Source organism: Physeter macrocephalus, chromosome 11 (assembly GCF_002837175.3).
Source record: "Physeter macrocephalus isolate SW-GA chromosome 11, ASM283717v5, whole genome shotgun sequence".
Lineage (NCBI taxonomy): Eukaryota > Metazoa > Chordata > Mammalia > Artiodactyla > Physeteridae > Physeter > Physeter macrocephalus.
This window is the reverse complement of record NC_041224.1, coordinates 77,469,721-77,541,809: the sequence shown is the minus strand read 5'-3', so window position 1 is coordinate 77,541,809 and position 72,089 is coordinate 77,469,721. Positions and strand designations below refer to the sequence as shown.

The following is a 72,089-nucleotide window of genomic DNA, read 5'->3' as shown; positions in this document are numbered from 1 at the left end:
TCTACACACCTGTTAGAATGACCAAAATCCAGAACACTGACAACACCAAATGCTGGCAAGGATGTGAAGGCAACAGGAACTTTCATTCATTTCTGATAGGAATGCAAAATGGTACAGCCACTTTGGAAGACAGTTTGTTGGTTTCTTTAAAAACTAAACATAGTATACCATTCAGCAATGCACTCCTTGGTGTTTACCCAAAGGATTTGAAAACTTTGTCCAAAAAAACTACACTTAGATGTTTTTAGCAGCTTTACTCATAATTGCCCAAATTTGCAAGAAACCAAGATATTCTTCAGTAGATTAATGAATAAATAAACTGTTGTGCTTCCAGACAATGGAATAGTCAGCACTAAAAAGAAATGAGCTACTGAGCCATGAAAAGACTTGGAGGAACTTTAAATGTGTATTAGTAAATGAAAGAAGCCAATCTGAGAAGGATACATAGTGTATGATTTCAAATGTATGATAAAATCAAATATACAATATTTTGCCTTTGTAAAAGGCAAAATTATGAAGACAGTAAAAAAGGTCAGTGGTAGAAGGAGAAGGATGAAAATTTTTAGGGTAGTGAACATTTTCTGCCTGATGCTATAATGGTAAATACATGTCATTATGCATTTGTCCTACAGCACCAAGAGTGAACCCTAATGTGAACTATGGACTTTGGGTGATTATGATGTGTCAATGTCAATTCATCTTTTATAACAAATGTACCATTGGAGGGGGGTGTTGTAAATGGGGGAGACTATATGCATGTATGGGGGCATGAGAATATGGGAAATCTCTGTACCTTCCTCTCAATTTTGCTGTGAACATAGAACTCCTCTAAAAACTAAAGTCTGAAAAAAATCTCAATGCCGAAACACAAGTGTAGAAATTTCAAACTGCTATAGTTAAAGAGAACAAAGAAAGTTTTATCCATCAGTCAAAAGTCAAGAAAGGGACTGGAAGAAAAACAGAAATATAGTAATTAGAAGATTATAAAATAAAAAAAACAGTGATCACAATAAATGCAAAAGGGCTAACTTCACCTTTTAACAGTAAACAATCCTTTCCAATTAAGTAAAAAAGTAAAACCCAGTTCCATGCTGTTTAATAGAAAAGCACTAAAACAAGAGAGACATAACACAGGAATAGGTGAAGATATGTCGGGTAAATACTAACAAAAAGAAAAAAATGGCAGCGTCCATGTCAGACAAGTTAGAAGGCATGAAATGGCGTTTTCCTCCTGTCTAACCAGGAAAATGGAAACCACTGCAAGTATTTTCAATAGAGAGAATTTATTGGAGAGAACTATTCATAGGTGTGGAGTGGCTGAGATATCAAAAGGGGAGAGGGTATGGTGGCACTAGGCTGAGGGACAAAGGAAGGAGGCAATGTTTCCAGTGCCTTGCCTCTAAAAGCACTGTGAGCTGACTGGTGGAAGCTGGAGTCACCAGGAGAAGCAGCCTAGACAGGAGGCAAAAAGCAAAGGGGATAAGTACCCTATTTGTTCTCTTCCTGCACACTCGCATCTCCCTCCACAGCCTCGCACGGGCCAAACCCACCTGAAAGTCAGGGAGCCTGGGAAACACAGCCTCATACATCAGTGCCCCATAATACAGTGAAAAGCAGAGTTGGGTAAGGAATGGGTATAGGGACAAAAAGGTCTAGAATGAACAAAGAATGTTGAAAGGAATGTTTTTAATGTAGATAAAAGGTATAACCCACCAAAATCATAAAATAAGCATGAATCTCTATGCCTCGAACAAGATAGCTTTAAAAAATATATATAAAGTGAAAACTTCCATTGATGAAATAAGTTAGAGGAAACTGTTGGGAACAGAAATCTTTAATACAAACTAGCATAAACGCCTCTTCCATCCCCATATGGAATCATGAGTAAAGTCTAATGCTCACCAGTGCTTTTGTGTGACTGCACTCTCTAAGGGGAACTCAGAGAGATTTTTGAACTACACATGGGATTAACATGGTACAGTATAGAGTCATGCAGCAAAGCCACAGCAAGCAGAGAAGAAAGATACATGAAAGAGAGGGTCGAAAAAATTAAAAAGAATCCTGGAGAGGTTTGGGCTTCCCTAAACATTATACGATAAAATATTCAAGGTTCTGTAGATTGCATGGTGTGTGTGTCTGTATGTGTGTGTGTGTTTGCATGTATGTATAATTCTAAAAGCAGGGTGAAATGTATAGAAGGATTCAGACCAACTTTTGATGGTTCTTACCTTGTAGACAAGAGTAGGAATGGATGAGAGATACCAGTCAGGGACCAGTCAGAAGACAGAATCATAAAACTTATTTTAAAGAATTTAATATGAAAAAAATGTTAACTAGGTACAAGGTTGTTAACTAGGTAACTGAAAGGGCAGAAAGAGTACTCTGAGGTATCACAGAGGAGCAATTGCAGGAAACCACTCAGAAGAGGGGTATTGAGGGCCTGGGGCTCATATCTCAGAAGGAGGTGCTAGCCAGCTGGTGAATCTGAGGGGTGCCGTGAAGTCTGTTCTGCATATATGAGAAAATATGCAAACTTCAATCAACTGCTACAGGAGAAGGAACCAGATGCAAAACCCACAGGGGCAGAAGTGAAGGAGCCTGTCAAGTTTCCCTCCATCAGCCCTTCAGGCTCTCTTCAGGGTCCTGATTGACAAAAACCTAACATGAAGGCAGCTGGCAGAAAAGGAATGTGTTTTGCAGAATCCCAGCCACATCCCGGCATCACAAAGCAGGAGTATAGGCAGGTAGATACATACAATTAAACGTAAGAAGAGCTTTCTATTTGAATATAATCACACAAAATACAGTACTAGTTATCTTTAAAGATATTTATTTTATTTCCAATATCATTATTGACCCCTGCTTTTCACAGATGTAAGCTGTCTTATCTACAATTTACTTTTATCTGAATTGACCAAATTATCACAATTTTTCCAATGAAAGCCACCTTTCATATGGTTTCTGAAAATTGTTCATACCACCTCTAAACCTTTAAAAGCACTCTTTGCTTTTTTGAACAACAAAAATCCCAACCCACCTTGAAAACTCCCTATTCCAAAACATGGATTCAACTTCTTTCCCACCAGCCCAGATAACATATAGCTAGAAGAGTATTAGAGCCCAAACCTGGGGCTAGGGATATACATCACATAATTTGCTGTGAGTACAGTTGATGTTTGCGTACATGGTGACAAAAGATAGAAATAATATGTAATTTTAACATCAAGAGTTTAAACTGGTATTTTAAATTTACTGTTAACATTTTTGCATTATGTGCCCAATTGAATATTTAATCTTCTATCTAAACTATTCTAAATCAATAAGCCATGCAATATGCCTTTAAATAAAATCTTAATTAAAACAAATGTGAATATTTATTTATTTTTCCAACAACAAAATATGTCTAAAACCTACCAATGTAACACTGTGATATATAATTCTTACCACTAAAGTCTTTTGTGACAATTTTAAAATATATCTCCTAATACGTTATGATAAAATTAGTTCATTTTGCATTATTTGTAACAATTTGGATTCCAATGAACTTGCGGAAGATACATGTCTATGGTATACTTTAGCCCAGTTACTTAAGTTTATTTTAATCAAAGCTGTTCATCTTCTAATGATGGACAGTTCTTATTTCATAATGGCATTCACTCATATTTTGTTCATTTGACAAATATTTGATATATTTATTAATATATTTGTGATACAGTGATATAGATAGATAGATAGATAGATAGATAGATAGATAGATAGATAGATAGAAAGAAAAGAAAATACAAAAATCCCTGTCCTTGAGAAAGTTAAATTAAATTATGTTTTGGAGACAGATAGTGGGGAAAAAAAGTAAAATAAATAGCATGTTAGAAAACAATAAGTGTGATGGAGGAAAAATGAAGACAAATAAGGAGATATGAACTATTAAGGGATAAGTTAATATTTTAGATGGAATGACAAGGGAAGATCTCTCTGAAAAGGTGAGTGGAGATCCGAATAAAGTGAGGATGGTAGCCATAAGGATACCTAGGGAAAGAGAACATTCTAGGCAAAGGCAACAACTCCTGCAAAGACCCTGAGGTCAGCATGCCTGATGTGAGAGAAGATTGAGTTCTTCCTCTCAATTCAAAATCATGACTTCTTGGACTCACAATGATAGTTATTTTCCCTTAAGATGTTAGCTTAGCTTGTGGAGAATGTTACATGTAAAATACACGCTGAACACACACACTCACGCACCTACATCAAACTTGTTTAATTTTGTGTCTTATTATTGTATGAGTACACTTTTTGGCATTTTGTCAGTTCTAATAACATAGAAGTTATATTTCTTTTTTAAAAAAATTAATTTATTTAATTTATTTATTTTTAGCTGTGTTGGGTCTTCATCGATGCATGCAGGCTCTCTCTAGTTGCAGCAAGCGGGGGCTACTCTTTGTTGCCGTGCGCGGGCTTCTCATTGTGGTGGCTTGTCTTGTTGCAGAACACGGGCTCTAGGAACACGGGCTTCAGTAGTTGTGGTGTATGGGCTCAGTAGTTGTGGCTTGCAGGCTCTAGAGTGCAGGCTTAGTAGTTGTGGCGCATGGGCTTAGCTGCTCTGCGGCATGTGGGATCTTCCCAGACCAGGGCTTGAACCCGGGACCCCTGCATTGGCAGGTAGATTCTTAACCACTGCACCACCAGGGAAGCCCATATTTCTTCTTTTTTAATGTAATGTTACAGTTAAAAACAAAATTAATGGTTAAAACACAGTTTGAATTATAATTGCATTTTAATATTACTGTTAGGAATTTATCTTTAAATGAATAAAAATTATAACTTTCATTTTCAAAAGACATGTTAATTATTTCAAACAGGGATTTTAAAAGAAGTTGATTGTGTTTACACATTCTGCCAATGTAAGGTTAATATTTTCAATTAAATATTTTAATTGGTTGCTCATAAGGTAACTTTTCAAAAGACAAAATTATTTTCAAGAACTTGAGACCTCCAAATACCATCTTAAAATTCAATTAGTTTATAACACATTTGAATAAATTATAGTTTTAAGGACAGCTCTTTTAGGAGGCTGAATAAGATTGAGTTAAACAATTAAAATTCCATTACCTATATAGCTAGTATGAATGTAAAATTTATTTCATTTATTTTTATTATTATGAAATACTTTATATATCCGAAAAATAAATAATATAAAGGTATAAGGTATAAAAATAATTGTAAAATACTCATAAACCTTTCACAAAGGTGAATAGAGTATTAGCAATACTTTTGAAGCCCCCCATGGGTTGTACCCTCTTTCCTCTCTGTGCCAACTCCCCCCTCTCTCTCTCATCACCTCTTAAGAGTAGCTAGTCTTCTAAAATTTATATGCATCATTTTCTCATTTACTGTCATAATGTATGAATCCCTTGATAATATATTATTTATACTTTATATGCCTTTGAGCTTCATATAAATGTCTGGTTTTACTGAAACATGATTTCTTCATTTAACACTATCATGAGACTTATTCCTATTGAGATATATAGAGCTGTATTCAACTCATTTTCATTGTTGCACAGGATTCTATTATGTGAATATACCACAGTCCATTCATCTTCCTATCAATGGACATTTTCTTGCTGTTAAAACTTTACTATTACAAATGATGTTGCTATGAACACTCTTGAACATATCTCAGTGCATTGCATATATCCCTAGGAATGGGTTGTAGATTATATGCATCTTCAATTTTTTTTTAATGACAAATTATTTTACAAAATGCTTGCATGAATTTACATTCTAACCAGCAAGGTGTATTATGGTTGCTTGATGGTTTTTAAAGCAACATTTTTGTCAGAATTGCCCTTATTTGTACTGATAAACTTTGTCTCTCTCATTGGTTTTAGAAAGCCTTTCTAAAACCTACTTTTCATACTGACCCTTTGAAAGTTATATACTATGAAAATAGCTTCTTCCCTGTTTAAACTTTATAATGAATAGACTTTTTCAAAATTTTAATGTATTTGAATTTCTCTGTTTAACTCCCCTATTTCCTTAGTTTTATTAATCCTTTCCTACACAGAGATTAGGGGTGTGTGTGTGTGTGTGTGTGTGTGTGTGTGTGTGTGTGTGTGTGTGTGTGATTTATAAATTTTGTCTGGTCTGAGAATCCTGGTTATTCTAGCTTCATAAAATTAATTTTTTAGTGCCTTATATTTTCTATTTTATGGGAAAATTTGTATAAGACTACAATTATTAGCTACTTGAAGGTTTGATATTACTCACTGGGGAATTTTTTAATATTGATGTAATTTTTTTTATTGGTTATAGGGTTATTCATGTATTCTATTACTTCTTGAACATAGTCGCTTACTAACTTGCTATTGTTGACTCTAGTATACCGTCGATTCCAAAACTAGACACAGATCGCATACCCATGTGCTCACATGTGCATACACACATATGCTATCAGCCACTCCCACTTACATAGATTTTAAAATTGTATGTTATTGGCAAGTAAAATTTAATGATTTTTTTAAAAATACAGTTTGGCCACTGATGATTTGTTCAGGAAGGCAACATTGGTTCAACATTAGGAAATACGTTAATGGAATTAATTATATTGATATATTAAACAAGAAAAAAATCACATGATTATATGAATAGACTCATAAAGCATTTAGAAAGATGTAATACTTGTATTTTCACAAAAACAAAAATATCTGATGCTATACATTGCATAGAAGAAAAATTCTTAACTTGTTTAGCAATGGATGATAAATTTTAAAAAACGTACAGCAAATACCATACTTAATTATGAAAGCTTAGAAGCACTCTCATTAAAGTTTGAGAAAAGACAAACTATCCTTTTACCTCTATTATTCATTACTGAACTAAAAGTATTACCTTCTAGAAGAAGACAAGAAAAAACCAAAGTACTAAATTTAAAATGGAAAAAAAAAAGTATCTCTTTTTATGTTGATATGATTCTTTCCTAGAAAATCTAAGAATATCATTCAGTAAATTTTAGAAACACATAAGAATCATGTAAGGCACTAGGTTAGAAAATAAATAAATAAAAATCAATAGTTTTGAGGGTTTTTCAAGACAATGGACGTTAGGCAATGAAGAGCAGTGGTCCCTAATAGATGGAAAATTCACAAGGTAAGCCCTGTGATTTTTGACACTTATGGCCTGAAGAGATTTTCTAATTCAACAAGCAGGGAGAAGGGACCCACAAGAAAATAGGCAAACTTCCTAATTCAGAGATACAGCCAACAGTCTGGGGGACCAAGGTGGCTAGAGTCTGTAGAATAGAGTGACAGAGAGAAGAGAGCAGGACAGAGATGGCGCTATGGGTCTGTAGAGGCTCTCCGTTAAGGATTCTGCTGAGTACCAATCAGTGCATGTGTGTGAAGAAACTACTTAAGGCTGGGGGCAGAATCACCTGGAAGTATTAGAGGTAACAGGGTTCTGTACTCACATAAGACTGGAAATAATGTCTGTCCCAAGTGGTCAAACTGGAAATGCTCACAATTCTCAAGGCGCTGGGTAGAGTCCAAAGAGGGCTTTGTAGTTGGAAATGATTAGCCATAGACTGACCATTGCTTTAGTTCCTCTTAACAAACCCTAAAACTGTGAGATGTGAAACTGTCAAATTCTTTCCAATTAGCTTAACTTTATCCCAGAACAGAGCTCAAGAATATCTGTAGGAATACAAAAATATACAGCATCCAAAAAACATAAAATTCACGTGGTCTGGCATCTAATTAAAATTACCAGGCATGCAAAGAAGCAGAAAAATACAACCCATAATAAAGAGGAAATTCAACAGAAACCAACCCAGAACTAACATGAATGTTACAGACAGACAAATACATTAAAACATTTATTATAGCTGTATTCCATATGTGCAAAAAGTTACAGAGACAGAAGATATAAAGAAGACCCAAATGGAAGATCAAGAGATTAAAAACTACAATGCATTGAGCTAAAAATAAAATAAAATAAAAATATTAAAATAGAAAAAAACACTAGATGGGATTAATGGCAAGTTAGACATTGAAGAAGAAAAGATTAGTGAACTTAAAGAAATAACAAAAAAAACTAAAATGAAACATAGAAAAAAAGAAAGACTCAAAAATGAACAGAGCTTCAGAGGGCTATAGGACAACTTCAATCAGCCTAATATACATGCAATTGTAGTGCCTGAGGGACAGAGGATGAGCAAAAAAAGAAAAAGTGTTTGAAAAGAATAATGGTTGAAAGTCTTCCAAATTTGATGTATACTCTAAATTCACTGATCTAAGAACTCAGTAAACCTCACATCATAATCAACTCCTCAAAAACAGTGATAAAGAGAACATTTTTAAAGCAAGCAGAAGGAAAAGACATATTCTGTACAGAGGAACAAAAGATAAGAATGTCAGCATAGTTCTCCAAGGAAACAATGCTAGAAAGAAGGCAGTGGAGTAACATCTTTAAAGTAGTGAAAGAAAAAACTGCCAACCTAGAGTTCTATAACCTGTGAAAATGGCTTTCAAAACTGAAGATGATATGGGAATATATGTATACATATAGCTGATTCACTTTGTGATACAGCAGAAACCAACACACCATTGTAAAGCAATTATACTCCAATAAAGATGTTAAAAAAAAAACTAAAGATGACCGAAAGGGAAATGTGGGGGGGGATAAATCAGGAGCTTGGATGAACACACACACACTACTATATATAAGATAGATAACCAACAAGGAGCTACTGTATAGCACAGGGAACTCTACTCAATATTCTGTGATAACCTATATGAGAAAAGAATCTAAAAAAGAATAAATATATGTATATGTATAACTGAATCATTTTGCTATACATCTGAAACTAACACAACATTGTAAATCAACTATACTCCAATAAAATTAAAATTTAAAAAAAACTGAAGGTGAAATAGAAACCTTTTCTGGCTTACAAAAGCTAAAGGAATTTATTACCAGTGACCCTAACTACAAAATATGCCAAAGGAAGTTCCTCCAAAGCAGGGAATGTAGATCTACACAAAGAAATGAAGAGCACTATAAACTGTGACTGCATGGGTAAATAGAAAAGTGATTTCCACTGTTAAAAGATAATTGATTATTTAAAACAAAACTAATAACAATGTAGTATAGTTTATAATATATAAAAAAGTAAAATGTTTCACAGTAATAATACGAAGGCTGCAGGGAGAGAAACTGAAGTATATTAGTGTAAGGTTCTTTAACTATTTATGAACTGGCATATTAGCACTTTGAAGTAGACTGTGATCAGTAGAGATATACTCTAAAAAACCATTAAACCAGCAAAGGGGATTAAAAATAAAATCATACTGGTTACATTATATTTGCCCTTATCTCTTTATTTTCTGCTTTAATTTTACTTCGGGGCACAGGCTCTGGACGCACAGGCTCAGTGGCCATGGCTCACGGGCCCAGCTGCTCCGCAGCATGTGGGATCTTCCCAGACCAGGGCACGAACCCGTGTCCCCTGCATCAGCAGGCGGATTCTCAACCACTGCGCCACCAGGGAAGCCCTCAATCTAAATTTTTAAGATAAAACTTAAATAACTATGAGTGCAAAAAATTATATAGGAACCTTATAGATGAGTAATAACCAAGGTAAAGAATCTGACCAAGGTAAAGAATTAAAATCTTGGAGACACTGAAGAGACATTAAAATATTTGATTTAAAGATGGACAACATCATCTAAATATATAACTAATTTATTTACTTGCATACATGAGAAAAATTATTTTCTATTCAGTAAGTGTGTTGAAATTCCTCCAACGTACTCAGAAGTATTGTTATATAATCAATTAGTTGTCTATGTAATGCTGTCCTTTTGAGTTGAATCATAAATGCCAGAACTTCCAAAGCACCAAACACTAATTGAATTCTATTTTTAATAACTGGGGATCTGAAAGGAAGTGCATAAGCAATACCATTATTGACAGATAATGTAAATTCTCTTGTAGCTCATCACAAAACTGATATTTTCTGAGTTAAAAATCTCTACTCGGAGTCCCTGGAGAGAGAGTCTTAAAAGTTCTTTTCAGTCAGTGTAAAAATATTTTGGTTTTAGCCCATATGCCTACATGTGTTGTATGTAATGAAAAACTAGAGATAAGACATAAAGAGAAAAAGATAACTATTAAAAAATTCTGATTTTGGAACAATATAGATTTAGTGATTAATGGAGAACATTAACAACATGGTATATATTAATAAACTACTTTAAATTACACTAAAATTATCAACAATCTTCTTAAATAGCAGAGACAGCCAACAAGAAGATATGGTAGAAATAAGAGAAATGCTATTCACTATGGCAAAAAAAAGTCATCAAATACCTAGGAATAAATAAAAGTGTGGAAGACATACCTGAAATAAACAATAAAGCATTAATGAAGGACATTAAAGAATACATGAACTAATGGAAGACACGCCATGTTCCAGGATGCAAAGACTTGCCATTTTAAAGATGTCAATTCTCCAAAAGTTAATCAGTGCAACCTCCCAACTAAAGTCCCAACAGGACTTTCTTAAATTAATAGACTTTATTTTTTAGAGCAGTTTTGGTTTATAGAAAAATTGAGCAGAAAGTGGAGAGTTCCCATATACTTCCTCTCCCCCTGCCCTCAGTGTCCCCTTTGTTACCATCTTGCATTAGTGTCAACTGTTGAACCAATATTGATGAGTCACTATTAACTAAAATCCATAGTTTACTTTAAGGTTCACTCTTCATATAGTACAGGTTTTTTTCAGTGTTCATGAATGTATAATATCATAATTTGTAATGTCCACCATTACAGTATCATACAGAATAGTTTCACTGTCCTCAAAGTCCCCTGTGCACAAGAGGAATTTTTAAAACTGGAACTTGATGACCTGATTGTAAAATCATTTGAAAGAAAAAAAAAAGTGTGTGAAAAGCCAATAAGGAATTTTTGAGAAATAGAACGGTAAGGGAGACTTTGTCCTATCAATGATCAAAACATAATAAAAAGCCATAGAGATTTAAACAGTGGTGTATAAATATAAAACTATATGTACTTAGATTAATGGGACACAACACAAGTCCCCAAACTAAGCATACATTTGTGAGAATAAAGGTAAGTATTTAAATTAGTGATTAAAATTGTCTAATGAAAAAAATTATAAAATTAGATTCCTACCTCATATCATATCCCAAGTTTACCTATATTTAAATGCTTAAATGAAGTTAAATTATAAATAAAACTATAGAATATTTCAATAAAATATACGACAATATCTTGATAACTTTGTAGGTAACTTTGTAGGTAAATAATAACTTTTATTGTAAACCTGTCTGCATCATTTGAGCCATCATTAGGAGCATACTCTTGTAACTAAATATTAATTAGAAAAATAAAAACAATGAAGTTTCCTCCATGACCATTTTCTCTGATCAGAGAAAAAAATGTAGTTATTTCATGCCACTTTTAAAAATAATGGTGGTGTCATAACAGTTGTTCACTGGTGCATGTAGCAAAAGAAAATTTTCAGTTCATATTAAAAATTGTTTGCATTTCTAACAGGAAGCTGTAGGGAAAAAATATAATCTTGTGAAAAACAGGGTTAAGGAGACTTTTTTGAAAGTCTTGCATTGCCAATCACTCACCAAAAATAACTTTCATAATTCTTATTTTTCTCTCCAATTTACTCTTAACTCAAAAATAAAGTTATATTTTTTCATTGTTTCATTATAGACTGAAAAGCCCAGTCATTGATTAAACTGTGAACACTGGTTCTTCTCATCATGGCATAGGACTGAGCTGACCATATAATTTATCGTCTAAACCAGGACTTATTTTATATCAAAAGGGAGCCCTATTAACAGCTTCACTAGGACTGCATGCCTCCACTAAGGCTGTCCTGGAAACCCTAAGATGAATGATCATCTACATGGAAAGCTTTTGATGGTCTGCCCCTTTTCTACCTGCTTATGCTGCTTTTCCACCAGTATTTCCTTGGACCTCAAGTTCTAGGAATTCTGAACTACCTCTGGTTTCTAAACTATGCCATCCTGCTTTACACCATTAAGCCTTTGCATATTCAAACCCTTTGAATAATTCAGCAATTAAAACTGAGTACTTCAGAAATTTCTATGGAGCTTTGAAACCCTGCTCAGATGGCACCTCTTAGGAAAGGCCAAGGCTAATGTCCCTCCAGGGATGACCAGTTTTTTCTTTTAATCAAGAGTCAGTCACTTGACATACAGATGGCTAACAGGCACATGAAAAGATGCTCAGCATTGCTAATTGTTAGAGAAATGCAAGGCAAAACTACAGTGAGGTACTACCTCACACCGGTCAGAATGGCCATCATTAAGAAGTCTACAAATAATAAATGCTGGAGAGGGTGTGGAGAAAAGGGAACCCTCTTACATTGTTCGTGGGAATATAAATTGGTGCAGCTACTATGGAAAACAGTATGGAGGTTCCTCAAAAAACTAAAAATAGAGTTGCCATATGATCCAGCAATCCCACTCCTGGGCATATATCTGGACAAAACTATAATTCAAAAAGAAACATGCAATCCAATGTTCATAGCAGCACTATTCACAGTAGCCAAGATATGGAAACAACCTAAATGTCCATCAACAGACGAATGGTTAAAGAAGATGTGGTACATATATATACAATGGAATATTAGCCATTAAAAAATGAAATAATGCCACTTGCAGCAACATGGATGGACCTAGAGATTATCATACTAAGTGAAGTAAGTCAGAAATACAAATACCATATGATATCACTTATATGTGGAATCTAAAATATGACACAAATGAATTTATCTATGAAAGAGAAACAGGCTCACAGACATAGAGAACAAACCTGTGGTTGCCAAAAGGGAGGGGGATAGCGGAGGGATGGATTGGGAGTTTGGGATTAGCAGATGCAAACTGTTACATATAGAATGGATAAACAACAAGGTCCTGCTGGGAACTATACTCAACATAGTTATATTCAACTATATTCAATATCCTGTGATAAACCATAATGGAAAAGAATATGAAAAAGAATGTATATGTATAACTGAATCACTTTGCAGTATAGCAGAAATTAGCACAACATTGTAAATCAACTATACTTCAATAAAATAAGTTTTAAAAAAGAGTCAGTCACTTGGCATCCGCACTGTGATCTCCTTCACAGGGCTACCGAAGATAAACATGACAGTTGTGCTCTGGGAGCTTATAGTCTGACAGAAGTCTGGACCTTGCAATGCTTCTACTCCTATGATTCTTTCACTGTATGACATCTACCTGTGCCATTCCTTCACAGAACTGCCTGCTCTGTGAAAACAGGTATGTTAGCAGATCTCTGTTTGTGTCTGACTTTCCTTTGGAGACCTAGCCCTCCCTCACAGCATGCAGTCTTAACAAGTGTACTAATTAACTATTGCTGTATAACAAACTATGCTAAAACCTTGTGGCTTAAACACACATTTTTTAACCTTATGTGTCTGCAGGTTGGCTGGGAACTTCTGCTGATGTCGGCTGACCTGGCTGATCCCAGGGGCCTATGCCTCTGTGGTCAGCTGGAGGGGTGACTGGAAGCTGGCTTTTTGTAGTGGTTTCAAGTTGTGTCTGGAAATTCTTTCACATTCTTCCTTTCAAAAGGTGGAGCATAATTCTCCTCCCCTTGAATATTGGCCAAAGGTAATGACTCATTTCTAATAGAATGTGGCAGAGTGTATGTATGAAGTTTCTGAGGCGAGGTCACAAAATGCATTGCTGCTTCCAACTTGCTCTCCTGGATTGCTTGCTCAGGGAGGGTGGGGCTGGGGGGCATCTTGTTGTTAGAACACAAGCAGCCTGTGGAGAGGGGCCCCTGTGAGGAGCAACGGAGGCCTCCAGCCGCAAGCAATGCCAACTTGCCAGCCATGTAAGGGAGTCACCTTGGAAGAGAATCTTCCAGCCTCAGATGACTACAGGCCCAGCCAACATTTGTCCAAAAACCTCATGAGAGACCCCAAGCCAGAATGCCCCATCTAAGCTACAACTGGATTCCTGACCTTCAGAAACTGTGTGAGGTAATAAATGGGGATTGTTGAGTTGAGCTACTGAGTTTGGGGAGTAGTCTGAGGCACAGTGATAGATAATGGATACACTGGCTAAGATGACTCAGCTGGGACAGCTCATCTCCACTCTACATGGCCTCTCATCCCCCATCATGCTGATCTGGATTTGTTCTCATGGCTTGACAGTTTCCCAAGAAAGAAAGTAGAAGCTTATGAGCACCCTGAGGCCCAGCCTCAGAAATGGCATGCCACCGACTGTTGGCTAAAGCAAGTCACCAGGCCAGCCAGGTTCAAGGGTGAAGAAACAATCACCTCCCCTTGATGGAAAAAGCTGTAGTCACATTACAAGGGGCATGGGTAAAGGGAGGGGAATAATTGGGGCCATTGTGACAATCAAGCTACCATAACAGAATTATCAGTCAGTCAAGGTGTTTCCCCTCCTTGGTTCCAAAAGTGGGCTCTTGACTGCAGCAAGGAGAGTTTGCTCTCCACCCCAGGAATTTTGACTGTATGACTCAAGAGGAAAAATGAATGGTTTCATCCTGACCCATGAGCAGTTTGAAAAGACAGAGCACTAGTTCTTGACACCTAGATTTCTGGAGATTTCCTACTTCCTGTCCCGTCTGGTTCTTCAGCTATTCCTTGTGTAAACTAGCACACGCTTTCTTATAAACGCCCATTCTTTCCTGCTTAAGTTAGCCAGAGTCAGTTTCTGCTGCTTACCATCAAAGAACCCAGCCAGAGAATCCAGTGACCTTGGAAGCACTCAGCTCATGTCCACACAAGCTCTGGTGTTCCTTCCAAAGGTAGGGACCAGAAGATGCCATAAACAAAGCACTGAGAGATCCCTCAGATGATTGCTGGCACTTAAAACATAACTTTGAAAACTCTTTAAACATACTTAAGGACAAATGTAATAAACATGCAAAGCAATCACAATTAATGCTATGAGAAACTACCCTAAAATGGTGTTTTCTGCAAAGGCTGCATTGTCTGGCAGCATTTCCACGTGGCAATGCTGCTGTATGCCAGGGATATCATATACTAGGAGGGGCCAAAGTTTCTGGCACTTGGACCAAATATTCATATTCAGGCTATGAAGGTGATGGCATCGCACCGCCTGCTTGCCGTGGACATATGGCAGCTTCAGGTCGCTGCTTTATTTACTCATCTATTTCAGGCTATTTTTACAGTCACTCTGGGCCTGACATGATTTCCACTTTCAACTGGTCATGTTTCCTTCCTAATTTGCTATACCAATCGGGGATGACAGAAGGTATCAACTCCCTTCTCGGATATTTAAACTGTAAGCAGTCATCTGTATGCAAAAAGTGTGCCCATGAACTTTTGAGAACTTTCCTTATCAGAGCCCAGAGCACAAAGTTGCAAAATCAGATGTCCCCCTGAAATACTTCCCCCATTGATGTTCAGCAGCTTCTAAAAGAAACTCATTAGTGGTTTTTCAGGTTGAATTTCCAGCAGCTGTCAATCAGGGACAGGCTTGGGCACTTTGTAGTGGAGACACTGTGTCCTAGTGATTAGGAGCACAGACTTTAAACCTGAAAACTCTGAGTTCTAGTCTCAGCTTAACCCTTCTGGGTCCCAGTTTTCCCATTAGGAAAATTTTGCCAAAAACAGAAACTATCTCATAGGGTTCTTCTGAGAATTAAATGAAACAGTATGTGTAATACACTTAGTCCATAGCTTGCAACCTAGGAAGCAATCAGTAAATGCTAATTGTTACTGCTTCTATCATTATTACTACTCATAATACTACTAATAATAATTTAACATGCCAGCAGTTTCCAGGGCTGGAACAGCAAGGCCCAGCAACATGTAATTCACCAAGTCGCAGCTGCGGAACTAATGCTGGGCCAGGCAGGATTGGCATCAGCCTCTAAGAGCAGCAACTGGGGAGGTGGGGCAAGATGTTGTGGCTCAGAGTCTAAGTTCCATCACTAGACACTGTCAGCATCTCACCTTCATACTCCTTCGGGGTTGGACCAGCAGACAGAAGCAGAGCCAGCCCTCAGAAGAAGGGAGGTGAGAACACATCTAAGTATCAGGGCTGGGCTCCACACCCAGCAGAGAACAGAAGTGGATGCCTGGACCTGGGCAAGAAACAAGACAGCTGCAAGGGCCCGACTGACCCTCTGGAACACCCAGGGCTCTGGTCACACTGCACTGTCCCGGGGCAGCAGAAACTCTCCAGACCCATCCAATCAGCTGAAGGGAGTAAGTAAGTTTGCATGGTGCTACCGAGACCAGCTCTCTGGCAGACTGAAGGAAGTGCTGTAATGTGAGCTGCTCCTTGACTGTAGGGATAATACAATCTCCCTCTCTGAGCTAAAGGAAGGAATAAAATCAACAAGGAAAAGGAAAGCATGGAGCCCACAGTAATGGTACATCTGCAGCAGCCACAGAGCACTCCAGGGTTGCTAATCTGAACAAGGAGCTGTTATCTCATCTGTCAAATTCAGGGTAGCTCAGGGGTCTGCCACCCCCTCCCCGACCCTCTGGCAATTGTGTGTGGCCAGAGGACCCCAGCCGCTGAGTCATTCTTTATCGATTGGTGGGATTGAGCATGCGAGTTCAAACCTTTCAATATGTGCCACCCTTGCTTTGAAAACAGACTAAGATTGGGGGTGCTGAAGGCATGAAGATGTCCCTCATTTGAGAAATGATACCAGAGTCTCTAAGTGGCAATGATACCAGAGACTTTTGGCTCATGAGAAGGTTGCCGTGTAGCCAGAACTAAGACGGTCCCAGCCAAGTGGAGACGGCAGGTTCAGAAGAAGCCAGTAAAGATATCTGGGAAGTGGAACAGACATTTGAAGCAGGAGCATGGTAAGAATTAGAAGACACTCCGTGTGACCCTTGAGTCTTATATGTATCTTGTCGTGATTCCCTTCATGTTGGCTCATCTTGATTGTCTGTTGTACTTCATCGTTTGTAGTTTTGAGAAGATCAAACCCACTCAGCTGTGCTGAGGTGTCCCAAGGAAAGATGACTTTCTCTGGGTCAGGACGGCAGATGGGAGCTGCTGCAGTGCCCTGGGAACCAGGAAATAGTGACCAGACCAGAGCAATCAGGGAATACGGGAGAAACAGAAGAAAAGTGAACGCTTTGGGGAAGCACTCAGGACCCTCCCAACTGTAGGGTGTTTTTCTTAAAAACTGTGCATCTTTGTGTGGGTATGAGTTTCAGGGAGGTGGTTTTTCCCTTTGTGGCTTCTTTTGAGAATCTTCTGAAATGGATGAATCTTTACCCCTCTCTCCCCATCCCCCAAATGTAGAGATAAGCTCAAAACTTGGCACACAATTTCAGGGACTTACAGAATCTGTATGATCTCAGGGACCTCAGGTTAAGAACTCATGCCTGGCACTTCCCATACATTTTTTTTCTTCTTTGAATCCATAACTTTAAACCCTGACACCACCATTGTTTCTAAACAAATAAGGAATACCAGGTAGTTTTCCATTTCCAGTGAGAACTAACTCACCTTTCAGACAATGAATGTTCAGAGCAGTGGTCCTCACATCAGATGTGCTGCTTAAGCTGTAATTCCCAGGAGAGCTCACGATAAACACCAGTGCGCAGGCCAGAGGCTGTGATTCTATTTGTTTGGGTGGAACACGAGCATCTATATTTTTAAAGCCCCCAGGCAATTCTAAAGTGCATCCCAAGTTCAGAACCACTGCTCTAGGGTGATTTTGCCTAAGCTGGGTCTGGGATAAGCAGTAATCACTACTCTGCCTTCCCCTGCCCCTCTCAGCAAGCCCTCTGTATTGGAAGCAGATGTGCACAACCCAGGGTAAAGTGAGATGAAGAAAATCTCTATTTGTATCCTTTTCCCTCAGGTACAATCCTGTTTACGTCCTAAACACGAAACCTAAAAAAGTACTAATAAAAATAAATTTTTATTGAAGTGTAGTTGGTTTATAATATTGTGTTAGTTTCAGGTATACAGCATAGTGATTCAGTATTTTTGCAGATTATATTCCATTATAGGGTATTACAAGAAAATGGGTATAATCCCCTGTGCTATACAGTGTATCTCTGTTGCTTATCTACTTTATACGTAGTAGTTTGTATCTCTTAATTCCATACTCCTAAATTGTTGTTCCTCCCTTCTCCCTCCCCTTTGGTAACCACGTTTGTTTTCTATGTCTGTGAGTCTGTTTCTGTTTCATATAGATATTCAGTGATATAAAAACCCAAGTTTAACAAACACCTGTCAATAAGCCATGGATCTTCGACTCCACCCCCTCCACACCACGTACAAAAGTCTTTCACAGGCAGGGTGGGGACATGCCTCTGACTTCTCTCAGAATCACCACTTGTGGTTGTGAAACTTCAGGTGAGTCACTTGATGTTTGGTAAACAAGCGTCAGTATCCCAAAGATGCCGGCCTATAATTCTACCTCTGTCTGTATATGCATGTCATTTCCACATGCATTTGACGAGGATGTGGATTTTTCCAGTCAACCTTTAAAGTATGTTACTTCTCTGAAAATCACTGAGCAATAAATTTAAAGCTCAGGAGTACTGGCAACAAATGTTAAGAATAAATTGGAAGTCTTAAAGCTCAACTTGGAAAAAGTTCATTACTTCTAATGGCTTCTTTACAAAATTCTCTATTTGTTTCAAGGCTAGAATACATGGTCGCCACATCTTGGTGGATGGCTAGCATCTGGTTTCACCTCTAAAATTTTAGCCACTGCCTGGTTGCAGACTCTATCTGGATAGGATACTTTGAAAAAAACAGTGTCTCAGCAATAAGCTTTCCTTCAATCTAGTGTTAGTTCTTACACTGCAGCCCACTGTGCCCAATTTTAAAGAACTTCTGACTCAGATGCAACATTTGTGATAATCAATTATTCCATTTTAATAACAGTCATTGAAATGCCTCTTATGTCAGCCTACATTCAATGAATAAAAGAAAAGAATTATTTCTACTCTGATGGTAATAGGGGATGAATACTGAACCCAAGCAACTGAGATGTCTTCATTGTCCCCCACTCCCCCCCCCATCAAGTAATCCATGATGGTGTGGCTTGGACATGAAACCAAGGCTGTACTCAGTGTCATTATGTCTTTGAAAAGAAATGTCCTGTGAGGCTCAGCTTCAAGAGAGAAGTCAGACATGAGGTTTTTGAGCAAATGGCTTGGGTGATTACCTTGGATCCTTATTACACATCTTTATGGAAAATGGCCTAGCTGAGAACATCTTTAAAACACACACAACTCCAGTCATCCAAAATCCTGAAATTCTTCACTGGTTACACATAGTATTTGAAGTTCCCTTTAAATATTCTAATTAAAAATGTGATTTTAATGTGAACTAGTAAAATATATTTCTTCTCTACATCTCCACAAGAGCATTTTTTTTCTTGCCTAGAGAAGGAAGACTGTCAGATGTGACATGACTACCAGCTACTGTCACATGAAATATTACAGTTCACAGAGTACTAACACATACATTTTCTCACTGAATCCTTAAATTATGACCAGCCTGACTTTCTTAAAGAGTCCAAATAGCTCATCCAAGGCCATGCCTTCAGGAAGTGGTAGAGCCAGGGCTCAAAACCAGGACTGTCAGACTCAAAATTCATGTCCACTACCATCATCTTACCAAGGACAACAAGGGCCACCATTTGCAGGGCACTATTGTATAGCTGGCACTTTTCATGTAGTATTTTATTTAACATGACCCACAGTGAGGGAGGCGTTAACATCTGAAGCCCAGAGAGCTTAGTCCCTTCCTCAACTTTACACAGCAAATGCTAGAAGTAAGGTTTGAATCCTGATCTTTTCACTGCCCTTGTGCCTTCACATGAGGTAGAGATCAGCTCTCCGCGTGCCTTTGAATATCACACAACAAGCCCCACTCAGCAGCGAACAGCCCTGAAGCTGATGCTAAAGGCCAGGGGTCCCTCCATCCTGACATGTGATGTGGGACACTGGAAACCTTCCCTGCCTAGCCTGATAGTGTTCCCAAGTGATCGAAAGGACTCAGGGAGGCTAACATTTGACGGTGTGAAAGGATCTACCGTTTTAATACCTCTATGTCTTATTTACCCCACTAGCCCGTGATCTACTTGACCCTTGAAAAAAACCTGCAAAGCTTCATGTCTGAGCCCTGTATTCTAACAGGTGGAGAGAGTCCACTGAGTGCAGAGGTGCAGGAGCCAGACATGAAAATACCAGTTTTCCTATGCACTATCAATAAGCAATCTGAAAATGTCCAGGAGGAAAAAAATCCCATCACATCAAAATAGCAGAGAAAATATATATAACAAACCTCACCAGAAATATGCAAGACCCATATGAAGAAAAAGATACAATTTTATTGAAGAATACATAAGTTCCTGAATGGGAAAACTCAGTGTTTAAAACTGCTCATTCTTGACAATTTAACTGATAAATTCAATATTCTCTCAATGCTATCCCTATCAAATATCCAGCTTTTTTAATGAAAACCTGACAAGTTGGTCCTAAAATTTCTTCAGGAAGATAAAATATATAAAAATAGCCAAAATAAAACGTTAAAGAATAGAAATGAAGTGATACTTGCTTTACTAGCTATCAAAGCATACTGTAGAAAAACCTGAAATAAACAAAAGTGTTGATTTGGTGCAGGAATAGACAACAGAGCAGCGCTCAATTCTCTCAGAGAGAGATTTTTTTTAAAACAGACTGATGGACTTGTTCAATTCAACTTTGTCAATTCATTGTGTGATAAAAAGGAATATTCTATTCAGTGGAGAATGGGAATAAATCAATTACAATAAATTATGTTGGAGGAATTAGCTATCTTTTGGGGAAAAAATAAGTATTTTTCCTGACAAGATACTCAGATTATTAAAGAGCTTAAGGTAAAAAATAATTAGAAAATTTTAGAAGAAAATATAGAGAAAGGCTTATAGTTATGGGAAAGGGAAGACCTTTAAATGATTAAAAAAATTGATCACATAATGTAAATGATTTATAAATCTGACTATAGTAAATGAATTTATATTAAATTGAATTTAAATTAAAAGCATTTGTAATTAAAAGACTAGAAATGCACAAGATGAGAGAAAATGTTTGCAATGTACAACACCAAGTTTCAATACTCAAAATACAAAAAAAAAAACTACAACTCAATGAGACAAAGGACAAGATGAATTGCCATTTTGCAGAAACAACATGCCATATGACAATATCTCAATCTCACTCATATTCACTCATATTCATAAAAAGGTAAATTTAACCCCCAATGGAATACCATTTTTCACCCATCTGATTGGCAAATATTTCAGACTGGTTATGTCCAGTGTTGGCAAGATAAAAAATGATGCCGTGCACTCCTTAAGAGGATATAATTTTTTGGAGGACATTTTGGCAGTATCTATTTACATTAAAAATGACACATTGCTGGTCAAAACCCAGCAATTACACTGTAAGCTTTCTATCCTAGGGGAAATAATTACACATATATACAAAGAGACTTACACAAGATGTTCAGCACTATTATTATTAATAACCCCCAAATCTAAAGCTACCTAAATGCCTATTAGTGGGGCTATGATTATACAAACAATGGCGCAGTCACGAAATGGAATCCTATGTTACATAAAGGCAGACCTTTATGTACTGATAAAAAGAGCTCCAGGATACTTTGAAGAAAAACAAGGTGTAGCACCCATAACTAGAAGATAATTTTATGTATGTGTGTGGAAGACAAACACATAAAACTAATGCACATATGCTTGCAAATGTACATACTAAGCTGACAACAGCGGGTATGGCTTCAGAACAGGGAGAAAGTTTCTGGTAGTGGAAGGGTCTGAATGCCACCAAATCAGGGGCATGGGACTCACCCCCATTCACATGCTCTTGGCATAAGTCCATTGGAAAACAGTCTTGATTCTCTGGACTCAGTTCATAAGTGATTTTTAAAAGTTGTTAGGATTTACATTGCTTTTATGATAATTTTTTTATTTAATTTAATTAGAATTCTTCCTGAGCCATCAAATTTTTGCAAGGAGGTGTTTTGTGAAATCAATAATAGAGTCAGTTATCACGTGGCCATCTCCATCGGAGCAGACCCTGTGGGGAAAAGGGAGAGTAGTGGGCAATCATGTAGAACGAATGATGTTTGGTCACAGATAAGCTTTTCCCATCGAGTCTGCATTCAATACAGACCTAATTATATTTATCTAAGACCCTTAATGGTTACTTATCTCACATGTCTTGATTTCACATCTCCCTGTTCAGTTTTAGTAATGGAATTGTAATCTGCTATTAGTTCATCAGCAGGAAACACTTTCCTTGCTCTGCCTCTTCTGTTGTCATCACAATACAATTACATTACGTGTGCGTAAACCATGCAAAAAGGCAAGACCTTTCTGCTCTTCAGAATAAGATACCGTTAGCAAAAGAGTCCTTGTGCCCTTATGTTGACTCCTGTCTCTCCATCAAAATGGAGAATCAAATAAAACTTCTCGGCAGTATTTCTTTATTGAGTTGTGTTTTGTTTTCTTCTGTTTCCCTGTTCTTAGTTGCCTTTTTCCCTCATATGCTTTCTCCCTTCCAACTTTCCTTCAAGTAAAAAAAGCTCATTTCAGTTATTTCCTCTGTAGCTGCCACAAATCATTTTTGGAAGAAAGCAGAGGGTCAATTTAGGCCTGTGGATGGAAAGGGTGCTCCAGAACGGTGCTAACTGTGTCCTAAAGAGCTTCACTAACTCAGAGAGGTGCACAGCAGTGTAAACTGTGCATATACCGTGATGGTAGGGAACCCACACCAGTAGTGCTCAACATCTGATCTCACTACTTATCAAAATTCTTTCCTTCCTCCTTTCTTTTCCATCTTTCTTCCATTCCTTCCTTTCTCTTTTCTCCTTAACTTACACTGAAGGCAGTTTAATGAAGATGGAAGGCCTTGGGTCTGACCTTGGCCCTGCCACTTGCTGGCTGTGGAATAAAGCAAGCTACTCCATCTTTCTGAACCTCAGGCTCCTGATCTGTAAACTTGGACCTTATCCCAAGATGCCCCTTCACCAGGTTATCGTGAGGCTGAACGGGACTGCATACACTGAGCATCTAGACTGGCGTTCAGTGGGTGTCCAATAAAGGTTAGGTCTTTCTCCCACTTCCTAGAGATCTTTGCTTTGTACACTTTATTTCCAATTGTCAAACAGGAATTCAGAAAGCAAACACATTTCAAATGTCAGCAACCGTACCAGTGCAACCCCCAAATTAAGATCCAGGTATGAGTGAGCATAAACTGAATTTACAAGATAAAAATGTCTAGGCAAAAACAAGATGAATGTGTGCACTATAAAAGAACGAATGATAGGGCTTCCCTGGTGGCGCAGTGGTTGAGAGTCCGCCTGCCGATGCAGAGGACACTGGTTCGTGCCCCGGTCCGGGAAGATCCCACATGGCGCGGAGAGGCTGGGCCCGTGAGCCATGGCTGCTGAGCCTGCGCGTCCGGAGCCTGTGCTCCGCAGTGGTAGAGGCCACAGCAGTGAGAGGCCCGTGTACCGCAAAAAAAAAGAATGAATAAGAGTTGGTACTTATGCAGTGATTTAACTACCTTTATAAGACCTGAAGGATCAGGAAAGATAAATTCCAGAATTTATCTTATCAACATGGAGTCAGCATACTATAACCTTTCTCCCAGTACTACAATTAAAACTCCAATGATGATTAAAATAATAATAACAACAATAATAATAATAACAGCAATTATCTGAGCACCAATAACAGCAAGTAGCTTAGGGAGGGAAATCAAAACTTAAAAAGCAAACCATATTAGGACTTTGCTGGTAGTCCAGTGGTTAAGACTCCAAGATCCCAGTGCAGGGGGCCCAGGTTTGATTCCTGGTCAGGGAACTAGATCCCGCATGCTGCAACTAAAGAACCCACATGCCACAACTAAAAATCCCTCACACGGCAATGAAAATCCAGCATGCAGCAACTAAGACCCAGAGCAGCCAAATAAATAAATAAATATTTTTTAAAAGAAAAAAAGCAAACCAAGTAAGAGTGAGTTTTGCAGAGGGTTTTCTCTTATCTCCTGACCGGAAACCAAGGGTGGTCCCAGGGTGGAACTACAAAAGGAGACACAGGCAGCAAAAAATCAGAAAGAACCCTTATCTTTTAGTCAGAGAACCAAGAAAAGGTGTTCCTACAAGCAGGAAAGTATGGGGAAAATCCCTGTTGTTGTTGTTGCTGTTTTGAGTAAACTTTTACTGTGGAATAACTTTAGGTTTATAGAAAACCTGCAAAGATAGAATCGAGTTCCTGAGCCCCCCTTACCCCGTTTCCCCAACTGTTAACATCTCATATTAATATGTTCCATTTTTGAAAACTAAGAAACCAATATATTACTAAACTCCAGACTTTATTTAGATTCACTAGTTTTTCCACTAACATCCTTTTACTGTCCTAGGATCCAATCCAGGACACCATATTATATCCAGTCATCATGTCTCCTTGGTCTTCTCTGGTCTGTGAGTTTCTCTGTCTTTCCTTGCTTTCATGGTCTTGACAGTTTTGAGGTGCACTCATCAGGTGTTTTGTAGAATGTCCTTCAAATTGGGCTTGCTGGATGCTTTGCTCATGCTTAGACTGGAGTTATGGGTTTTAGGGAAGAATATCAAAGAGGTGAAGTGTCCTTTTCACGCTATCCTATCAGGGGTAACTGCTGTCAACATAACTAATGACTGGTGATGTTGCTAAAATATGTTTGCTGGGTTGCAAACAAGTGACTAAGTCTAGTGCACACTCAACGGGAGAGAGAAGAGAATCTACATCAATAATTGGGAATTCTTCCGTAAGGGTTAGTTGGCTCTTCTCCTCCATTTTTTAAATTTATGTAATCATTTACTATATCAGTATGGATTCACATCGATTTGGGATTTTCTTTCTCTTTATTTTCCTCCTGGCCCTGCCCTAAGGGTGGCTCTGGTCCTGGAGCTGCACAGAGGAGTCCATGGTGGCACAGGAACCTAAAACCCAAGGAGAACACTTGTCTATCTGGCTGGAGGAAATGGGAAAAGATGACCCTGTGGCCCGGAGTGTGAAGATCCCCATTTTCTTCTCTCTTTTCCTTCACTGTTTTGCCTTGAGAGTAACCCCAGTAGCAGCAGCACTTGTAGCTATAATCCCTAGAAGAACAGCAAATTTCTACCCAGTGGGTTGGAGGAAGGGGCCCTTGGGAGCCACATGGAATGAGGGAAATAATGAAGAGAAAAGAAATAGGGAAAGGTACCCCCTAACTCTGTGTATGAACTGATATAGTCCCAGGCTCACTCTGAGCTGCTCACCTGGGGTAAAGACCCATAGCAGGAGAGCAAAGCCTGTTAAGAACTGAACTGCCATTGGAACCTCTGCCCACAGAAGGAGGGTTCAGAACAGTCTGAACATTCCCAGGTTCACTGCCTGTCAAAATAAAATAGCTGGCATTCTGCAGAGGATTTTAATAGGACTCAGAGTCTTATAATATTCAAAATGTCTACGATATAATCTAAAATTATTCAACATACAAAAAAAAAAGGAAAATGTACCCACTTCTCAAGGGAGAAGACAATCAGATTTCAAGCTCAAGATTACCCTGATATAGAAATTTTTTCTAAGATCTTTAAACAACTATTATCATCATGCTCAATGAGATAAAGGTAGACGTTCCTGAAATGTACAAAAATATGTTCTTAGCAGGGGAATAAAAACTACTTTTTAAAGTGAGTATTTTAGAACTAAAAAATACAATATATTAAATTAAAAAGTCACTGGATGATCTCAATGACACAATGAAGGTGATAGAAGAAAAGGTCAGTGAACTTGCAAACAGATCAATAGAATTTATCCAATTTCTACAACAGAAAGAAAAAAGATTGAAAAAAATCAGTCTCGAGGTCCTGTGGGACAACATCAAAAACATCTAATATTCATGATATTTAAGTCCCAAAAGGAGGTGAGAAAAGAGATAGGTGCAGAAAAAAAGTGAAGACATTATCAAAGAAAACATAAATTTGGTGAAAGACATATACAGCTGTAAGAACCCCAAACAAAATAAACTGAAAGGAAACCAAACCCATCCACATTATAGTCAAACTGCTGACAACTAAAGATAAAGAAAAAATCTGGAAAGCGGACAGAAGAAGATTCCTTTATGTTTATGTATATGGAAACAACAATTTAAAGGACTGTTTGGTTTTTCATTAGAAACCAAGGTTATCAGAAGGCAATGGAATAACATCCATAAAGTACTAAAAGAAAGAACACGATGCTGTACACCTGAAACTAATATAACATTGTAAACCAGCTATATTTGAATTTTAAAAATGCTCTTACTATTTTAGTAAAAATAAAGTATATGACAATGTAAACAAGGAAAAAGGAAAGAAAAGAACTGCCAGCCCAGAGGTCCATATTCAGCATATATATCCTTCAATAATGATGTCAAAATAAAACTTTCTCAAAGAAAAACTAAGGGAATTCACCGCAGCAGGCCTTCTCTAAAATACTAAAGAGTATCCTTCAACTTGAAATATTCCTTGAGGGAACTTGGAACTTCAGAATAAAGAAAGAGCATCAGAAATGATAAATATCTGGATAATTATAATAGACTATTTTCTCTTAGATTCTTTAAAATACATATAACTGGGCTTCCCTGGTGGCGTAGCAGTTAAGAATCTGCCTGTCAATGCAGGGGACACAGGTTCAAGCCCTGGTCTGGGAAGATCCCACATGCCGCAGAGCAACTAAGCCCATACACAACTACTGAGCCTGCACTCTAGAGCCCACGAGCCACAGCTACTGAAGGCCATGAGCCTAGAGCCCATGCTCCACAGCAAGAGAAGGCACAGCAATGAGAAGCCCGTGCACCCCAACGAAGAGTAGCCCCCACTTGCTGCAACTAAAGAAAGCACACACGCAGCAACAAAGACCCAACACAGCCAAAAATAAATAAATAAATAAATAAATAAATTTATAAAAAATAATAATAAAATAAAATACATATAACTACCTGAGACAAGAATGTACATTGTCTGGTGGGGTTGTCAATACATGTGGATGTAATATACATGCCAATTATGGCATAAAGAGGGATATTGACACCTAGGCCAAGTGCTTAAAGAAAAAAAAAAGAACTACAAAGAGATATAGCTCAAAATCAGTGGATACATTTAAACAGATTACTAAAAGATATGCAAACAATCGAAAAGAAGGCAGGAAAGATGGAATAGAGAAACAAACACCACATCCACAAACCAAGCAAATAATAAAACAATACACCTAAAACCAACCATACCAATGATTGCATTATATGTAAATGGTCTGAACACACAAAGTTAAAAGACAGAGACTGTCAGACTGGACTTTTTAAAATGCTATATGCTGCTATATTAATGTTAGCGGAACTTAAATAGTCACAATAATATATGCACAATAAAAATGGAATTTTATCTGTGAACGAGGTGGGTCACCATATAAACTACATTCTGCCTACTTGTACAATAGTTTTTGTTTGTTTAAATATCCTCCTTTTTTAAGGTTTGGCTGAGGCAGCTCTGCTCTATAGCAAACATGTCCAGGCCCACATAAGCCAGTCCAATGGCCCCAGGTTAACCACTCAACAGCCATTTGCCCTCTTCCTTGTTAACAGAGCTCTGATTTTGTTCAGCCTGCAGAGGAAAAAAAATCACTTGTCTGAATGAATTGTAAAAATCTTACTTTTTTTTTTTTTTTTTTTTTTTTTTTTTGCGGTACACAGGCCTCTCACTGTTGTGGCCTCTCCCCTTGCGGAGCACAGGCTCCGGACGTGCAGGCTAAGCGGCCATGGCTCACGGGCCCAAGCCGCTCCGCAGCATGTGGGATCTTCCCGGAACGGGGCACGAACCCGTGTCCCCTACATCGGCAGGCGGACTCTCAACCACTGCGCCACCAGGGAAGCTCCATGATATCCTCCTTTTTTAAGGTTTGGCTGAGGCAGCTCTGCTCTATAGCAAACATGTCCAGGCCCACATAAGCCAGTCCAATGGCCCCAGGTTAACCACTCAACAGCCATTTGCCCTCTTCCTTGTTAACAGAGCTCTGATTTTGTTCAGCCTGCAGAGGAAAAAAAATCACTTGTCTGAATGAATTGTAAAAATCTTACTTTTTTTTTTTTTTTTTTTTTTTTTTTTGCGGTACACAGGCCTCTCACTGTTGTGGCCTCTCCCCTTGCGGAGCACAGGCTCCGGACGTGCAGGCTAAGCGGCCATGGCTCACGGGCCCAAGCCGCTCCGCAGCATGTGGGATCTTCCCGGAACGGGGCACGATCCCATGTCCCCTGCATCGGCAGGTGGACTCTCAACCACTGCGCCACCAGGGAAGCCCAATCTTACTTCTCTTTGCCAGTGAATGACCTACTGGTGCACGTGTGACAGTTTTGGCCACATCACATAAGAAATTTGTAGGGGGCATCTAGGAAATATATTTTCCTTCTGAGAGGAGAGAGAAGGAGAAGAAAAAATTCCCCCTTTTTTGGTGGTTTTTTTCCCTTGCTTTAATTTTTGAATTCTGTTACATGAGAATGAGATACTTAGAGGTGTGGTAACCAATGGCACCAGGAAAAGTGCTGAGTGTGGCAGAAGAGAAAGATAAAGGGAGTCTGGGAATCATCCCTAAGAGTGCCTACTACTGCTTCTTATTAAGTAAACAAGAAATATTCTTATCGTTTAAGCCCCTGTTGGTCTTGCATTCTGCTACCTATGGTCACAATAACATTAACTGATAAATGAGCAGATAGTCTGGTGTTCTCAGCACAGAATGCCATCTGGGCAATTCTGCCTTCTGGGCACTGTTAAGGCCATTGTCCTTCCCCCTTTCCCAGCCACTTCATTTGGATGGAGAAGAACATCTGCCTCTAGAGGATTCATTTCAGAACCAATAATACTGCATAGATTGGGACTCATAGATTCAATCAGCCAACAAACTCTTACCAAGTCCTTCACCTAATTGTGTGCTAAACTCTGAGTTCAGTACTAGAGGGACAACAATAATGAGAAAAAGTTCTATGTTTCAAGTGAGGGTGAGGACTATATGCAAATAAGTATACAGGGTCAGGTTGTGACATAAAGAACAGTGGCAGAGTAAGAGCATGTTGGGGGCTAGTCTAGATAAAGTGAAAAACAGAATAGCAGCTATTTCAGAAATTTATGCAGAGCGAGATTTCTGGCCTTTACCACTTTCTTTAGGAAGTGGTAAAAAATGTTGGATTTCTAAAGCCTTATTAAAGTTCTACATTAATACTCTAAACTCAGAGCAGAAAAGCAAACTTTAGTTTGGAATTATTTTTAAAAATAAAAGAAACAACTACCTCAGGAAATATTTTTAAATCTCGATATGACATTGATCAACCCGTGATAGCTCACAACCTTGGTATTTTTATAAGGGAAGAATTTATAAGGGTTAGAATACGATGGCTAGATAGTGACAGCGATGTTAGATGATAAAAAGAACAAATTAGAATAGAGAAGGAATGAAGGATTAAAGAAGAAAATGAAACAGGACAGGCGACAGGAGCTGTTGGCATGGAGAACAAGTCATCAAGGCAACTGGAAATTTTCGTGGACTATGACACCGAGGTCAGGAAATCCTTTTGGGTGGGGAAGAAACTTGGGTGGCAGATGTTGTTTAGAAACAAGGAGACTGATGACCTTATCTAGAGCAGGAAGAATGACCGTTCCAGCCCTTCTCAGTTTAAAGAGGTTGCAAGACGAGCCGGGCAGCACAACTCCTTAAGGTCGTTCCAGGTTGAGAACCACAGCCTTCATTCTTCCCGTCTGCAGCTCTTTCTTAGGCTGCGAACTCTGAAACCCGAGAGAGGCGGGGCTCAGAAACCTGGATGTTAGTAGATGCCAAGTTGTCCATTAAAGTTCCGAGGCGGTCGGCCCCCAAATCTCACAAGGAAATACTGCTAAGTTCCTTTTTCCAGGGCATCTACTTCCTCTCAAGTATTGCAGATGTAATCATAAACACAAGCCAGTTGCAGCCACAATCTCACATTCTAGTGTGAAGCCCCCTGACTCCCGCAAACAGTTCCCAAGCTGCTAGAAACCCCGCCTCCGTTTGTAACCATAGGAACGGCTGACACGCCGCGAGCCTGAGATTCCCGGTTCCGCCCCCTCCCTAACTAATATTGTTCCCCACTATCTGTCCACATGGGCGCACAGCCTCACTATTGGTCAGTGTCCCAGGACTGTGCCTTGCCCCAGCCAATAAACGGCCTGTGCACGTGCACACCCGCGTACCCTGATTGGTCACCACTTCCTGATCACGCACTGCCTTTCTGCGCCAACCCGTGCACGGCGGCGCCAATGAAATGACTCAGTAGCCATTTACAACCAATCAGCACGCTGCACGGCTCACAGCCAGCCTATGGGCGCGCGCCGGGGGTGGGTGGTCCCGGCCCTTTTCCATTCCCAGCTGGGTTTGTTAAAGCGACAGGCCCGACGGCACACCGGGGCTCCACCGGGCACCGCAAAGCGGCCGTGCGGGCCCTCGGCGTGAGCTGGCGCCCGTGACAGCGGCGCCGCTCTGCTCGCGACCCCGGCTCCGGGCTGCTGCCGACGTCCTAGGTGCGGCCGCGTCGGCCGGTAGGATGGGCGGTGAGGCGGGGTCCGCGGCGGTGGTGGGCTCCGAGGGCCGCGTGAAGAGTCTAGGTCTGGTGTTCGAGGACGAGCACAAGGGATGCTACTCGAGCGGCGAGACCGTGGCAGGGCACGTGCTGCTGGAGGCTGCCGAGCCGGTGACCCTCCGCGCGCTGCGCCTGGAGGCCCAGGGTCGCGCCACCGCCGCCTGGGGCCCGAGCGCCGGCGCCGCTGCCCCGGCAGCTGCCTCGGAGGTGGAGTACTTGAACGTGCGCCTGAGCCTGCGCGAGCCCCCGGCCGGTGAGCGCGGGCAACGGCCCCGGAGAGGGGCTGGCGGCAGTGGGAGAGGGCGCGCCGGCGTCTGCCCACCGGCTGGGTGGGCGGGGGTCCGCCCACGGGGTAGCCGGCCTCAGTTTGGTCGCCTTGACGGGCGGGCAACGATGCCTGCGCCCCCCACCTCACAGCACCGGGGAGATGGTGCTCACTTCTGCTGGCGCCCCGCCCCTGGCTCGCTGGGGTCTGACTGCCGCCAGGGTCCCAGGACCATCTAGGACAGCTCTGGGAGTGAGCTGTTGCCATGGGAACCTGTGATGAGCAGTCAGGAATCAAGGATCTGGGGATTTAGGTTCTTTCTCTGAGGAAATGGAGGGCGGAACCAGAGTTTACGAGGTTTCATTCTCGGGTGCCCAGTGTTTATGGGGGCCCCTTCTCCCCAGCCCCGTCTCTAGATGCTAGTTCTTGGTTCATGATGAGTTAGCAAAACCTCAGTCTTAGGAGGAGGGAAGTAGTTCCTGAGCGTTACGAGTTCAAAGGAAGTGCTTTTTGACTTGATCATCGTACTTGGTTTCCCTTCTTTGGGGAGTGGGGTAACTTAAGAGTTCTACGTCTGTCTTACTTTCTTTGTATTTATTTTTCGCTTCTTTTTGTTTCCTTTACATTCTCTTCCTCCCTCCCCTAGCCCACCCCCATAGACCTTTAGTGACAGTGGGATCTGGGCACTGTAAGAGTTTCTGGAAGAATGATGACCCTTCTTGTGAAGTCCAGTTAATAGTGTAGGCTTTTACACTATTAAAAGTGCCCATGTGGAAACTCATTACATGGGTATTCTATCAATATTAGGTGCAAAAAAATAACTAGGAACGGTGAGTCTTAGTCTTCTTTCAGTTGGTAGGAGCTACTTTAAACTTTTACTTTTCTGCCTCATCAGCTTCAGCATTTATCTGTAAAATCATGGTATAGACTCTCAGCCCTTGAAGAATAAAATACAGCATATCAGTGTTTAACCCTTGCTATGTATTATACAAAAATCAGTAGTAAGTGCAGTTTTTCCTTGTCCTGCTGTGGAGAAGTAGACTGTTCACAGTTAAATCCTCAAGGTATGTGAGAATCGAGTAATCCCAAAAACTGTGGTGAGGAAAACATGTATGAACCAAAGCCCTCTTTTGGATTAACAAGTGTAGTATGTTAGGTGACAGTTCTTACCTGCCTTATGCCCTTTCATCAGTATGGCTTCCAGAATCAACCTGTACATGCCTACCCCAAGGTAACAGACAACACAGATTTTCAAGATGGCTGACTGGAGTCAAGGGCAATGGAAGAGAGAAGTAAATTGTTTTTTTGTCCAGGACTTTGGACTCTGTATCTCTGTGCCCATAACTACTCAGTAAATAGATGTAAGATTAATAGCAGTTGGATCTGGGATTCGAAGTAAAAAAAAACCGCTTTGGTAAAATCTGGGCTATCAAATAGTGTTTGATTCACAAGTCAGGTTTTGTTTTGTCATTCTAATGGAATAGAATGGCTAACCCTAGACAACCTGAAAATCTTAGCTTGTTTTAGAATGTACCATAACAAACCTTGGCAAAAAGTAAAATCATGGTCTGTTTTAGTTGATTTCATTGAGAAAAAAAATCACTCCTAATATCTGTAGCTTGGAAGAGGCTAGCACCTTTACATAGTTGTAGACTCTTAGGTTCATTTAATTCCAAAACCTAGCTGAATTTCAGCCACCTGAAGAGATTTTTAGAAATCCAGATATTCGGGAAGTATGGCTGTGGGATCTATTTTCAAAAAATCTACTGGATAATTTTTCGGCATTGTTAATCTAACTACTTGCTATCATGGTGATTGATTTTCTTCATATTTTTATTCAATAATTATGGTATTTTTATTCAGTAATTATGGTAGAAAGACAAGACACATCAGAGAGTTGGTTTCACATCTTGGTCGCGCACCAGGAGTATGACCTTGTGCGCATCCTCATCCTTCCTTAGCCCCAGTCTGCCTCTGTGATGGCCTTCTAGCTCCCAAGCTCACCAGTGCTCTGAATTATGAGTTTGGGCTGAAGGACCGTTAGCGGATGAAACATCTTGTGACATTGTAGTTCTCATTGCATAAGACAAAGGTAATAAACTATGAGAGCAGAAGCAGAAATGGGCACGTGATTCTACTTGTGGACCTTCTTAATGAAAAATTAATAAATAAGATCAAGCAAGCAAAGATTTGATTCCAAATACTATAACCCAGGTTTATCAACTTTCTCAAAACTTTTTCCTGTTTATGTTTTGAGGTAGTTGAAAGTCTCACTTTAAATGTTCTAGTTCCTATGTTGATTTGTTTTTCTCTGAAGAGGGAACTTCATCTCTCTCTCTCAACCTCTTCCAATGTCCTGTGCAACTCTGTTCTTCACACTTGCCTGTCATGCTCTGCCTCATTCCCTTCCCTTCATCTAAACCCCTTCTCACTTGTCTCCATGCCAACCCTTACTTCAACAGCAGAAGTGGTCCTCAAGATGCCCCCGCCGCTGCCATGGACTCCAGCATGCTAGGGTCATTACTTGTGTACAAGTGTTTATAGCCTCCTTTCCTCCCAAGGTCTATTTGGGGATTGAAGTTACTTAGCTTTGTATCCATTTTGTATCAGCTTTGTGCCTGACATTTAAGCACTGTAAATTTTGAACATAAATGAAATCCACATTTTTAAACATTTTAAGTACTTTGTCATATTCAGTAATCTAACGATTACAAATTAGAACTTTAGCCCAGCTCTAAGGAGTGTTGGGATTCCTTGAGCCTAGTACCTGATAGCTATAAAATGGAGAGGCTTCCCTGATTCCAGTGCTGTAGCACTGCTGGGGCTTATAGGGCGGCTCTGGACACACCTGAGCTCTGGGACTCACTCTATCACTGTCATTTAACATGGTCTCACGTCCCTATGACTTATTCACTTAGCTTCCAAGTCACCCACCTGTTGAGTATTTCTGTTTGAATGATCTTAAGTGGCAAATACTTGTAAGGTTTCTTTTTTTCTAATATATTACACATTGAAAATTGGAGATAGATTCAGGAGACTTAATGAGCCAGTAATGCATTCCTGTTTTCTAAAAGTATAAGGTTGAAATGTTAACTGAGTTGATGACGGTCTTAGAACTCTACTATTTAAATGAAAAATTATCCCATTTCACTAGTGATTTCTGGCCTTTAAATTTTTTTTAATGAATGGGTACAGTAGAAATCTCCATTTCGTATCTACTGACCAGGCATATCTCAGAGAAGGTTCTCAGTCTGTGCTGCACTTTCTTCATCTTAATCATCCCACCCTTGATGAGGTAATTTAGTTCTAAACTTGAATTTATGCACATAAAATGAAGGGAACATTTATAAGAATCTCTGGGGAGCCACCCAACCAACACTGATAGCCCTGGAGTTGGCTTCAGATCTGAACGATGCAGTCTCTGCACTCATCAGAGCTCCAGCAGTGTCTCTGGCCTTGCTAGGTCTACCCTGCCTCCTGGCCTTCTCACAGTCAAGGATAAGCCTCTGCTTGAAATGAAATGGGGCTGGCTGACCCCAGAGCAGGAGGAAGGAGTCCTGGCCATGCTTGGCCAGGCCCACTCCATATCCCAAGTTAAACAACATTCCCTATTAATCAGTCATGACTCCTGCCTAATAATTTGTCCTGTTGGTTTGGCTATTCAGTATTCATAATATTCCAAGTAAATTTTTCATCTCCTCTTCCATCTCTGCCCAAAGAATATTTAGTCTGATTTTTGTGGTATACCCAAAATAAATAGATCTATTTTTTTCTAGATTAATTTTAGGGCCAGTTTAATATTGGTACCTCATGTTAGTATACTAACATTAGTATACTCATGCTAGTATACAAGTGGGGGAAATAAATGTTTATGTATATGTAGGTATGTATGTGTATATGGTTGTATACACATATATATGTATATGGGAGCTCTGGCGTTTTATGCTAATTACTTGTGTAATTGGTCATTTGCAGATAGAAGATACATATGTATATACATACATACATATATCAGTGTTATATATAGCTAGGAAAACCTTTTTAAAAAACTGTGATTTACATTGTGAAAATTCTTGATGTAATATGAACCTTAGTGAAAATAAAATGTATTCTCTTTTTTAGGTGAAGGCATCCTCTTACTACAGCCTGGAAAACATGAATTTCCATTTAGCTTTCAACTTCCATCTGAGTAAGTGAAACTGTATAACTGGGGATTTCCTTTCCCTGCAACCTGTCTATCCAGTTGTATGGGCACCAAGTACCTTCTGACATTCAGGTGTACATGTTTATCCTGAATAACCCCTGAGTAGACCTAACCCCTCTCACCTTTTTTTTTTTTAAAAAAAAACAAACAAAAAAAAAACACTTTAAGGGCTTTTCCCCGTTTTGTTAAACTAAAAAACAAAGTTAAAAAGTCATCTCTTTGGTTTATTTCAGACCTTTGGTAACCTCATTCTCTGGGAAATATGGGAGTATTCGGTACTGTGTGAGAGCAGTTTTGGAACGACCCCAGGCACCTGATCAGAGCATTAAACGGGAACTCCAGGTCATCAGTCACATCGATGTCAACACACCAGCATTACTAGTAAGTTCTTCCTCCTTCCCCTTTTCCTCCTTCCCTTCCATCCTCCTTCCTTTCAACTGTGTTCTCTACATTTAGCAAGTCTGGTGGCAGCCTGTCCTGTCACTTTCCGATATAATCTTATAACCCATAGGCATTCACTATAAATATGTGATTCTAAGTTGGGCAAATTACAAATTGTGTGTGTTAGTACTATTGATTGTGTCCCTGTTGTTCAGGGCTTCTTTTGCCAGAAAGTTACATGGGCTTAAAATGCATTAATAAGGCTTAATAATAATAATGCACACACACAGAGTAGTTACTTTTCCCAGAGCAGCCACATTCACAGGGCTGTGGTATTCTAAACTCTTCGCTAATAGCAGGTTGAGGAACAGTAATTATGGAAGAGTATTAATCACGCCCAGCCTGTTATTGAAGCTCAGGCCATTATGCTGTGTCTCCTTGCATTTTGCATGTCATTTTCTAACATTAAGTAAGTGCATGCAGCTGCTCTGGAGACCCTTTCACTTATCATTTCCTTATGACAGATTTGGCCACATTAAAGCATTGAACTTCTAATAATCGCCAGAAATACTGTAGGCTGATAAGAAAGATTAGGCTATAAGTAACAACAGAATAGGCAAGATGGGAGTTAATGAGCTAGATTCTTTTATCTAAACCCATATTATCAAAATAATATAAAATTATACCTTGTACTTTCATGATAGCTACTAGGACCTAATGGTTCTTCATTTAAATATGAATGAATGATTTTTTACTTCATAATTTAAACTTTCCATCATGATACTGATGTTACAAAGATATATTTTTAGTATTGGAGGTTTCTCTTTCTAGCCAGTGTTTTTAAAGATCAGGAAAAGAAACAGGAGTTAAAAATTGTTTAACTCTACTTCCACACAGAAATGAAATAGAATTTACTCTGATGTTCACCTTTAGATTATAAAAATGTAACAGATATGCCCTAGTTGCATGGTTCCTTGGGGCCAAAATCGTACAATAGCCAGACCCAGCTGACCCGGCTTATAACTATGACTTATCACCTGCTCAGCACCTATTTTGAAAATTGATGATGCTAATAACTGCTTTGTGTTTTTAAAAACTACTTAGAATTGGGTGGTTAACTAATTGTAAACTATTTATGGGGCCATTGTGGCAAATAATTTAAAGATATTTTTTGGCAAAAAGAGATACTATTTGTCCTTTACTATCCTTTTATAATTGAAAAAAATATTACAACTTTGGGTTTTACAGTGAACTTTTGGTTTGTGCGTCTTGTAAACTGAGCATTTTAAACAATATTTTATAATACTGTTTTATAAACAGTATTATATAAGCGTCTTGTATCGTTTATCTTGCTACTGTAGAATAGAAAGTGGGGTAGTGAGCTCAGTAACCCTTTAGATCCATTACACTAGGTGTCTTATTGCACTTTTGTTACACAAAACCCCCAAATAATTCAAAGTTAAGGACACTTGAAATTTCTGCCTAATAATGCATTTTGAAGTAAGGATAAAAGGCTGTTTGCTTATTCCACATTTTAAATGCCAAGACAAAAAGAACATTCTGATTATTGATTTTTATACCAATTCTCCTTTTCCTGATCTACACATAAAGTCTTAAAAAAAAAAAAGTAGTTCTGTCATAGTAATAGGTACTACTACAGTTTTTGATTGCTTTTTTAAAGGGTGGTATATCACTTCCCAGAAACACAATGAAAATATAGGATAAAATAGAATGATGTCACCCTAATTTGAATTTGAAAATTCATCTTAGTTTTCCTGAAAAGGGAATGATTTTTAATGCTTTGTCTTTAAGTATTTTACCTAGTTTGTCACAGGAAGATAAGAAAGGTTGATTTGTTGTTTTTTGGAAGACATTGCTGTACAACTGTTTAATAAAAAATGACATAACTTTAAGTTCTATGAGTTTTCTAGACCAGTTTAATTATTTTTATTATTTGAACTTTTCAAGACCCCTGTATTGAAAACTCAAGAGAAAATGGTTGGCTGTTGGTTTTTCACTTCTGGTCCAGTCTCGCTGAGTGCCAAAATTGAAAGAAAGGGATACTGTAATGGTAAGCAAACTGTTTAAAAATCCAAATGCAAGATTCATTCATTTTATTAGCTAATTGTAAGTGATTTTTAATAGTGTTTTTTAATTTACCAAGTATATACTATTTTAAAACATGAATAATACAGTTGTCTGGTTCTAGTATAGATAATTGATATTTAAATATGTGTAAATAGATGAGTGGATCCCAATAATCCTGGTATTTCTGACTTCGGTCCTGGTACTTTCGTAACAAAGACTAAAACCAGTAGAGTGGGAAAATGCCAGCATTTTATTTTAATGTTGCAAAAAAATGTTCTGAGCCGTGTTGCTCAGAAGAGAGCTGTTGTCATATGAAAATACTATTAGGCATTCTGACTCCATGCTGGGAATTCGCATATATGGGAGGGGCTAGAATGTAGAACACTGACACTCTTAACAGTCAGATTGATATCAGAACAACAGTCTGTGAAGGGCCCAATTCCGTCCAGTGGATTTGGCTCCCACTCCAGGGTTCTCGCTTGTTGGAAATGAATATGGTATGGAGTGGTATGATGGTGGATGTATAATATGGGTGTAAAACTCGCCTACTCCATCCATTGCTTTATTTGTATTTATCACTTCCTAAAATGGGAAGACTTTGTTCTTCTGTTGGGAAGATTTTAATTTGTTAGGCACTAATGACTTTGTTAGTGATCTTCTGTACTTAACATAGTACTGAATCATTTATTTGTATGTCTTCTCTTAATTTTTATAGATACTGGTCATTTACAGATCTTTAGAATTGGTAGCCTAATATTGCTACATTAGAACAGTGAATCATGCAATAGTTAGAAAACAGTATCCACCACAACCTGCCATAAATTTTCACTTCTCTGACTCAGATTTGCAGTGTAAGTTTTCTGTGAGGCTTCTCAACTTGTTAAAGCAGCGTTACCACATTTCAGCTTTCATCAGTAACGGCTTTGTTCCACTGTGGAGAGAATTTCCTCAAGGGTCTCTGAAGGTGTTTTTGTTTTCTTTTTAGGAGAAGCTATTCCAATCTATGCAGAAATAGAGAATTGTTCCTCTCGTCTTATTGTTCCCAAAGCTGCCATTTTCCAGACGCAGACATACCTGGCCAGTGGGAAAACGAAAACCGTGCGGCTCATGGTGGCCCACGTGCGCGGGAACCACATCGCCTCCGGGAGCACCGACACCTGGAATGGGAAGACCCTCAAGATCCCGCCCGTGACGCCGTCCATCCTGGACTGCTGCATCATCCGAGTGGACTACTCCTTAGCTGTGAGCACGGCGCTTGGTGAAATTAAAGACGTAACATGGAGCCATACGTGGTGCCATGTTACCGAGAAGATGTACCTTTAATACCCAGGAAAATGTCATTTTATGTCAGCATTACAACAAATTGTGGAATATATGAAGACTGGCCTTTGTTTTTTAATCAAAAACTATCCCCCTGAGGTATTTTATTAACTAACATGGAAGAATGAAGGTGCAGTAGGGCTGCTATATTGAAGACATGTACTTAACTTTCTATGGTTCTGTGTAAGCTGTGCTCACTTACAGTGAAGTGTATTAAGGCCACACTTCCCCATCACAGAGCATTCACTGTATTTCGTGGGTTCTTCATTTAGTTTGTTCTTCATTTTATTCGTCAGAACAATTTACAGTTGTGTTGGGGGTGGTAGCAGATAACAAAAGCATTTCTTCTATGAAAAAATAATCAGGTTACTTACTGTGAGGTTTAACTTATATTTGTGCCTTTCTCTCTCTCTCTCTCTTTTTGTTGTTGTTTTGTTTTTTGGCATATTAGGTGTATATTCACATTCCTGGTGCTAAAAAATTGATGCTTGAGCTGCCCTTAGTGATTGGCACGGTTCCATACAATGGTTTTGGCAGCAGAAACTCCAGCATTGCCAGCCAGTTTTTTATGGATATGAGCTGGTTGACGCTGACTCTGCCAGAACAGCCTGAAGGTAAAATGTTCTGAGGTTCTTTCAGAATGCAGTTTTACACATAGAGTACTTAAGAACAGGACCTATGAGATAGGAAATGCTCAAATGATAATTACTGCTGCCACTACAACTATCCCTACTCTTTTTATTACTAAAAATCATAAAACATTATTCCCAGAAGGGACTTTGAGAGTTTAGCTTATCTGAGACAGAAAGCTCCTAATGGCAGATCCAGAAATACAATCTACATCTCCTGATTCCTATTTATAATAGTAGAAGAATGGAAAATAATCAGAATAAGAATATAGTGTGTTATATTGGTGTTTTCCATAGCCACATTTCAATGATTTATTTTTAACCTAGACTAAAACACACACATCTCAAAGAGACTATAAATCAATGTTAATAATACTTTAATAAAAGCAGAATCTACTGAATATTTTTTTGTTGTAATGGGCACAAAAACTTCCTGCTTAGAGGAAAAAATACCAATGTTTTATCTTCAAATTAAGCTAAATTTCTTGCTCCTGTAAGAGTTCAGAAGAGAGTAATGTAATTAGTTTTTGCCTGGATTTCTTAGATCCAACTCCTTTTTTGTTTCAGCACCACCAAATTACGCAGACGTGGTGTCAGAGGAAGAGTTCTCTAGACACGTTCCTCCTTACCCTCAACCCCCTAATTGTGAGGGGGAGTCGTGCTGTCCTATGTTTGCCTGCATTCAGGAATTCAGATTTCAGCCTCCGCCTCTTTATTCAGAGGTAAACAAAGCAAAAGAAAATTAGACTTGTGTTGTGCTGTTTGTAAATAATCCTCTGTGTCTGTTTTTGACTCCCAGTTAGTGGAGGATACATACAAAAAAATTTTTACGATGGTGATAGATTATCACTGATCCACTTACCACATTTTGCGGTGTTTTCTTGGTACTCTCTGGCATACATGTAGAGTACCATGGATTGCCTTTAAGGCCGTGGAATACAGAGAACTTAAGTGGCCTACTGGGACTTCTTAATAATAGGCTTTAAGCAGTTTGGCTTATGACCATATAATTAGAAATAGATACTAGAATCACATTAAAGAATGCTGCAGTAGTAATCTTGGTCTGCTCATTTTTGCAGGTTGATCCACATCCTAGTGACATAGAAGAGACCCAGCCTGTTTCCTTCATTCTCTGAACGTATTTCAGAAATCACTGTGTTCATCACCAAATTAGAATGTTGGTTCTTCCCCCCTGCCTTTTTGGGGAAGAGGGAGGGAAGATTAGCTTAAGAACGTAAATGAACATCAAGACCAAAGGTGATAGAAATTAAAGAATGCGTGAACTTTCCAGTGGGCCAACAGGATTGTTGCACAAGTTTGTGATGTGGTCCTGTATCCCTTTAGAACTATGGGACAAAGATATGAAAAGTCACAGAACGTAATGGAAGTGTCCTGATGGTGATAGAGTAAGTGAAGAGTGCCTATGCTGACCCAAGAGAAAGGTGCCTGTAAAGAGTGAAAACACTATGCGAGCATATCTTTACAAAGGTTTCTCAAAGTAGAACAGATGTATCCTCAGCTTTAAGGCAGTATGGACGCATTGGGAGGAGCCTTGATTTTGGAGAATGTAGCAGCACAAGGGTGTGCATGAACAGGAAAGGGGCCCACTCTAAATTAAACATGAAGCGAGACCCTCTGGTGTCAGGGTCTTCATGATCTCTAACCATATTCCATAGGACTGAAGTCCTTAAAAGAATCCTTTTCTGAGGTCTTGGTCTTATGAGGTTCTAATGAAGTAATACAGTTTTCACTCTTTTAATGGTAGTTTAAGAGGTAGTTTGTAAGTTGGCTATACAGTATTATGAAACCAAGAAAGAGTTCCTTCCTTGAAAGGCTTGTCAGTTGAAAGGGGAAAGATGTACTTCAATATGAAAACATTTTGTTGAAAGTTGCACTTTTTATCCCCTTTAAGTACTTTAGCAGGGTACATGTTTGATTTTCCTCATGTCTTATTTACCTAGGAGCATATTAGAAAAAGACAGGGTTAAAAAAAGAAAAAAAAAACAAAAGCTTGCATCCTTAGGATGCCTTGATAACTGCACAGGGGGAAAAAAGGCCTTTTTTACCTACCTCTGGTGGGGTTATCAGAATCAGATATGTTTTAAAACTCCAGGCCGGTGAAATCTTCTTTGGAGTTTCTGCTCATTTGCAGTAGCAATCTCATCTCTCCTATCCCTAAACCTGAAACTGGACCAAGGGCAAAATCTATAAGGTTTACATCAGTTGAAAGTTAATATGTGTATACCAAAGGGTATTTCAAAATAAAGGCAAAATCAAGGCAGAATTACCATTTTCCATTTTTTTGAAAAGTCATATAAACTTAATTTCTCTCAAGAGACTTAAGTCTACTGATGGCAGTCACTGTGTTGTTCATTGTTATTCCAGTTCTTTAGTAATTCTGTTTAAACTGTGATTTTTTTTTATTGTTTTGGTGCAATATTTTATTATCCTTTAACCTCAGGATATTCAGACCAACAAGATTGTGTTGCTGCTAAAAGACTGAGCAGTGTTTTTACTGTCCCCCTGTCCCCTCCTAGTCACAGTCACATGTTCACTTGTTTTTACTTCAATTTGTTGGTTTTGTGAGCTGAGAGCATTTCTGTACACTAACTAGAAGGGAGGTAGGGGTTCCCATGATAGAGATTTTGGACCAGCCCAGTACTTTGGTTTTCTCCATGTCCTGAGGGTTAGATCTGGAAACCCTGGTGCTTCCCATGCAGAATACTGTACTTCATTCAACTGAACGATTAGCTTTTCTTTCAGTCAGTATATTCCGTTAGAAAAGTTGTAAGGTTAAATTTTGTATGTAAAAATTAGCTGGACATTTGATCAGGGATTTTTATACAAACATTAGGTAAATGTATGCTTTTCACCCTTGGGCATACCTCTCTTCTCTGTAATCACATAAGCCGTTCTTTCATCTTTTAAGCCACTGAATGAAAATCACAGTACAAACTGTTTTACCAATCATTGTGGTACTGAAATTGTCACAAATCTTTTTTCCCTGCTTTGGGTTTTTGGTGATCTTTTGTTTTGTTTTTGTGTGTTTGTTAGCTATGTGCTGTCTAAACAGTTTTATTTTTACTTTAAAAAAAGATCACCTTCAGCTATTTCTTGACCTCTGAGTTGTAGTTTACATGTTTTGTCAAGACCTTTTCCATCTCCATGATACCAAAACAAAGTAAAAGAAACAAAACAAAATGGTATGGAGGAAGAGAAAGTTTACTTATCTATCTGGCTGCAAGTAGAAAAGCAACTGCTTACTGGAATCCTTCACTAGGATCGTTTTGTCACCTTTTTTAAAGAAATCATTAAGTGCACCCACCAAATTAAAACAAAGCTGATTTTTTAGCACTTAAGAGAATAGCCAAAAGGTATGATTTGCCTTATTGAATTGATATTGGTATGTCTGACCTTAAGCAGTAGGTTGAAACTGCATACCTTTCTATAATCAAATTATTTGATGAAGGTAGAAGATTCTACATTGGAACAGAATACTTGGGAATGAAGGTAAAAATTTAGCTGCTATTTGCTTATTCTCCTCCTGCTTAGTTTGCAAAGAAACTGTGGCCTTAGAATTTTCTTTTTGATGCAAAAATTTTGAAATTGAGAAAGTGCACACAAAATTTTGGCACACAAAATTCTTCCATGGGCAGAACTTTACTTTCATGTTTTTGTTTTGCACAATAAGAAACTCAATAGGCAGGGGTTATGTTTTTGATAAGTTAACTATGAAAGCTTTTTATTTTTATTATAAAAATGTAACAGTTTAACCCATGGCTGGGGGTGGGGGGGGGATTGTATTTTGTACTCTTGTCTGAACCCCATGGGTTCCTTTTGTTAATAAAATGATTACACTGATGCTGTGAGTTGCTAGTTTTGTTTTTGTTTTGTTTTTGTAAGACTATGACTTAAATTGTTACAGACTTAAGGGAAGTCAATACCATGAGACAAAATGTTAACTGCTGTTAAGATCCTTTTGTAAATGTGTGCTATATCATCAGGCCGGGCACAGCTCTGGTGGATTCTGAGCCTGCTTTTATGATGGCCTCAGTTTCCCCAAAGGTAATCGGTTTTTAGCATTCTATGAAAAAGAGTAGTTGAGTGATTAAGCTTAAGCTATATTGGTCATAGAACATCATCTCCATTTATTCTCAAATAATAATGACCACTTTAAAGCTTTCTGAGTTTTCATATTTGTTCGGCCAGAACCTTTCCAGAATTGATTTAGTAGGTCTGGTGGGCAGTCAGTGGACTCATACCGGGAAACACCTGTACGTAAGCCTCCCCTTTCCACGCACATACTCAAATGGACAAAAGTCATATATTTTGTACAGGGAATATGTAACAATATGTCATCTCAGGAAAACTGCCTTGACCCTCTGTCCTGGAAGATTTTAAACCTTAGCTAAGTGGTAAAAATTAACCCAGGTAATTTACTCTCCAGGTGTTTATAATGTGTGAGATGATGTTAAATAAGTCTTCTGCATTCACATTTGCAATCAACATAAACTGAGATATTTGTCTCATGCAGTAAATATCGAGGCAAAATTTATAAGATTACCATTAAAGTTTCTGTAGTTTATATTGTAAAGTTTCAGGACATGGCAGTCTAGGACATAGCCCTTATATTACAAATGGGGATACCAAAACCCAGAAGTGTAACCTGAAAATTCGGCCTACATTCTCTGTAAGATTCCTGCTCACTCTAAAATTTCCTGATTCTACAACTTCAATAGAAGTTATGGAAACAGGAATTGCTCTAAGTTACACACCTTAAGACTTGCAGACCTGGATACTACTAAGCATATACTAAATCAAGAGTCTTCTGCATTTATATCTAAAAGCCCTGCCTCCTGAAAGGATACCAGTCTTTGACTAAATTGCTTCATAAGTATGTTTGATTGGTAGCTAGAATCCTTTCTTCAGCAGAGGCATTTGTTTCTAACTTTATAATTTGAAATAATTATAGGATCACAAAAAAGTTGCATTAGCAGTACAGAGAGATCCTGTGTACCCATCACCCAGTCTCCCCCAACCATAACTATAACACATAATCAATATCCGGAAATTGACATTGACACAGTAAGAACTAGAGTTCAAGCCTTCTTTGGATTTCACATGTTTTGAATAAATTCATTGTTGTCTTGCATGTTTTCCTATATAATTCTATGACATTTTATTACATGTCTAGGTTCACATCACCACCACAATCAAGATGAAGAACTGTTCCATCACCACAAAGAAACTCCCTTGGGCTGCCCCTAGGCAATCACACCCTCCCCTTTCCTAACCCCTGACTGAACTGTTCTCCATCTCTGTAATCTTGTCATTTTGAGAATGCTTAGATAAATGGAAGCATTAGGTATGTACCTTTTGCAATTGCTTTTTTCACACTGCATAACACCATTAAGATCCATGCAAGTTGTACATATTGATAGTTTTTTCCTTTGTGTTTCAGCTGCAACATTGCAAAAGAAATATATCGGCTATTACTTAAAATGCCTTCTTGCAATTTTCAAAGAAAATATGTAACACGTGCACATGATACCTTTGTAAATATTGTTTTTACATTTGAGAACTACCTTTTATGTAGAAAATATCTAAATGCAAGTTTCCACAAACTTAGGGGTCATTGTCAGCTTGCCAAAGTCCGTGAAGTCTTTGAAGATAAATAGAAAAAAAACCCAAGGGCATTTGCTGCCCTTGGTTTACTCATTTAATAATATTTCCCTAATACCTCTCTACTAGTCTTGTACTGTCTAGGGGAAGACTTTTTCTTTAAAAAGTTACTTCCTGGTACTATAGCCATTTCCCACTGGGACCCCAGCGCCATATCTATTTAATGACTGAAGGACATAAAACGCTAACTTTACATATAGGAACTCCTTATAGTAACATAAAGATGTCCATGTTATTTTATTTTGTCTTTTAGATGCCAAAATCCATCTGAGTCCATGAGATAAGCATTCTGTATATGATAGCTTATTTGTATTAGCTTTCACTCCAAATATTCAGTTTTGACTGGACTGGTTTATTGAGTTGATTCAAGTAAAGTATAAAGGTTTATGATCTATAGTTAATTAGCTTACTTCAAAATATGGTGCACTCATGCGTGCGCATACAGAACAGTTTCTTGCCTGGAAACTTCCCTCTGCAGGCAAGATGGGTATCAAAAATTATATTGTTTATGTATCTGGGAACTCAAAAGAGGGCACATTACCATCACCAAGTATCCCACTACTAGAAGACAAAGGGCGAGCCTTCTTTTTGGTAGGTGATATACTGGTGGGCAGTAAACAGATAAGGGTTAAGGAAGCTTTCAACTAAACAATTCTATATTTCATAACACACCCTGAGTCACTACAGTTCAGGAAGTTGAAAGCAAAACCCTAATATTGAACCATAATAGTCCCTGGCGTAATTCAGAAGGATCCAGGAGCCCATGTGAGAAAATGTAAGAAGCTATACTGAATATTCACTATCTGAGAGCTTCACTGAAGATTAATTTTAATAGTTTCAAGAGAGTTAAGATTATGGAAGAACAGCTTAGGAACCTAAGCACTTTTACAATTTTTTTCTCTTGCGTAAATTAAAACATAAGTACATGTATGTGTATATATAGGAGGAGTATAATACCAAGCAAAATTTCTGGTTTATCTTCTTTAGGAGAGGACGAACTCAAAGTTTCCTCGTAGGGCTTCCCTGGTAGCGCAATGGTTGAGAGTCCGCCTGCCAATGCAGGGGACACGGGTTCGTGCCCCGGTCCGGGAAGATCCCACATGCCGCGGAGTCGCTGGGCCCGTGAGCCATGGCTGCTGAGCCTGCGCGTCCGGAACCAGTGCTCCGCAGCGGGAGAGGCCACAACAGAAAAAAAAAAAAAAAAAAAGATTCCTTGTAAATTCCTTAAGAGAACATACTTCTACAGAGGTGGATTTCAAAGCAAATCTCAGTGTTTATTATTCCATCCTCAATTCAGCATCTGGCTCTTTTAGATAAATGCAGAATTCTAGGTACTAAGGGAAACTGTAGCAACAAACACCTACTTTTATCTTATCTGACATAACAAAAAACCTCCGTAACATGTCAAAAAGATAACAAACACATAGGGCTGCAAACACCAACAGCTGCTCCTCTAAGAGAGGGGCAGGATCACATCTGATAAATGTGATGTTTTTATGAAAATTAATTGCATTGTACTTGAAACTATTTTAAAACAACCAGCTCCAGAATTGTCCTCCCAGAAATAAAACAAGAATAATCCCTGATGCCAATGAGAAGATGTTTTAAATGGTATCTGCATTGAACAGAGGGATTTCTTATGGTCTCAGATTTGCTTCTGACCACAATACAGAAGTCTTACAGGGGAGAACTGAGTTGGTGGTAGCCAGGCAACCTGCATGTTAACCTTCTTCTTCCAGCCTCTCCCAGTCATAGATACCAGGTCTTTGACCCTTCAGCCTTAGCCTGGCTCATTCCAAGATAAACTGTTCCTCAGCAGGCTCCAAGGCAGATGCTGGGAGCTGGAACATGTCTCATTGCCCCAAGTCTGTTATGACCTGGCTCACCCACCTGGCTCAGCCATCGCCTCTTGCTGACTGTGTAACTCACACATAGAACTTTACACGTGCTCGGAGGGAACACTTCCCCGGGCAGCAGCCGGCAGAGTTGAGACCCAGAACCTCAATTCCAACACCAGGACCCCCACAGGGAGAGGAAGGTACAAGAAATTCCTTAAAACAAAGAATAAATCAGAAGTGGCTGCCATCAGCAAAAGTGAGGACTCCCCATATCAGATAAGTTCACTGAGAGGAAATTGTCTCTTCTGGTGGTTGGTTTTGGTTTGGGGTTTGGGTTTGGGTTTTGCACCTGATTTTTGTGAAGGAAGTTTATACCTCGGGAGCTTCTCCTCCCACCTAGCCAGAGCCTCAATGCCCTGCCCAGTGATTGCTTGTCCTCGCCCAGGGGTAATGAGTTCTCCTGTTTTCCCAGGACTTTCCCCACATCCCGGGACCCCTTCAATCGCAGACAAACTGGCACAGTTGGTCACCTTAGCTCTGCCGCACTATCAGGGGGAAACCTGCTCTACCCCCGACTCCCGGACACACTACTGCAGGCCTTCACTGTGTCTTTGTCACTGTCTCTGCCCCACCAGCACCAAAACCCTCCTACTGTCACCCAACAGCCCCATGCAGCAGAGTGCCTTCCCCAAATGAACAAGGACAAAGAAGCTCAGGACCTTTAAGCCATTGGGATTTGGACTGGGACCCCCTTTGAGGCCAGCCGGACAGCTGGTCCAGACTCCACCTCTCCTATCTCCTTCTTCTTTCTGCTGCGGAGGCCCCAGCTAGCCCAGGGCCAGCCTCTGGGCTCCCAGGGACCAGGGCCTGGCTCTGGACCATAGGTCACACCTCTGCAAGGCAAGTCACTTCCTCCCAGGCTTGGAGCTCTGTGCACAGACCCACATGGTCAGAAGCCGCAGAGGTGCCCCTCACGCTGTCTTCTTGTTTTCTCTCTCTCTCCCTCTCTCTCTCTCTCTCTCCCTCTCCCTCTTCAGAAAGGAGGACCTGATTTCCCAAGAGCTTTGGGTCCCTTTCTTCCTCTTGCAGCTCTCCCGACAGCGACCTGGGTCTGAGGCGAGCTGGACCTTCTCGCTGTGTAGTTACCATGCTGAGTAGTTACTGAGATGGGATGGGAAGCTGTTGCATAGGAGGAATGATCACTAAGTGCCATGGCATAATTATGCTAACAGGACGTTTGGAACTCCTCTCTGGAACTTGCTCTCAGAGCCTGTGACACAGTCTTCTTAATATCTTTATGGTGAAAAGTGCTTATCTTTTGAGATTTGAACTGATGTTGTGGGACTGTCCAAAGACCATCCAGAAACTAGCCTGGAGTGTGAAGCTGAGTGCTGGGCTTGGAGGGCACTGATTAAACCGGCTGGAGCAGAGGTGAGGGACAGCACTGAGCAGAGTGTCCTTTTAGGGTTTGACCAGCCGACTCTGAAAAAAATGTCCAAATGTAATACCTTATTCATGTTTCACCTTCCCTGGGTGTTCCCAAGTCACATCAGCCTGTAGAGGAGAACTAAGTCTCATGAAAAATAATATTCCCGTGTCACTGACTCTTACCCCAACTGGCTCTTCAAAAACCTTAGATTCTTGCCAAGTCCCTCTCTTAATCCTAGGAATTTCCCAAAGTCCCCATGAGTGAGTCCATTCCCACAAACCTGGTGTCACCTGTGATGCTCTGAAGGCTTCTGAGGTTGATTTTTACCAAGTGGAGAAGAACGATTTCTGCCATTTTGTCATTTGTTTGGTAAGAAGCCACCCGCAAAACAGCTTCTTGGGCCCCAACCTATGGCCAAGTTTCCATCAAAGCTGCAGTTTTAGTTTTTGGTTGCCATATTTCCCTCTCCGTAACACCTGGATGTGCAATCTTGGGACCAGGCTGCTGGCACAGTCAGGAGACCCACACTCCTCACAGCCTCGACTTCCTCTGAAGGCTAAAGCTCTGACATTGGGCCAAATCTCTCTTCCCTGGTGCCCTCTTAACCAAGCATGGGTCTTCCTCCGCCCCCAGAAGTTCCCCAACCATCTCCCAGGCGTCTGCTTCCACCAGTGAGCTCTGGCTCGGGGTCAAGCTGGGTCCCTCCATCTGTACCACGATGGGCAGACAGTCACAGAAAAGCAGGGTGAGCCAGAGCATGGCTGCAGGAGGGACTTAACACTCAGCCCCGAGAGGTGCCACCTGCCCCAGAGCCACAGACCACCAGTGGCCCCTTTCAATGAGAGACCAGGCAAAGGGACACACCAGACTATCCATAGGTTCTCTATCTGAAACACCTGGAGCCCACAGGTAAGCAGGGGTCAGAGGACAGATGTATCTTTTGGAGGGGGAAGGGTTTCTGAACACGTGGGTGACTGCCCGGTGAGGGCAGGTCCAGGGGTCCCCAGGCCACTAAAGGAAAGCACAGGGTCACTTGCCCAGTGCTGTCAACAGGAGGGAACCAGGCACTGACATGCCCACAGGCTTGCTTTACACTTCATCTCAGTCCTCACTGCCCATCCCACAGTGATGTGGGCTCATCAGGAAGCCTCCAATTCCCAGCTTGGACAGAACTGTGATAGAAATATGGCACTTGTAATAAATCTCGCTGATGTAACTTTTTCCCTGTCTCCTTTTCACCTATTTGGTTGGGGTTGAAGGCCTTAATCTCTCCAATGAGCTTCTCCTATAAAAGGCCTCCATTTGTGCTCAGCACAGACTCAGAAGCCCAGGGAATTTTTATATTTATTACAGAAGGAGGCAAGCATCCATTCTGCCTGTTTCCATGAACACACACTGGCAATTAATGTGTTTGGTTCAAAAGCCTTCAAACATTTTTACATCCATTTGCACATTTAAATGGCTCTATATAACAGTCAAGCAGGTGGTTAACTATATGTATATTAAATTCATAGAGAAACTGGTAATTTTCAATTATAATTGTCAGTTCACAGTTTACATGATAAGAATTTTTTGAATAGACCCATTAGCTGATTTAGTTAGCCAGGGTTTTTATAAATCATGGTTTATTTGCTTATTCTACTTATAAAGGAGGAATTTTCAGTGTTCTCCCATGAATCAATAAATATTTACTTTGGTCTTTATTCTGCCCAAATGCCAAATTTCACAATGGATGAAATATCATTGGGGTTTCTTAAACAGCTGTTGGAATGCGGCTGTTTTATTAGTTGTTTTGTTTAGTATTATTACACAGAAAACGGTTTAAAAGTTTTATTCATATGCTATTAATTTGTTTTTTATGAATAAAGTCAAAATAGGGCTGAATCGCAGTTCCTTGTAATTTTACAACGTGTTGTCCTTCCCTAGTAATATGTTTTGAAGATAGACATTTCCAAGCCCATGAAAAGCTGTCCCATTTCTCTAAATTATATCCTTTAAAGCAAAACTCTGAAATATATAGCACTGGCTTGCACATAATAAAATTTGATGATTTTGTTACCAGGAATAATATTTCTCTTTTCTAACCAACAGAAATAATTTAAAAGCCTCTCATTTGGCTTTTACAGCACAAAAGGCAATATGAGACACCAGATCTGGGGGGCGGGTGGTGTGGGTAGATAATAAACTAGAGTTGAGATGCTCAAGGCCACACTGAGAAATACCCTCAACACTCTCTATCCTTGTGATTCCCTCAAGTCGTTCCTGGATCTCTCCTTTAAAAGCATGATCAGGCAGGAACTTTTCATCCCCAAAACAGGTAAAGGGGACTACTGGAGGATTTTCATGTAGTTTCCAAAAACTTGGAACCCCAGTTTCCATGAACTCCCATCGAATCCCATGAACTCCTTAAACAATGTAAGACATAGGAAAGCCTCAACTTGCTTCCTATGAGTCCAGCCCCACAAGACACAAGAAGGACTCTGTGACTGGGCTTGGCCAGTCTCAACTCTGATGACTAATATCTTCAAGACAGGCAACTCAGAGATACAACTCGGAGAAGAATCTCTCTGAGTTACTTAACTACGAATGAAAAGATAATGAGGACTTCCCTGGTGGAGCCGTGGTTAAGAATCCCCCTGCCAATGCAGGGGACAAGGGTTCGAGCCCTGGTCTGGGAAGATCCCACATGCCTCGGAGCAACTAAGCCTGTGCACCACAACTACTGAGCCTGCATGCCACAACTACCGAAGCCCACGCGCCTAGAGCCCGTGCTCTGCAACAAGAGAAGCCACCGCAATGAGAAGCCCGTGCACCACAACAAAGAGTAGGCCCTGCTTGCGGCAACTAGAGAAAGCCCAGGTGCAGCAATGAAGACCCAACGCAGCCAAAACTAAATTAATTAATTAATTTTTTAAAAAAAGATAGTGAAAGAGAACAGTAAAAAGAAGTATTTTATCTCAGACCCCTGGGAAAGATTACAAACTATTTTGCACCCCATAATAAGCTGCCTCATATTTTGAAGAAACATAAACTAGTTATTCTCTTTTAAAAGTTATCTTCTAAAAGCTGTCTCCTGTTAGCTCTTGAATAAACATTCACTGAGGGTGACATAAACCTCAATTCTGACTTCGGGTAGGTTACAAAGGTTTGTAAAGTTAAGGAAAGATGTTCTCTCTATGTTTGAGTCCAGTGAGGTTATCAGGTGGGATAGTGTGGGAAAAAGTGAGATGCTATTCTTGAAACAAATGTTTACAGGTGACTGAAGAACATTTCCTGGAAAGAGAGATAAGAGCTTGTTTTTCAAGAGAGAAAACAGATCAAGTCAGAGAATTATCTAAGAGAGAGGCAACACCAAACTGAATCTGAGACTGGGCTTTAGCTCCTGGCTCCACAAGAATACAAACTTAAGCAAGTCACTCAACTTCTCTGGGCCTCAGTCTCCTCATCTGAAGACAAGGAAAGCATAATACAGTCTCAGTGGTCGTTTAGAGAAATAATGGGGTAGCATCTGCAAACCATAGATCCCATAAAATATGAAGCCAAAATGGATGTTCAATAAATGGTAGATGAATCCAGAAAAGTTATGTCATTCATTTGCTTCAGTGATGAGTTAAATTTGATTCCAGGGAGATTGAACATCTGGACTCCTCCTCTGCCCCTCCCTGAACTGCACTCCCTACCCTTGAGTTCCAAAACAAACCCTCTTTTCCTCTCCTACAGCCGTTCTCCAGTGGCCAGTGTAGCCACCACTTAGGAACCTGGTGGCCAACTTCAACTTCTACCAAGCTCCCTTAGCATGCCACGTGGACAGAAGAAGGTGTCGATGGGACCTTGGGGAGAGTTTTTTTGTTTGTTTGCTTTAATTTCTATGAAAGACTCAGCATTCGGCATTGAATTATCAGCAGTTGATATGCTATCAGCCCTGGGCGGAAAAGAAGAAAAAAAATAACACAGTGGTCACCTTACAGGAGAAAGTATTTCTGCAGCAAAAACTGAAGCTTTTTAAATAATGTTTTTAATAATGTATCTGGATTTTCAGAATCACTTTAGGTATGATTTGGTATAGGTCAACAAAACCCCTGCTCATTCCTTTTGAATGAGCAATAAGCTGGAACATTCTGGAAGTAAACATATGGGACCTGGCCAATCCTTGGGGCAGGTTGGTGTTTGGCAAACCTGAATTTCCATTGAGTAACCCATTGTGTCCCCCGGTCATGAAAGTTTGACATTATATTTAATTTTTAAAACTATTAAGTCTTTCTAGTTGAGAATATAAGAATAAAATAAAAACACTCCCAGTCACCACCCTTATTTTGCTATAAAGTTAAAGATTCTGGTGTGGGTCTCCTGAGGGCTTGCTCTCTCTCTCCATCCTAGAGGAAACCAGGTCACCAGTGTTGTGTGAATATCTTGTCTACATTTTCATAATCTTACTACATCTCCCCCTCCAAAAACAGCATAGGGAATGGCTGTGTGTATGTGTGTGTGTGGATGTTATACATAAATGCAGTCAAACTATTCTAGACCTCTGCAAGCAGCCTTTGTCAGTCTTTATCATTATCTGTTCTGTTTTCAGTATCTATGCTTGATGAAACATGTAGAGCAGGCTCATTGTTTTCACACGTTTGTATTTCACTGTAGGAATATGCCATGATCAAATTGAAACTCACATTTTCAAAAAATTTTATTGAAATATAGTTGATCTACAGTGTTGTGTTGTTTCAGGTGTACAGCAAAGTGATTCAGTTATACTGAGTATATAAAATAATATATATGTATGTGTGTGTGTATATATATATATATATATATTCTTTTTAAGATTCTTTTCCATTATAGGTATTGCAAGATACTGAGTAGAGTTCCCTGTGCTATACAGGAGGTCCTTGTTGGTTATCTATTTCATATATAGTAGTGTGTTTATTTTAATCCCAAACTCCTAATTTAGCCCTTCCCCCCTTTCCCCTCTGGTAACCATAAGTTTGTTTTCTACGCCTATGAGTCTATTTCTGTTTTGTAAATAAGTTCATTGTATCATTTTTTTAGATTCCACACATAAGTGATATCATATGATATTTGTCTTTCTCTCTGTCTGACTTACTTCACTTAGTATGATAATCTCTAGGTCCATCCATGTGTTGCTGCAAATGGCATTATTTCATTCTTTTTTGTGGCTGACTAATATTCCATTATATATATATATCTCACATCTTCTTTATCTAGTCATCTGTTGATGGACATTTAGTTTGCTTCCATGTCTTGGCTATTGTAAATACTGCTGCTATGAACATTGGGATAAAACATGCATTTTTTGAGACTCCACATTTCCTACAGCCTCACCAATACTTATTACTTCCAAAGTTTCCACTTTATGAAATGGTCCCTCATTATTTTAATTTTCATTTTTATAATTACTCATAAGGTCCAACAACGTTTCATATGTTTATTGCCCATTTGGGTGTTTATCTTCTCTGACATCTCCTGTTCCTACTCTTTGTCCATTTTTATAATTAGTTCTTTTTTCTTATTGAGTCATAGAATTCCTTATATATTTTATTTTGTTTGTTTGTTTTGTTTGTTTGTTTTTGCGGTACGCGAGCCTCTCACTGTTGTGGCCTCTCCCGTTGCGGAGCACAGGCTCCGGACGCGCAGGCTCAGCGGCCATGGCTCACGGGCCCAGCCGCTCCACGGCATGTGGGATCTTCCCGGACCGGGGCACGAACCTGTGTCCCCTGCATCGGCAGGTGGACTCTCAACCACTGCACCACCAGGGAAGCCCCCTTATATATTTTAGATCCTAAACTTCTTATCAGTTATATATGCTCAAGTATTTTGCTGGAAGATCATTTTCAAAACTTTTATTTCAGGTAGATACATCAGCTAAAATACCCCTTTGAGCTTCCTACACGTAGAAATTTCTCTTACTACCATATTCACATAATCATTCATTTTATGTTCACTTGCTAAGTCATTTTACAGGTTTTCTTGAGTACTATATCTCATGGGCAATCAACTGTGCCAGCTTTGGGGCAAAATAAGGTTAAATAAGATGTTTACTTTCTAGTTGGGAACGTGACAACACCACAAATACCTAAAATACATGGTAAAATGTAATTTGAGCCATAAGAGAATCCAGCTGAGAGAGAAAGTACTTCTGGCATTGCCTGGTAAAAGTGGCAGGAGAATCTAACTTTGAAATTTGGTAGAAATTGTACATGCAAGGATAGGGTTCAGGACATGGAGCTGGAGATTTCATGCGCAAATGTTTTTGAACAAACATTTTTCATATTTTATCTCATTTTAGCTTTAAGGCAATTCTGCAAAGTAGTTTTGATCGTTGTCTTTTTCATGTGTGAGGAGCCAGGGTTCAGAGAGCTTAGGAAGGAAATTTGGCGAAGTTCTCAAAACTAGTTCATGTTGGAATTTCATTCAAAACCCAGGCTTCCTTGACTTCATAGCCTTTGCTCTTGCCACGCGACTATACTCAATGGCTCGAGGGGCAGCAAGCCAGCTGGTAGATTCCGGAGGCCACTTGCCTCCTGGGCATAGGGGGAGCTACAACTGGACAGGGGGAGGCAGGTGAGACAACAAAGGGCTAGGCCACCCCGAGCGTGTGGACTGGTGGTATCCAGGGACCTGTTCCTCAGCCCTCTGGAGAGCGAACAAAGGCTGGTCAGAGTAACGCCTGAGAGAGTTTTAACAGTCCGTCCTTGTGAGATGCAGAGCAGAAAAACAAGAACAATTGCTCTTTCACCGAGAAAATGAAAGTTTAGCAACAGGAAAACACAAAGCCTGGGTCCATGATTACACAGATGAGAGAGCCAATAGAACCCCACCTTCTCAATCAATGTTTGTTGAATGAGTGTAGAAATGAAAGAGGAAAAGAATAAAAATACATATACAACATGGGGAAGCAGCCCAGGTAAGGTCACTGTAGCAGAGAGAAGAAACAGATCAGGCCACTATTGTTTTCTTTCACAACATCTTTCTTTCTTAGGACTGCTTACCTTTCCATATTTGCACCGTAGAAAGAGGTAAAAGGGCCATAACTTTCATTTTCTTTCTATTATTATACATGTGGGCCTCTTCCCATATATCCTCCATGCATAGAACAGAGCTACCCTTCGTCTCCTGGCAGGGGGCTTCCAAGCTGACACAGAAGGGACCAAACAGATGATGGAAACAGGTTACCCATTCTATAGGGGAGGGTACTAAGACCCAGAAAGGATGAAGAATTTGCCCAAGGTCAAGGAGCACATCCTCCTCTCTGACCATCCTCCATTGCTAATACTACAGTTTACCTTTAGTTTTCTAGACTTGTGATATACTGAGTGTCCATATATTGAGAAAAAGAAGCAAATATGCACCAGTGTCTCACAGATCTTGGGCACTGACTCTAAAAGATCTCCCTCTGGAAGATGAAACTGAGGGGTAATGGTGGTGTCACATGGGGCAGAGAATTGGAGGCATTTAAGTAGAGGAAACATACAATAGTCCTTCACAATGGTTCAGGAGTTGGGTGGTTAACAAAGCCCTTTGAGCCCATTGTCTCAACTGGCCCCCACACAATGTCCTGGAGAAAGCCCTCCACTTTACCTATAAAGCTCAGAAAGCCCACAGATAGTGAATGTCTGTCCCACATAGAGTGAACTCGGAGTCAAAGTTAACTCTCCACTCTTCCGATTTCAGCTAAGTTCTTCCCAGCACCACACAGAGGGGAAGACAGAAATATACAGACAGGGGGAAAGAGCTCTGCCACAGTCACATTCATAGAATGAATGCAATGTTCCATCACTCATTCACTCATTCATCCGCTTTCTTGTTTTATTGAGAGCCTACTGTGTGCCAGACACCATAGGAAGCATGTAGCGGTCCCTACTCTCATGAAGCTTAATTATTTTGATGGGTTCCAGGCAGTTTTTTTATACAAAAAAGGGGAAAAAACCTTGAACGTAAATCTCTCCCAAGTTGACTAAATTGCCACCAATGAAAGCTCATGCTCATAGCTTCAAGAGCACCAAAACATGTTTCATGAGACCTGGTTGAAGTCTGGGATATGTCAGCATCTAGCCTCCTTTCTTAATTTCCTATGCACAGCATTTTCTTTTCACTACGTTAGGGCCACTCCATGCTGGTGAGATCATCCATACGGCCAACCATTCAGCAATATGGAGGCTGTTAGGATAAAAAAAAATGTACTTGAAGAAGTAAACGTAACTATTATCAACTCTTATCACTCCAACAGAAATCCAAGCTGTTTCTCAAACTTGCTTTATCATAAGAATCCCCTAAAGTACATGTTAAAGTGCAGATTTCTGGACACGCATGCATCACCTGATTTAGACCTGCCAAAGGGGAAGTCTCCTCCACACCTTTCTTTCCATAAGTCCAGAAATGTGGGAAATCTCTGCTTTTGACTACTTCCGCCATTGTAGAGAGCAGAAAAAAAGAACTCTAGATATCTCACCTAGGCTTTGCGTTTTCGAAGAATACTAGGAAGCAGGAACACAGCAAAAGGTGTTCAAAATCTGTAAGTCAGGGGACTAGATGGGTTGTCTATTCAAAGTGAGGCAGGCGAGAGATGAGCACGGAGGATCAGGAGGGGGGAAGGGAAAAGGAGAACTCAGATGAGGACTCAGGGTACAGAAACGTTAACAGATCAACAGCTCTGCAGATAAGCAGCTCAGCTTGGCCAAATATATGTAACTGGCACAAAGTAAGCTGGTTAGACCAAACCCACCTGTCTGAGCTGCTCATAAACAGAAGGACTTGCTTAATGCCTACTGCTGGCACCTCTGGGAACTGAGTCAGCCCTTGATAATCCATGGGAGGCCGTTCAGTGCCTTTCAGCAAACCTAAGCCCCTCTGTGGCCCTTTTACACAAGCCTGTTCCTGTTTTGACAAGAGTGAGGAAATTGGTCCGAAGGTGTTTAAAAAGGCTTTTGTCCCTAATCCTGAAGCTCCCTTGCTTCTTGCTTGCTCCTTGCAAGGATGAAGTTATCAAAAATCCCCATTGTCTCGGGTCTGAAATGCCCTTTTAGGTCTAACCTAAAGGTTAGCACTAAATGTTTGGATGATAAGCACTAAATGCTTATCATCCAAGATCTGTAACTGACATAAGAATTCCCAAGCTTGACAACCCTGAGAAATTAATAAAAATGGAGTTTGTATTATTTTAGGAACAGAAGCAGGAGATAACTTCAATTCATCAACTTTTTTAAAAAACGCACCTGTTGCCTACAAGGCTGCTAAGTGAGATCTTGGAACACGGAAGGCAGAAGGAAATCTGTTCATAGAGCTCAAAAAATACACCCAATTTATTCCTTGTCTTTGACATTCAGTCACCTGCAACTTACTTTCACACAAAGACTCTCAATCCTCAGGATGATACAATGAGGTAGAAACGATTATTCCCAATTCACAGAAGAGAAAACTGAGGTTCAGAGTGGTTTAGAGTGGAAGACGAGGCTCTTACTTGAACTCAAGTTTGTTATTCTGATTCCAAAGAAAGAGATACATCGTGTAACATCACTTGGATTTCCCAGGAAACCTAAGGAGAGTGTTCTGATAAGTAGTATCTCCCAACTAGATCATGAAAGTAGGCAACTTCTCTTACCCATCTTTGCCTCCCTAGAGCCCAGCACAAAACTCAGAAAACATCTGATGACTGAATGAATGATTTAGCGTAAGTTTGAACTTTTAATGACTGCAGTCCTTGCAGATCTCTAAGAGAGATTCCTTTTGTTTTAAGGCATTCCTTTGTTTTAAAGCTTGATTCTCCTAGAGAATCTCTCCTCGGTGTTTGTCTTCCACCTAATCATTTGCCTTCGGGGCTGGTATCCAGAGAACACCTTCCCAAATGCAGTCCAATTCAGCACCACCTAATCTCTCAAAACACCTTACACTGCATCTCAGAGACATGTCCCTCTAGACATGAACAGACAACTAAGTCAGACCACCAGAATGTTCGAGGACTATGGCATTGACAGGCAGATAATTAGATGAGTCACTGGGCTATGGGGTGATGTCTAAGCACCTCTGTCAGATCACCAAATCCTGGGTAGGTGGTGGTTATATATAACTGAGAGTCAGCTGCAAGCTTACGCCTCAGCTTGCCTGAAAGAAATGCCGTCCTGTGGGATAGGTCCAGGAAGTTGCTTCTTCACGTGAAACCTGGAGAGAGAGCCATTGCCTCAGTTCCCCCTTCACGGGGCTCACAGAGACCATTCTTGGAGACAGGCAAGCTGCTCCTATGAGTTTCCCTCCCTAGGACACAACAGCTGCAGCCCAACACCTGGGTTTGAGCCTTAGTTCTGCCAATTTCCAGCTTTAGCACTTTTGGCTGGTGGTATCACTTTTCTGAGCCTTAGTTTCTATGGATGTGGAAAAATAGATCATAGTGCTACTTTTGCCATTGGGCTGTCATGAAATTTAAAGAAAGACTCAATATGGAAAAGCTTAAAGCCCAGTGCCTGACACATTGTAAACTTTTGACATATGTCAGTTATTATTAGTATGATATTCTTCCACTCTTACAACTATTTTTTTAAAAACTCAAATGGATTGTCTCGTAAATATCTGCTACTTATCACTCAAACAACATCAAATAGTGTGTGTGAGACATTTTTGTCCTTCACAGGCTCACAGACCGGGTAATCTCAGAGGACCCCCAGATAACACCTCTCACTTTAGACAAAGCAGAGTCTGGGAGAAGTGGACTATCCAGGCTCACATCAGAGTTCAGGTTTCTTCTTGTCTCATCCATGCTGGCTCTGCTGCACCATTTTCTCCTCTCACCGTCCACACCATCTCTTTAGTGTCCAAATAAATCCCTCTGTGGAGTCTGAAAATGTTGTTGCTAGCGGTGGGAACTGCCAAAGTATCATTTCTATGGCTCTTCAGTCCTTGCATTTAAAAATGTCTCTCACACTTATAATCTAAGATGTAAACTCTTTAAAAGTTCAGCATAAGTTTCCAGTAGACGAAGCATAAGAAATCATAAAAGAGAGGCAGTTTCAGGAAGGTTTGAAGCTAGAGAATGCTCCCATGTCTTAACAGTCCATTGAGAGATCTTGTTTCCTGAGATTCTAATCCAATATTTCAGACCAAAGAGCTTCATGACTTGATGATCTCCTGGAGGCAGGGGGAGTGGGGGCGGGGAGTGGAATTCCTCTGTAGAGATCCTTTACTGAGATCCACGTACGCACTAGAACTTTTAGAGGCTAGGCTCTCTTTTCTCATATTTCAGTGTAATCAGCTGTTGCTGTTGCTTAGAGGCAAGTTTTAGAATACAAGGTATTTATGAAACTTTTGATCTCTCCATAGAGTTGAACAGGTCAACAAGAAGAAGAGTAACAACAGAACAAGCAGAAAAAACATAGTCTGCCAAGACTCAACTCTGTCCTCTACTCACCAAACCACAGAGTTTGTTTTCCCATTGCCTTTGCAGATCTCTGGAGCGTGATTGTTTGGATGTGCCACTTCTGCCTGGTTCTAGGAGCCACACTATCTTCCAGGAATTCACACAATACACGGGTTTTGGAGGAATGCCAGCTTGTACTCAGACTTCCTTTTCAGAATTCAGGTCAGTTTCTATCTCCAGATCTTTCTATCACCAGTTACTGTATTTCAGCTTTGGTTTTCTCCATGGGACACAGCACAAACATTGTAGTTGGGTCACCCTCTGACTTAGATCACTTCTTGTCCCATTATCAAAGGTGATCAGCTTGACTTTCATGGCAGAAGAGATTGGTGTCCTCAGGAAACCTGAGAAAACTTCCCAAAGATCTGATCCTTGGGAAGAGGTTAAGTCTTTAATAAGGAAAACAAAGAAACAACATTCAGTGGCAGGCACTAGAACAGTGTTTACATGAGAAATGGATTCCAGTATATATAAAAAAATATATCTGTTGATGCCACTCTGTTCAGAGGAAAAAAGTGATCCTAAGGTCAAGGTGACTGAGAGAAGCCTCCCATATACAGATCTCAGATGGGATGGAAGAAAGGGTGTGGAAGGAATGAAGGGGGATTTCTAGATATTTAAAAGATGACCTAGTTTCCCAGCTTTTTGATACGGAGTTTTGGTTTCCTTATCTCCCATCTCGAGGCCCCCATCCCACTGTCTCTGCCTGGAGGCCACGTGTGTCAGTACAGAGTTATTCCCATCGGCTTTTGGAGTCCAGTTACTCATTCAAAAATATTGATTGGACTTCCCTGGTGGCACAGGGGTTAAGAATCGGCCTGCCAATGCAGGGGACACATGTTCCATCCCTGGTCCAGGAATATCTCACATGCCGTGGAGCACCTAAGCCCGTGTGCCACAACTACTGAGCCCGTGCGCCACAACTACTGAAGCCCGCCCACTTAGAGCCCATGCTCCACAACAAGAGAAGCCACTCAATGAGAAGTCCATGCACCACAATGAAGAGTAGCCCCTGTTCTCCCCAACTAGAGAAAGCCAGCATGCAACAACGAAGACCCGACGCAGCAAAAAATAAATAAATTTGTTTAAAAAAAATATTGATTGAGTGCCTTGTCCATGCCAGGTACTGTTCTGGTTGCTGCAGAGACTAAAACAACCAAGGAGCTCATATCCTCCTCGGGGAAAGACAGACAATAAACAAATGAACAAATAAATAAATGAGGTAATACAAACAGTGGTTGATAAGATGAAGAAAATACACAAGAGACAGAGTGGGGTGGTCTCCTCTAGAGGAGGTCCAGGGATAGCCTTTGGGAAGGAATGGCCTGAGAGCCAACATGGGAATGATGAGAAGTCAGCCACCGGCGGCTGGGAGAGTGTTCCTGGCTAGAAGAGCAGGTGCAATGTTCTGAGCTGGGAAAGAGCTTGGCAGAGCACAGTGGGCAAAAGGAAATGAGGAGAGGAGCTCGGAGAGTAGCAGGAAGGCCATCGATCAGGCAGCTGTACCTCTGGACATAGGTAGGACCCCATATTCCTGTAACTCAGATCAGCTTATTGAATTTCTGAATGAGAAAATAATCCCTGACATCTTATAGAATGTGACTGGCTGGTGAGGTCTTAATGAAAGAGAAATTAAAAAAAATAAAGTATAGGAATTTATTAAGTCTGCTTTGCTGTCTTTGGGAATTAAAAATTGTTTGAATCAAGAATGGCAACAATCCTCTTTAAATCTCTTGGCTCTTAAAACTCTGGAGAGTTCCTTTGTCTGGATGTCTTACCAAAGTTAATGGAATACAAAGCTGGGTCTGGAATAAAAGAACTTGACTTTTTTTTATGCTTCTCTAAAGTGGCAGGATAATGTCATAGGAAAAGCAGGAATTTGGCCATGCTGGACTCCTCAGTTGCTGTGTGACTTTGTACAAATTACTTAACCTCTCTGAGTTTGTTTCCCCTTCTGTAAAATCTTCACATGGTTATTGAGAGGGCTATATGAGATAATAGTGGAGGCTCAGCTGACATTAGTTTTATCTTCTCCCTCCTCCCTCCCCAACCATGTAGACTATGGGAGAGTGAACCTCAAAGAGGAGACAGATACTATTAATATTTAGTAAAGAGAGGAAAAGGTGAAAATGACGGCAAGGATATTGTCCATGCCCAGAGCTGTGTCTGGAATATAGCGCTTGCTCAAGAAATATTTGTGGGATGGGTGAGCTCTTAAAGGGCTGCACCCTCTACTGAAGGAGTTGGGAGGAGGCAACCGAAGAATGCCAGATGGTTTTGGTGTGGGTTCATTTCCAGTCAGTTTGGTTTGTGGCTTGTGGATCTTCTTATGATTCATGGTCTAGCTAGGGAGTGATTGGAGGGCAGTGAGGGGAAGGAGGAAAGACACAAATCTTTGGGAAATCTAACCTCCAGAGGTCATCCACAAGGTCAGGACATTCTTTGGTGGTTGGTTTGGAGGATCTGTTAATTTTCAAGAAATTAAATAACTTCCATTCTTTATATCTATTCAGAAAGTACAGAAAAAGACAGAAAAAGTCAACAATCCTACATTCAGATAAATTAATACCTTTGTATTTTGTTCATTTAAACTATGAGCTTAGATGTAATTGAGATCCCATTGGGAGCCTGCGTTTTCAGTCACTATGCTGAAAGCTAGAAGCTTCTTCACCAACATAATTTTTATGGCAGTGTAATAGTCCAGACCAAGAGTGTGCAATAATTAACTTAACTAGCACCTTACTGTCGCGCATTCAGACTGCTTCCAATTTTCCTACCATACACTCTCTGCTTCTTTCACTTCACCTTGTGACCGTGGGGAGGGCAGATATGGAACAGAGCAGATGCATGTGTTATCTAAGATCCCCTGCTCTGCCAGCCTCACTGAGTGCCAGGCCCCTCTTGGTCCTGACAGCCACCCACCAAGAGCTGCCTTCCCTGGGGACTCTGCTGTTTGCCTTTCCTTCTCTGAGACCAAGCCGAGGACCATGCCCTGACTGGTACTGGTATTCTCGGACTCCTAGCAGGATAAAGGGCCAGAGGGTGGAAAAGGGGGTCCGGAGTAAGACTGGCTGCTTCAGGGTCTGCACAGGCAATCTGGGTGTTGAGACTGAGGCCTCCTTCCTCCAGTGCTGGACTCTGCAGCTGACCCACTTCTTCTCAGGCTCAACAGTCTGGACAGTCTGGACACTTAGCTCTCACCTGACAGCAGAATGCCCTCAGCCTTAGTTCTGAGGACTTGGAATCTCACAAGAGCGAAAAGTAAAGATAGCTACAGAAGGGCTACTGTCATTATCGGGCCAACAGTTGGTTTGGTGGAATAGTAATCTTTCTTCGCATCCACCTCTGCCCTGTTCCATAAAAAAGAATGAAAAAGAATGAAATAATGCCATTTGCAGCAACATGGATGGACCTAGAGATGGTCATACTAAGCAGAATAAGTCAGATATCAAATGCCATATGATATCAATTACACATAGAATCTAAAATACCACCCAGATGAACTTATCTACGAAAAAGAAACAGGCTCACAGACACAGAGAACAGACTCGTGGTTGCCAAGGGGGAGGCGGGGAGGGGAGGGAAGGATTGGGAGTTTGGGATTAACAGATGCAAACTATTGTATATAAGATGGATAAACAATGGAAAAGAATATGAAGTATTTATTGAAGTACTTCAATAAAACTTAAAAAAAAAGGTTTGTTGCTCTTTATTGCTTAAAAGGAAAAAGAATTAAAGCTGATTTTTTTTTCAAAAAACTGAACACTGCGTAAATACAGTGAATGCCATGACCTTCAGAGGTGAAAGAGTTATTGCAGGCCCATGGACATTGCTCACACACAGTTTTGCAGCCCCTCTTTTGGAATCATCTTCAGAGCCAGATTATAAACTCCATGAGAACCAGTGTGATGACTCTCCCAGCAGCACGTCTTTTGCAACCACTGCAGTGTTCCTCAGTGGGTCCCCTCACTCTTCACCCGGTTTGGCTCTGCACAAGGACTAGAGTTTTTCAAAGCGAAAGTTGAAGAATTTGCAGTCGTGTAAGTCCTTCTGCTCCAGGGCTTTCTGGGAATTCCCCAAATGCTCCGAGCATGGGCCACAGGGCTGGATGAATGGGGAAGTTCCCCACAATGTGCTGGGAAGGAGGTCAGGTCCATGTGCCTGGAACAGGTTGGAAGGATTGTTGATCGCCTCGGTCCCATAACACACACAATTTGCATAGTCTCTGAAAGACTTCTGCCACTGTCCAGTGGAGCTTCTGAAAGGCTCTGGGTGGCCTGTGCTGGGTATGTGCAGCCAGCTCACATCAATTCTCCTGCATGGCCAGAAGGCACAGGAGACCACAGAGCACATGAATGGAGCAACAGAAAACCATCCATCAATGGCCAGACAGCTAGAGGAAACGCAGTTCAAATATTTTGCTCACGCTCTCAAAAGGCCAGAAGGCTGGTCTCCCTTTGTTGTGCTCAGGACAGGTACTATGTTCTGAAAGGAAGTTGTTAATCACCTTAAACCTAGACTCCAGGCCCTGTTCCACTTGACCCCATCGTAAGATCAAGGACTGCATAAGCTGAAGAAAGAGACTTGTTGACAAGGATCTGATCTGAACCTATGGCCAGAGCTATGGGAGTCAGGAACCAGGTCAGTTCAACAGACATTCATTGAGTGCCTATGAAGTATCTTGTGTCAGATGCTAAATCTTCAGAAACAAATAAGACCAGGATCCTGTCCAAGGGGATTTCACAGCATCATCCGGGAAGTGGACACATAATCTTGAGATTAGTGCTAACGTAGAACAATGCCCACGGTGCCGAGGGATGAACCCAGGTGCTTAGGGAAGGCTTCCTGAAGAGCATCATGCCTGAGTCCATACCTGAAAGATGAGTAAGAACTGGCCTGGTGATGACAAGTGAGAGGAGCATTCCAGAAAGAGGGAGGATTGTAAATAAAACTGTGGAGAACTGCAGGCGGCTTGGCCTTACGGGAGCACAGCACCTGAGGATGAGAAATACTGGCCTAGGGAAGTAGTGGAAGACAGGTCAGAGCAGGAGAAGGCCAGGGCAGATGTGCAATTTAGAGTGCCACTGAGACTGAACTGAAGTAGGTATTTCAACAGAGGCAAAAAAGGAAAGTAGCCCAGGCAGGATACTAAGAGAACATTCTAGGTGATGAAGGTAGCAGATCTCCTCAGGTCCACCTGGATACCAACAATTTTCATTGGGGCTCTAGGGTGCACGAATTGACTCATAAGTTTGGATGTTTCTAGAACAAGGGATCAAGTGAGTGGGTGTGACCACTACCATGGGAAAGAAACTACCTGAGTGGTATAACGCACTGCATTCGGTAACCTATAATTGTACAGAATCCAGCCACCTCCATTACTCACCCACAAAGGCTGGTTCAACTAGCGTGTCGGCGAAAATGGTCTGCTCACAAGGCCTATTGCTAATTAGGTATCATGCACATTCAGGATAAGCAGGGAGAAAAGTCCGTTCCCAGAAAAAAGGCTGATACAGGAAGAGAATTAATTGGGTTTCACAAACATAACAATATTTCCATAAAGTGAGGAGTCAATCAAAGAACTCTTTTTGATGGGGTGATTATCCATTATCTGAGCCATCCTTTCGGAAAAATTAAACTGTAAGGTTTTCTCCTTTCTTTCTCTATCTGCCCACCCTCCTCTCCTTTTTAGATACCCTGACGTTTAGAGTGATAAGTAAAGAGGCCTGTCATTGAGCCAATGTGGTACTGTTACTCTGAGCCCTTCTTTTCCATTGATTTTCTTTATTTTAGGCTCCTGAAACTACTCCGAAACCCTGTACTGGAAAAATTCCCTGTGTGTTTCTCCTTTACTCTCATGCTACTACCACACTTAGAACATGTCACTTCTGACACTTCTGGTCACCCAATGTATGTGGGTTTTTCCATTCTTCAAGCAACTCTCTGCAATACCAGAGGGGTGTCCTATAATTCAATTCAGTTCTGACACTATCTACCTGGAGATAGTATCAAATCCCCTGGGTTAAGGACTCAGTCCCACAAGACTGCCTCCACTTCAAATGCCAATTGCAAGTCCCAAGTTGTCACCCATACTTATGACCAACTGGCTACAAATCAGGTTCCCAAGACCCCCTTCTCGGGTTCAATAATTTGCTAAAATGGCTCACAGAACTCAGAGAAACACTTATTTACATTTACTGGTTTATTATAAAGTGTGTAATAAAAGATACAAGTGAACAGCCAGATTGAAACTGAGCAGGACCCTGTGGGGTATTCCTGGGGACAGACTGACCCCCATTGCATGTGACCCCCCTGCCTTTTATTTATAGAAAAGTTTTAGCTTTAGCCTTCTAGGCCTCCCCTGAGTTCCAAAGAACAAATTTAATCAAAAAAGTGAAAAACTCAGAAACAAAGAAAAACAGTCAAACAAGACAAAATAATAATAGTTTAGCCATAAAACAAAGTCAGGGACTTTTAATTCCTCCTCAAGGGCTGTAGATAATATCCTGGTCATATCTTTAAGTTGTTTTGCAGATACCAAACCCCTTGCCAGGTGGAAGAAGTTGACTGCATGCTGACCACTAGTACATAGACCCCAGACTGGTTCAAACCAGAAAATTGATCATTGAGATTCCCAAAATACCATCCTGTTATCTCACCATCAGCCAATTAGAAGGATGTCCACTAAGCTGATCACACACCCCATGACCCTCTCCCTCACCTTGCCTTTAAAAACCCTATCCTGAAAGCCACTGGGGAATTTGGGACTTTTGAACATTAGCTGTCCATACTCCTTGCTTGGTGCCTTGCAATAAACATTGTACTTTCACCACAACCCCGTGTCAATAGATTGGCTTTGCTACTCATCAGGCATGCATACCCAAGTTTGGCTCAATAACAAGATGCAGAGATACATAGGGCAAGGTCCAGAAGGGCCCCAAGCACAGAAGCTCTGTCCCAGGGAGTTGGAATCTATCACTCTCCTGGCACATTCACCAATCCTGAAACTCTCCAAACCCCATACTTTTGGTATTTTTATGAAGGCTTCAACATGTAGGGAGGATAGATCATTAACTAAATTTCCAGCTCCTTTCCCCTTCCCAGAGGGAGCAGGAGGGGCTGAAAGTTCCAAGCTTCTAATCATGGCTCAGTCTTTCTGGTGATCATCCTGAAGCTATCCAGAAGTCCACCAAGGGTCACGTCCTTAGAACAAAAGACACTTCTATCACTCAGGAAATTCCAAGGGATTTAGGAGCTCCATAACAGGAACTGGGAGGCAGAGGCCAATATATATATTTTCTATTATTTCATAAACCCCTTATAATTTTTTCACTCTGGAATATTGATCTTATCTTTCAGCCTCTATTCTTACCATTTAGTCAAAAGAAGACCAGTTTTCTTCCCAAAAACTGATTTTAGTGGAAAATGAACATGTAATAAGGAATAAGTGTCTATGGTCATATCAACCAGGTCAATAAGACATGAGAAAAACTCTAGCATTTGGTCAATTTGGTAAAAAAAATAGGGACACCAACACAAAATGAAACATTCCTCTTTTACTCACAGAAAACAACAACAAAAACAACCATCAGAGCAATTGTCTATCTGAACCAAAAAGTTGCTTGAGTCATCAGTGTAGCTCAATCAAGAAGTACGATATACACAGGACCTGCACCTCCCTGCTTAGTGAGACTGTTCCAGTTTGTCATAATTCCTTAGTGAACATCAACAGAAAACCAAATGTCTTGCTATGCAAAACAATTAGCACTGCAGAAGGAGAGCAGTCCCAGAGATCATGCCCATGACCATGTGGGCAGGAACCAAATTAGTCACCAAGCAGGCTGCCATTTGAAATCCTCTGGGAAATCTCCTGTCATCACAGACAAGTTGCCATTTCCTGCTTGCCAGCCACATCCTTACTCTGAGCTTTGCCATTCATCATTTGGGTGTTGCTTTTTCATTCATCATTTGGGTGTTGGAATCAGAGTCTCGTAAGGAAGTTTTCCTGGTCATGTGGAATCCCGAATTTAGGGTCTTGCATAATTTTCAAAACCAGTATTTAATTTGCAAACTCAATCAAATTTTCTCTTTATTGAGCAACCACTATCTCTTGTTGCTGTGCAGAGTATAAAAGAAGCAAAGCATAAGAGGCACCATGAAAAATTATAATCACAATAACAATAGCTGACATTTTTGGGGCTTGTGCAGTGCATCATCTAGGGGGTTATATTTATTAACTCATTTAATCCTTATTAAAGCCCAGCCATGATGATACTATTATGTTGACTATTTTAGGGACAAGGAAACTGAGTGATAGAAAGTTAAGGCACTTGCTAAGGCCACACAGTTAGACATTGGTGGAGTAGAGATACAAAATTGTACAGTTAAGAGCACAGATGACATCCTTGGGCAGGTCTTGGTCTGTCCGCTGCCTCTGCCTTCACAGGTGTCACCTTGGGAAAAGTGGTCCATCATTTGAAGCCTCTATTTTCTCATTAGGATAACTAGATAATTATATTTACTTCATCGGTAGGTTGTCAGGATGGGATGTAGACGGTATGCAACAGGGAGAGGGACCCCAATGTTGACCCCTTAATATATGAGCTATTACTATTAATATTATTGTTTCCAGCCAGCCTCCCCTGTGTGCCCAGTTCCATCATTAAGCAGCAAAATCCCAGCTGCCACCTGCTGGGCCACCACCCAGTGCCTGCTCTCTGTGGGGTCTGCCCTTGTGACTTCCCATCTGGACTTGTATGTGAAACCATTGTGTGTTTCCTCTGTTCAAGGCAACGTGGCCCAGCTCAGCGGTCACAGGGTCCCTCTTACTATCCCTTAGTGTCAGCCTACCTAGAGGACAAACCAGTCCTTCAGAGGGGTTCCTTAAAAAAATCTAAAAGAAATTTTGTTTCTGTTCCAAAGGCTATATTTTAAGTTAGGTTGTCTCAAACTCAACCTTCAAATTTGACAAACTCTTTTCTTCAGTTTCAGCTGCTCTGAAATTAGTTCCATCCCCCTCACAAATGTCATTTCCTGCTCACTAGATAGCCTGTATTTTGAGTAAATGTATGCCCCCAAATTTCTTGAGAAACCATCCAGCAACTTTCATATGATGAAAATATATTTCATTTATATAAGTTTATTGTTTGTATAAATATAAATGATAAGATAAGTAAGCACATATTACAGACCTTTCTGATGAAAGTTACTGATTTAAAATCAAGAGACATACACAGGACATATAAAGTGATAGTTTTCAACCAGGCCATTCTGATGAGACCCATAGACGTGGCCTAAGGCCAGATCCTTGACTACCCTGATTCCCAGGTTCCTCGTCTGTCAGATGCAAACAACTCTAATAGTGCAGACTTACTGAAGGCATACTGTGTGCAAGGTACTACTGTGGGTTTTGCATGTATAAAATTATTTAATTCTTTCAATAACTCTTTGGTATAGCCACAACTATTGTTCCCCACTTTACAGACAGGGATACTAAAAGCTAGATTATAAAGCTTTATTAGTGGGGTGGCTGTATCTTGCACCGACGATGCGGTCTGGCTCCAGGGCCTAAGATCTTGGTCACTGCATTCTTCTGCCTCCCATTTAATACTTAGCTAACTGAAGAGCTCATATACACCTTTGTATAGAGTCAGCAGAGTCAGCCCTCCGTAACCAAGGGTTCCACTCTGAGAATTCAACCAACCACTGATGGAAAATATTCAAGAAAGAAAAAATCCAGAAAGTTCCATGGAGCAAAACTTGAATTTGCCACGTCTGGTAACTATTTACATAGCATTTATGTTGTATTAAGTATTATTAGTAATCTAGAGATGATTGAAAGTATATGGGAGGATGTGTATAGGTTATGTGCAAATACTGTGCCACTTATATAAGGGACTTGAGAATCCTCCAAGTTTGATATCTGTGGGTGGTCTTGGAAACAATCCCCTGTGGGATACCGAGGGACCATACCCAAAATATAACAGGTTTGAAAGTAATGCATTGCATTCACAATCTGAAGATATAAGATAATGCTAAATAAGAGCCCCCAAACCAGAAAAATCATAGACTAGTACTTAAAAAAAAACAAGAATTTGTGTTTTGGACCATTATTTTTAGTCTGAGTACCATGTAAATTTTCTCGGTAGGATTAGTGGAGAAGAATAGAGAGCTGGTGACAGACCCCTGTATAAAAATCCCATAGTGAAGTTTATAAACATTAGCTCTTCCAAATACAGTTATTTTAAAATAATATCTTTTCCCCCACAGGCATATTTTCAGTCCAATTCTATTTCACTGTAATTATCGGTACTCCACTCTTTCACCATAGCACTCCCATTGTTGATCAATCCCAGAGCACTTTAAGAAAAAGCAGGAATGAGTGTATTTCCAAGCAATGACTTTGGGAGAAATTAATGGGCAAGGGATCAAATACCATCAATATAAAAATTAAAAGGTAAGTTGAACCCATAGAAAAATAACTGTTTGGCTTCTCTGCCTAAAAGGGAGTCAATCCCTCTTTGAATTTAAACACCGATTTTTCTTCAATATTAAAAAAAAAAAAAGTTCAAATATAGGCAATTTAAAGAAGCAAAACATTTCTACCACCCAGTTTACATCCTTTCTTATATGAAACTCTTTACAAAAGTTTTAAAGAAAAGTGTTTTTTTTGCTTAAACTAATACACAACATTGAAAAAATTCAAATAATATTTGAAGAACTATATACAAAGGTAAAAGTAGAAAATAATTCCTTCTAGAATTAGCCACCATTAATCCTAGGGAGGCCTCTCAGCTTGGTGCTTTCAGATGCTTCCTGGTCCATGCACGTGTGACCATGGGCAGGAGAAAACTGTGCTTCAGTCTCCTCATCTGTAAATGGAGATGATGATGATAGAACCTTCACTAGAGTGTTGTGCTAAGCCACGTAAAACATCTAGAACTTTGCTTGACATACACTAAATATTAAATATTATTGCTCTTATTATTATTATTATTATTTTATTTTTATGCATATGCGGAGCTGGAAAATAGCTAGCTGCTCAGAAATGCTGTAATAAGCATTGGACCGTTCTATAGATTCTATATTTATTAAAATTATTATGTTTCATTATATTTGATTTGAATTGAATTTGAAAATGAAAGGACTAACTGAAGGGACACTTCACTTTGAAATAACTGCTTCTTTATCAGAAGTAGTGTAATTTTTTAAACGGTCTCTCTGAAGTCAAAAGTGGAGAGTAAGTGGAAAAAATAAGAGTAAAAGTCATTTTTTAAAAGTCTTATGCTTCAGTTTTAGACTGGGGCTATTTAGCACTTCTGCCAAGATCCTCCCTGCCACTTACAAATTTTTGTTATTTTAGAATTTTCAAATGATTTTCAAGTCAATGATGTTGGCAATATTATCTGTATCCATGATTGTTGTAATTATTAATAATGAGTTTTATATTTAAATGAATTTAGTGCTTGCTGCAAAGTCATTTTATTTTATCCATTCTGATTTCTTTCTTTTTTTTTAAGCTCTTAGTTGGATACCATCATTTTATATGATTCTATTTTCTCTCCTTTCTTAGCATAACAGTTATACTTTTTTAAAACTTTTTTAGTAGTTGTTCTAGAGTTGGCAATAGACGTTTACAACTAATCCAAGTTTGCTTTCAAATAGCACCATACCATTTCATGGGTAGTGTGAGTGAGTACCTTACGATAAAATAATCCTAACTCCTTCCTTGTATCATAGTTATCATTCATTTCACTGGTATATGCATACATAAGAATAATTTAAAATTTTATATTCACATTTCTTCTTCAGTGCTTTTTCTTACTTTACGTAAATAGATCTGAATCTCTGGCCTGCATTATTTTCCTTCTCTCTAAAGAACTTATTTTAACATTTCTTTCAAAACATGTCTATTGGCAACAAATTCCCTCAATTTCTCTCTGAAGTTTTTATTTCTCTTTCATTCTTGAAGAATAATTGTGCAAGGCACAGAATTGTGGGTTGATGAGGTTTTTTCTTTCAACATATTACATATTTCACTTCACACTCTTCTTGCTTGCACAGTTTCTGAGAAGTCAGATGTAATTTTTGTCTTT

General features: G+C 40.0%; 1 protein-coding gene and 1 long non-coding RNA gene across 5 annotated transcripts; both read left to right on the top strand.

The window, feature by feature from the left end:
* The first annotated feature begins 16,079 nt into the window (after positions 1-16,079).
* On the top strand, positions 16,080-18,400 carry LOC129392578 (uncharacterized). The gene is made up of 3 exons (XR_008618756.1): positions 16,080-16,301; positions 16,695-16,909; positions 17,019-18,400. It is a non-coding gene; the product is annotated as an uncharacterized lncRNA (long non-coding RNA).
* A 12,163-nt stretch (positions 18,401-30,563) lies between these two features.
* On the top strand, positions 30,564-43,446 carry ARRDC4 (arrestin domain containing 4). 4 transcript variants are annotated; one of them, XM_024114939.3, is made up of 8 exons: positions 30,564-30,992; positions 35,127-35,193; positions 35,442-35,589; positions 37,558-37,660; positions 38,663-38,919; positions 39,449-39,611; positions 40,194-40,348; positions 40,706-43,445. In XM_024114939.3, exons 1-8 carry the CDS (start codon positions 30,704-30,706, stop codon positions 40,760-40,762), a joined length of 1,239 nt encoding a protein of 412 aa, XP_023970707.1. In that variant the 5' UTR covers positions 30,564-30,703; the 3' UTR covers positions 40,763-43,445. The 4 variants fall into 4 exon arrangements, with proteins under 4 accessions (XP_023970707.1, XP_054944173.1, XP_054944174.1 ...); XM_055088198.1 differs by having other exon boundaries at positions 30,570-30,992; positions 38,726-38,919; positions 40,706-43,446; XM_028495249.2 differs by having other exon boundaries at positions 30,580-30,710; positions 40,706-43,443.
* The last annotated feature ends 28,643 nt before the right edge of the window (positions 43,447-72,089 follow it).

Excerpts from the sequence above, each read along its gene's own strand:
- ARRDC4 (XM_024114939.3), top strand. The coding sequence starts at position 30,704 with ATGGGCGGTGAGGCGGGGTCCGCGGCGGTGGTGGGCTCCGAGGGCCGC. Across the intron at positions 38,920-39,448 it reads GAGTGGACTACTCCTTAGCT|GTGTATATTCACATTCCTGG; the intron begins GTGAGCACGGCG and ends TTGGCATATTAG. Across the intron at positions 39,612-40,193 it reads TCTGCCAGAACAGCCTGAAG|CACCACCAAATTACGCAGAC; the intron begins GTAAAATGTTCT and ends TTTTTGTTTCAG.